Source organism: Furipterus horrens, unplaced genomic scaffold (assembly GCF_987537825.1).
Source record: "Furipterus horrens unplaced genomic scaffold, mFurHor1.1.pri manual_scaffold_6, whole genome shotgun sequence".
Lineage (NCBI taxonomy): Eukaryota > Metazoa > Chordata > Mammalia > Chiroptera > Furipteridae > Furipterus > Furipterus horrens.
In genome coordinates, this window is record NW_028327176.1 from 87,126,472 (window position 1) to 87,177,766 (window position 51,295).

The 51,295-nt window shown below is 51.1% G+C and overlaps 2 protein-coding genes across 3 annotated transcripts; both read right to left on the minus strand.

Moving 5' to 3' along the window:
- Positions 1-6,368: 6,368 nt before the first annotated feature.
- On the minus strand, positions 6,369-24,137 carry LEMD2 (LEM domain nuclear envelope protein 2). The gene is given in 9 exon segments (XM_090282228.1): positions 6,369-7,892; positions 11,068-11,170; positions 11,248-11,349; positions 12,319-12,464; positions 14,063-14,148; positions 15,157-15,233; positions 18,317-18,392; positions 21,421-21,461; positions 23,416-24,137. Coding segments are annotated over 9 exon segments (1,458 nt in total). The 5' UTR covers positions 24,092-24,137; the 3' UTR covers positions 6,369-7,741.
- A 4,853-nt stretch (positions 24,138-28,990) lies between these two features.
- Positions 28,991-37,654, minus strand: MLN (motilin). Of its 2 annotated transcripts, none has more exons than XM_090280406.1 (5): positions 37,599-37,654; positions 35,034-35,157; positions 33,209-33,325; positions 29,967-30,053; positions 28,991-29,157 (listed from the first exon to the last, which is right to left on the minus strand). In XM_090280406.1, the coding sequence occupies exons 2-5, from the start codon at positions 35,148-35,150 to the stop codon at positions 29,104-29,106; spliced, it is 375 nt and encodes a 124-aa protein (XP_090136532.1). In that variant the 5' UTR covers positions 35,151-35,157; positions 37,599-37,654; the 3' UTR covers positions 28,991-29,103. The 2 variants fall into 2 exon arrangements, with proteins under 2 accessions (XP_090136532.1, XP_090136531.1); XM_090280405.1 differs by having other exon boundaries at positions 29,928-30,053.
- Between the last annotated feature and the right edge of the window lie 13,641 nt (positions 37,655-51,295).

Genomic DNA, 51,295 nt, shown 5'->3' on the forward strand with positions numbered 1-51,295 from the left:
CCCTGGCCATTCCCAGGTGGGCCATGCAGGGGGGCTGGACTTGAGTGCCTGAGAGTTCCCTGCCCAAAAGGACAGCCTGACTGTAAGGGCTTCTGACTTCGGTGCTCTGACTCCCCAGTCTCCGGTATCCTCCTCAACCTGCCTCGTGCACTTTTATTGATGCAGCCACAGACCCACCTCCCATTGCCACTCATAGTACTGACCATCTTCCCTCAATCCCCAAGCCCATGCTGGAGCTCGGCCCCCCTGGGTCCTCCCCACCCCCAGGTCTGCGAATTCAGGTCTGTGACTCCAAGTGCTGCGTTTCACTTCCTTCCTCCTGTGAGCCACTGTTCCTCCCCCACTTCTGCAGCCTTGGAGGCAAGGCATAAATAAATAAATAAAACAAAATAAGCATCTTTGTCGGTTAAGTTTCATCTCATTTGGTCCACCCCATCGCTCCAGCCTGTCAACTTCTCTTTAGATTCCAGCTCTGTCATCTGGCATATTTGCCATTGTCTCCCACAGTAGTATGGCACATGCAAATTTGATAAAGCACATGGAGTGTGTTTGTCTTAGAGGAATCCCCCTCCCCACACTGGGTGGCTGGAGCAGAGGCGTGCGCAGGCGCGTGTACACACGGGCACATGTGGATGCACATGCATACACTTCGCTCTCTCTGGCCAAGGCTCGTCAGCCTTGTCCTGCCACCTGCAAGATCCTGATGGTGATCCTGGGACTCTGTGCTCCACAAAGGGACTGGGGCTCAGCAGCTATTGGTTGTGCACATATGTCCCTGTGGGGGATGGGACACTGAAGGGACATCCACACCTCACCTCCACTGGCTGCCGTTTCAACAGCCTCTGACCTGGCTGTGCCCCACAGGTCTCTTTCACCAAGCTGGGGGCACAGCAGGCCAGCTAGCCTGTGCCTGGCCTCCCATGGACAGCTGTGTGGCCTCCCAACACTCTAAACATGCCAAATGCATCCTCCTGGTGTGCCCTGGCTTCAGGGTGTGGGCCCAGCACAACCAAATGGGGTGAAGACTCCTGGCTCTTGTGCCTGCCACCTGCTGTTTCTCTAGTCCTTCTTCTCAGGGAAACCTAGGGATTGTCTTTGCAGTAATTGCACAGCAGGGAAAGATCCAGATCCTCACTGCAGAGCCCACTGGATACTGCCTTGGCAGAACGAAAAGATACCAGGGCCTGGGCAGACCTTCCAGGGCCTTCTAGTCCATTCCCAGGCTCCAGGACTGGTGTGGGAGTGTGGAGGACTTGGGCATCTTCCTGCACCTTCCCCACTGCGATGTGGCAGAGCTTCTCAGCAGGGAAGGTAGCAAAGCTGCTTACCTGTCTCAGTCAGCCACTGCCAGAACACACACCCTCAGATTCCTGGCGCCTGTATCAGCACACGTGGATTTCTTGCTCACACTGCTGCATTGTGAGTCAGCTGGGGCACTGGTCCCATCCATCGTCGCTCTGGGACCCAGGCTGGGGTGGCAACAGAGGAAGAGGCAGGTGTCATACCAGCTCCTAGCATTTCTGTCTCTAAGTGCCACTTGTCACTCCCATTCATATTTTATTGGCTACAGCCAGTCAGGCATATGGACATGCCTGATTTCAAAGGAGTAGGGAAGTCTAATCTTTTCTTGTGCCAAGAATTTTGGCAAATGGCCTCAGTGACTACATATGGGTTGTCTCTGTCCTTCAGGCCACCAAGTTCCCACTAAGCCACTCAAACCCTCTTTTGTCTCCATGTCTAGCATAGAATGTTCTGTCTCCAAGTCTAGCATAGAATGTTCTTCCACTTCCCGCTCTGGGGCTGGTGCCCAGGGTTCGGCCTTGTCACTCACTGGTTTTTCCTGTAGTGCTTGGTCTTCCTCATGTCTTAGTCTCAGCACTCTGCCCCTCCTTTGAGAGGTGCTCTCCCCTCCTCCCCCTTCAGGACAGGGAGATCTGGGTTCAGCTCTGACCATCCTGCTCTATCCCCAGTGACTGGTCTGCAGGTGGGCCCCCTTCCCTCTGCTCCCCTCCCTTTGGATGTCCTCAGCCCGGGGATCGTGAGGTACAGGAGCTTCTGCTGCCCTGGATGGGGCTGCTCTGGGGCCCGCTCCCTGCTGCCTCGATGTGACCCTCTGTAGTCACCTGATGCTGAAGTCTGTCTGAGCTGTGTCTGTCACTTCCAGCTGAGAAGTGCTGAGTAATAGGCACTCCTGGGGATGTCACCCAGATTTGTGTCAGTCACCTGTTACAAGTAATAAGCCACCCCAAAACTTGGTGGTTTTGTGTGATAAAATTTCATAGAACTGCACACACACACACACAGACACACACCATGAAGTGCATGTAAAATCAGTAAAACCTAAATAAGGTCTCTGCCTGCGTTAATAATATTGTACCAGGGTCCATCTCCTGGTTTTGACAACAAGCCATGATTATGTGGAATATCATCACTGGGGGCGGGGGGGCTGGGTGTAAGGTACATGAGAAGTCTACTGTTTTTGCATCTTCTGTGAGTTGGAAACTATTTCAAATTAAAAAGTTATAATGATATGGACTTAATGACTGTTGTGTTACTTCTGAATCTGCCATTTGGGCGGGGCTGGGCGGGAACGGCTTCTCTGTTCACACAGGGCTGGCAAAAGTGGCTTCACTCACACCTGTGGTGTGCTAGCTGGGAGTTGGCAGGCATTGGTCTCCTCACATGGTCTCTCCAGCAGGGCAACTGTCTCCTCTTTACATGGTGCCTCTGGGCCCAAGAGGGTGAGAGTGGAAGTGACCATGCCTCCTAGACCTTGGGTCAGAACTCACTGGTATCTCTTTGGCTACATTCCGTTGGTCAGAGCAGTTACAGGGCCAGCCCAGGGAGAGGAAATAGACTGTACCTCTTGCCGACTGGAGGGGCAGACAACGCGTGGCATCTGACTCATGGCCAACACCAGAGGTGTCAGAGGCTTCTGAATCTGCCTCCCAGCGTCCAGTCCATCCTCTACCCTCAGGATGTGGGGATGGAGGCTCAAGGGGGGAAGGGGGTTGGCCACACGGAGAACAGTCCTCACGTGGACTTTGGGGCAGAGCTGGACTCCCAACCCGGGACTCTTCCAGCTCAGCCATGGGAGACTCACCCCACGGCAGGGCCCACTTTTCCAGCCTGGCTGCTGTGTGGGGTTCTGTTTTACACGCACTGGTGTTTGCAATCAAAAAGTTCAGCGGCCCTTCCAGTGTGCTTAAATTAGTCCCCACAAAACCAAATCACTTCATTTGCAGAGAAGGGCTTAATTGCAAGGGGAACTAGGCGAAGGGAATTCTGTTGCTTGTTTTCATTGAAGAAAATTACTGTACTTTCCTCTGTCTCCTCACTAAACAGAAGCTGCTTAGAAATTGGACTATAATCCCCAGTCACACTTCTCTGCTCTTCCTTCTCCAAGCCTGTTCAGCTCTTCGTCGCTCCCAAGACGCTACTCTAAATTCTCCTTGCTCATCCACCTGGCCGGCCACCCAGTGCTGGCCTGGAGCTGGGCAGTGCTTCCTGGTTTGCTGGAGTCTCACCATTCCCCTGCGAGGTTGAAAGGATCACCCTTGACTTCACTTCACAGGGCCTCAGCCATGGACTGATCCCTTTCTTATATAATCTGCTCTGAGCCCTCACTCACATCACCCAGGCTGCAGAGAAGTCACATTGCAGACAAAGCGCCTTACACAATGCCTGGGGCTTCTCTGGTTTGGTGCCTGGCAGAGGGGAAGGGGCCTGCTGTCATTTGATGCTGTGGGCTGGCATGTCCTCCAGTGTTCTACGTGAGGAAACCTGGCAAACACATACGTCAGTCTGGGAAGGCTTGTTCCCTCTGTGCTTCTCTGCCTGTGAGTCCTGCCCTACCTCAGACAATCCAGCCTGATTCCCTCTGTGCCAGAGTCTCCCTGGGCAGGGGGAGATGGACCCTTCAGAGAGATAGTTAGCAGGCTGGTAAACTGCAGGAGGTATAAGTAGGGAGGAGAGATATGTAGCACATCTGATGTTAGGAGAAAAATAAAGAAGGGCAGGACCCTAGAGGCTGTGTGGGGTTCGGGCGCAGCTCCAATTCCAGTAGGCATGTGGTCTGAAGGAGAGTAGGAAATTGGGGGAACAGCAGAGTGGGTGGAACAGCAAGTGCAAAGGCTCAGAGGCAGGACCGGACCTGGTGAGGGTGAGGGCAGCAAGGCATGGCCTGAGCAGAATTGGGGAAGACTAGAAGGGCAGGCAAGAGGAGCCTTCCAGAGCCTCTTCCTCTGGATCAAGGTGGTTTTATTCTGTTCCGGCAAAGCTACAACAGATCTGAGCATGGCTTCCCTTTCTGTTCTTTGGAGAAGGGAAGAAGAGAACAGGGCCAAGAACACAGACTCTGGAGCTTGGCTGTCTGGGTTCAAACCCTGGCTTCACACCTACCTGAACTCCCCATTCCTCAGTTTCTCCCCCTATAAAGGGGATAACAGCACACCTACCACATGGGGTGGTTGTGAGGGCCCAGTGGACTATAGCTTACTATGAACGTGTTGTAATGCTAATATAACATGTCACATGCTGGCTAATTTTTTCATTTTTTTTGATAACTTCCCCTGCTGTTGGGATAAAGCAACTAGCCAGAGGTTCCAGCCAGTAAAGGGCAGAGTTCCCAACTCCACGCTGCCCAGTGTAGCGCCACCCCTGGAAAACCTGGCAGCACAATGCGAGAATCCCCCCACCCAGCCCCTCTGCCTCTTTTCCCTGATGCATTGTAGGATGTTCTGGCCAGATTCTGTCCTTGTCTCTAGAGCTTTCTCTGGGAACAGAGTGGAGAGCTGGCCTGGCTGCCCAGGGAGGACTGTTTTGGAAAAGCTGCATCAACTCATGACACCACTGCTCCCTGTGCCTGCCCTCTGGGGAAGGCTGACAGGATAATGGATTTGAGTCCACACCCCTGCCTCAACAAAGGGATTTTTTGAGGCTCAAAGTCAATGGTGTATTAATTAAGGGGAACAGCTGCTACTGCAGTTCTATAAGTCAGTGACAAACGGCTGTGTTTACCTTTTTCCTGAGCTGAGTCTTCGGAATGTGGCCTGGAGCTCTTGGGTGGACATCCAGGGCCAAGATTTGTGGGTGCCACCTTTTCCCTCCTCACCCTCAAGCTTCTTTATCGGTGTCCATGGAGCCTAGAGGCTGTTTGTCACTGAGGAAAAAGGTGTGTGGCCCAGCAAGCGCTTGGAAGGTATCAGGCAGAGGAACGGAAATCTCTCATCGAGGTTCCCACTCAAAGATGCCCCAGGACCCTGCAGGGCAGCACCCTGCACTGTCGCCATGGCCCTTCGAGGCTGCAGAGCTTGATCTGAGCCTCTGAATCCTTTGAAGATGGATCTGGGGCCTTTGCGCCCAGTGGTCTGTGGACCATAAAGTAAGAGCCTGGCTTGGGGGAGAGAGGGGCATGGCAGCTTTTGTTCTTTGGTTTATTTTGATCTCACTCCTGCTTTGCAAACAACTTCACAGATATAGAGCCCTGCATTACCTCCTTTCCCAGCTTAAGACAAAACAAAGCGAACAGAAATCTTTCACTGAAAAACAGAAAAGGGGAAGATGGGCTCATTTTCTTCTGGGTTGTGTTTCTGGTTTCTTTGATTACCAATTTACCCACCAAGTGTCCAGCTGATGGGAGGAAAGGACAATGCTCATGTGCCAGTCACCACCCACAGGTGAGATGGTGTGGCTAGAAAGCTCAGAGGCTGCCTTTTTCCCACGCTGCCCGAGAGAGCAAGGCCCCTCTGGATCTCCGCACCAACACTCAATGCCTGCAGCTTTTACCCCACACCTGCTGTGTCCTAGGGTAGGGGTGGTGCTGGTGGAGAGCAGTTGGCCCCTCAAGCACCGTAGGCAAACCTGTGACCTGCAGGTGTTGGTCTCCAGGCTGCCCTGGTGTTCTCCCCAGTGTTGGGCCTCCCCCAGGGACACTTTCGCTGCCAGCATCAACCTCCCACCTCCTCAGGGGATACTTAGCTGCAGAGGAACCCCACCCAACCTCACACTGCTGTCTCCCAGGGCTGGTCTGAGCACCTGGGGCCTTGAGAGGAGGTGGAAATGGGGACCAAAGGAAGAGGCTCCATTGATCCCCAGTCCTTGTCACCCACTGGAACCAAACAGGCAGCTGAGGAGTTTGCCCTGAAGGGGTTGTCACTCCGTGTTGTGTGAAAACTGAAGCTCTTCGAAGTTCTGTGGTTTGCTGAGCCCAGACGCAGGAAGGCCCAGGGATCCTGCTCAGCCCAGTCCAGCACCTCTTTCAGGAGACCTCTCTGCAGCGAGCGTTACAGTGTTAGTGACTCTGCACGTTGCCATTCCTCATATATTGCTTTGAGGGGACAGGGAAAGAACCAGACGAGAAGCACTCCCATTTTTCATAAATCGTTTATTTATTCAGGTTTCAACCCTGATAGTGAAGCCTGTTCTTATTCTGGCTTTAGTCTGATTATAAGACCATCTCTTTGCCACAGGGCCAGTGCTCAGATTCCAGCCCCATTGATCATCTAGACATCGGAGAAAACGAGAGTATTGTTCAAATGAAGAAGACTGAGCTTTATTAAGGAAACAAAAAATACCAAGACCAGGAAGTGTCGGTTAATGCCTTTTGGAAGCAGCTGTTGCAGCTCCCTGCTCACCCCTCTCTCCTGCCTGCTGCCGACCAGAACATATGGAGATGAGACTCAACTGGAGAGGCTCCGGCACTTAATAAGGCCCCCTGCCGACCTGTTTCTGGAGACAGTCTCCCCACCAGGCGGCTGCGAGCTGGTGGCTGAGAAGGTCCAAGGTGGCTCTGCCAGGCTCCGTGTGGCCAGCAGGGGGCAGTGGTGAGGCCGCCGCGCCTCTTGCAAGCACAGAAACCGGTGTGTGCTGAAGGTTCTGGTTAACCAGGCCCTGGCAGACTGTGGTCGCTGCAAACAAGGCGCTCTTCCCACACCGGAAGTGTGAGGCTCCCGACGTCCCGGAATCGGCACTGTTGGCCTGACGCCGTTCCCTGGTTGCTGGTCTGGTCTAAAACCTCATCTTCCGTGAGTAGCACCACTGAAGGGGTCCACCCTGGGAGGCTTCCTTGGGCGGGCCACAGAGATGGTGGCTGGTGGCGGACCCAACATTCCTCTCTGCTCTCAGGCCACGACTGCTTCAGGTTCCTCTCAGGAGGCCACCCAGCACCTCACACCTCCTGACATGAGGGCCTGCGTGCCAGGGTCGTCCAGTTCTAGATAATTCTCCCGTAGTACTTGTTCTAACTTCTAGCACCTTCCCCCTTCAGGATAAGAGGCCCCATCTGGCTGGAGGACAGGTGCTTTCCCTTCCCCCTGGAGTTCCCAGGTAACAACCCCAAAGGCACATGGACAAGCTGCTCCTTGACCCCTGCTGCTCCAGCCCACTATCCCAGCCCATCTCCCTGCCCCGTGTCCACACCCAATTTCATACTCGCTCTGCAGGATCTCACAGCTGCTGTTTTTCTCTTTTCCATTCATGAAAAGAAACCTTTCTCCACTTCTCTGCCAGCAGAACACTGCAGAGAGGATGGGGCCAATGCAGAGGACAAGCTACCCACCTGCCTCTGGTCTCTCTCCAACCTCCAAGAAACTCTTGCTTTGCAACTAAGCTAATCTCCATGAAAAGTCTTACAGACCTTTGGAACAAGGGTCAGGAGGAGGTGAAAGGCAAGGCAAGTGTGAATTCAGCACCAGCAGGTCTGGCCAGGACAGGCTGACTGGGAATAGCCCCTGGCTGAAGTTTATCGCTCAGAGTCAGAGAAAGAAGAGGGCTTAGTCCATCTCCACACCAGCATATCTTCTCCAGCCACACGGTGGGACTCCGTCTGGATCCGGGATTCGTTGGAGGCTAGGAACTCCACAGCCCGGTCCCAGACCCGCTTCATGCGCCTCCTGCAGAGAGAGGGCCAGGCTCAGCAGGCACGTGGCTCAGCACATCTGACCCCTCTGCCAAGGGAGGCCAGCTGGTTTGTGAGTGACGCCCCTTGTATAAAGGGGGACGAAGCTCCAAGATCCCATGAACAATTTATCTATGGAAGGAGTAGCCGTCGGGTAACAGGACGCCCGCAGAGGGAAATGTTGAGGTCCTGGACAAACAATTCCTCAACTTTTTCTGCTCCAAAAGCATTCAGTTAAGAGCTGAAAGGGGCCAGAGATGTCTGGAAGAGCTCCAGGTGTCCAAGTGGGAAGGAACTGCTCACTGGGCCCATTACTGCAGCAGCCTGACCATAACCAGGAGGCTCACAACCAGTTCTGCCTTAATCTTAATGCCTCATGTGAACTAATTAAAAAGTGGCCATTGGGCTGTGAAGTCCACAAACTTCAGGGTATGGGGATGAGCTAAGCATCCAGCCAGAAAGGTCGAAAAGCTGGAGCCGCTCCTGGAACCAAGCCGCCAGGTAGGGCCCCTTCCCAGCTGGCTGGCTGGCCAAGGCCAGTAGCCAGAGGTCCTGCATTCCCTTGTAGAAATCCCCATTTCCTCTCCCCACTCCAGACCAGATGGGAAGACACAAGGGCAGGTGGGCAGGGTGCTTGGGTATCTACTGTTGCCCTGCCTTTCATCAGCACTGCAGCCCGCTTCCCGACAAACCCCCGCGTGTGCACTGAGTGTGTGTGAGTGAGGGCAGGAAGGCTCAACCTAGGGGAGGACAAAGCGGGGAGAAGCCTGTGAGTCAGGAGGCAGGGGGCTGTTGAGACCTGCTTCCTCAGGGCGGGTCCTGCCACTGACCAAACCCCACAGCTGTTTAGCAGTCCCCACTTGGCTGGTCTGGCCAAGGCCACACGCCTGGGGACTGAGCCCGTCACGCTGGGCCCTCAAGGGCAGGGGGCCAGAGTGTGACAGGTAATGGAGAGGCTGCCCAGCAGCTTCTCTCCTCAGCTCCTTGCTTCCTCACTACACATGCCTCCCATCTCCCCTGGCTTTCAGGAGCAGACCCTCACCCACAGGGCACATCCAAGTGGGCCGTGCAGGGCTGGCAGCAGCTCCCGCGTCTACAAGCCCAGAGCTTCGCTGAACTGACTGGGTGGTTTGGAGAGGAATCAAGAAGCTGAGAATGGCAGGGCCTGAGCCTCCAGGTCACTCACGCCCCGCAGGGTGGCTGCCTGAGGTCTCCGGGCTGCGATAAGCTGCAATGCCACTTCCTGCTCTTGTTTAAGTGAATGTGTGTTGCATATAATTAAAGCCCAAGCAATAACGGCTGCCCTCTGATGAAGGCTCAAGTGCTAGGCAGTGAATGACCTAATGAGCTATGAGGCTGCCCCGACACCCTGTTCCTCTTCCCAAGGACCTGTCACTACCTAACAGTACACATTCTTGTGCATCTTTCCCTGTCTTCCTCCCGAGAACCAACACCCCAGCAGGTTTCGTCCACTCCCCACCGTCTCCCCGTGACCCAGGACAGTGTGGCAGGCAGTGGGTGCCAGTCGACACTGCTGGGTGAATGAGTGAATGCCAGCTTCCTCTCACCAGATGCCTCTGCAAGGTACTGGTATTATCTGTTTCATGAATGAAGAAACTGGCTCAGAAAGGCCGTTACCCTCGGTCCCATGATGACTCCTGGCAGGAATTACGTGGGAGTCTGGATACACCAGCGGCCCTCTAAGACCAACCCCAAGTGGCTGCCTCATGCTGAGGACCAATAGCAAGCACAAGCAGTTTGTTCTAAGCTTCCTGCCCCCACCTTCCTAGGGCATTAAGTGGTTGTGACAGTTATGAAACGTTTTCACATTTAAGAGGGGCCCTTTAATATTCTACTCTTCCAAGTGCTCTTGGGTTGCACAAAAAGGGGAGACCTGGACCACAGAGCTCAGCAAGGGGAGCACAAAAATGCCATCAGCTGTGGGCCTCTGATCAAGTTTCTTAACCTCTCTGGGCCTCATTTCGTCATCTGTAAAATGGGGTACTCACTGTTCTTGCCTCCTAGGGCCACGGTGAGTCAACTGAGGGAGTCTGCACTGTGGGGAGCTCAGAGCAGTGCTTGGCTCACAGCGGGCTTTTGCCAATAGAGTCTTAGCATCACCTGGGAGGTGACAGCACCCAGCCAGCCCGAGACCACAGCATAAGCTCTGGTGGATGGACCATCAGCAGCTGCCTCCTGGGACTTGGTCCCCCAACTCTATCCACCCTTGGTTTTCTCAGGAGCCCATCCATCATCTGCAGCCCATGCGGAAGGTGGCCCTGGAGCCCAGCATGACAAGCCTGCCATCCCTTCCCATGCAGTGTGTGTGCATGCATATGTATGGAAACTGGACCATATTTCAGGTAATAGGTATTTCTGACTGTAGATCATAGTTAAAAATGTTTGAAAAACAGCCCTGACCGGTGTGGCTCAGTTGGTTGGCACGTCATCCCATAACTGAAAGGTCACTGGTTAGATTCCTGGTCAGGGCACATGCCCGTGTTGTGGGCTCGATCCCCGGTTGGGGGCGCGAGCAGGAAACAGCCAATTGTGTTTCTCTCCCTCTCTCCCCTTTCCCTTCTGTCTCAGATGAGAATAAAATAAAACTTAAAACTCTTTAAAAATGTTTGAAAAAATCTCCTCCTGACCAATGATGGATTTAAGAATAGATGAGTAACCAATTCCAGCAAGGGGAACGTCAAGGAGTGGTCACTGGGGGCTCCTGGGAAGGTTTTCTCTTGCTCATGAGAACAGGAAGCCCACCTCCCCCTGCTGGCAGGTGCCATCTTGTGACCATGAGGAACTCCATTGGCCGACAATATCCATGGAGGGCAGGACCACAAGAATTAGAGAAAGGGAAACAGAGCCCTGACTGTTCGGTGCCTGGAGCCCACGTGAATCTGGACTTCCATTCATGGAAGCCCATCAGGTCCTTCCCTGCTTGAGCTCCTTGGGGAAGAGGGTGGTTATAGTACTGGCTGCCCAAAGCACCCCAACCAGTATCAACATGAACAGGGCTGGAGTGGGACGAGATCCTATACTTGTCTGTGCATTCTGCCATAAAGAGCCGAACACTGCAGGATCGGCAGGAGGTGTGGATGGTGCCCCCATCTGTGATCCTGGGGGCCGCCCGATGCGAGGAACTCGGTGGCATCAGACCCAGGACTCACCGGCTCTGCGGAGGGATGAGTGTGTCACGCACGTGCAGAATGCCCACGTATGGGTAGCGCTCCATATCCTGCTCCCAGTCCACATAGTGGTCCTGGACTACATCTGCAGGACAGAGGGCACAGTTTAGAGCAAGAACCTTCTGGCAGGGGCCAGCAGCCCTTTTTGCAGGGGCCACACACCTATAATCTTCTTCACCATCTCATACATGGCTTGTTCCTCCTCTTCTAACTTGCGCCACCGATATTTCAGGAAGATCAGGAGTCCCCACAAAAAGGCCAAGCCTGTGCAGGAACAAAGCACCATTAAAGGCTCACATCACTTCCGACTATTCAGATGCTCACTGGGTCTCACTATGGGCTAGTCACTGTGCTGGAGGCTGTGGGTGAGCTATAAATGCCTTCTGCATCCTACTATGTGTCAGGCCCAGGACTAGCAAGTGGGAAACAAAGGACGCAAAAATGCAAAGGGAGGACAGGCTATTAAGTGATCATCTTCGTCCCTGCGAGCTGTCACTACAGAGGCATCTCCAGCCGTCCAGAACTCGGCTCCTCCCAACCTCGTTCTGGGGCTTTCATCTCCTCCCCTGTGAACCAGAACCTGGGGTTTCATGCATATATACATGCCGGGCCCTTTGTATTCTGAGATGCTGCTGCCGATAATGATGTCTGTGCCTGATGGCGTGGGAGAGGGAGCTGTGTGCATGCCCAGATGCCTGTGATTTGTAACCTGGCTATCTCAGCACAGCCAGCAGGCTCTGTGACTCGGCCCTTTGCCTTCAGAGACTCCCCAAGGTCTCTGCTCAAAGGCAGCACTGCTGCTGAGAGACAACGCCTGAACTCTGCTTTTTGGCTCAGCACCCTAAGTGCTGCTTTTATCAGGTGTCTGTAGCTCCCCAGATGTTAACATTGTTCAGGAAGTAAAATTAGGCTGAGCTCCTGCTGCATCTCCCCTTCGCAGCGGCCTCCACTCTGGAGTCCTGGAAGGGACAACTCACACCTCCAGCCCAGGCCAGGCCCCGTCTCGAGGATGCAGACAGTCCACTTGCCTGAGTCGAGGACATTTTCTAGTTAACTTCATGTTCCTGGCACCCATCCCCACAGGTAAGATGACCCAGGCAGAAGCTGGCTTGTGTATGTCCTTTGTTTCAGTAAACCTCAGGTTCGCTAGACAGACATAAACACTCAAGGGCGGGGTTTCTGTACCTCATCACTCCCTCCGGGGTCCCGGGAGCACTGTGTGCAAGGACTTACACCAGAAGAAGATGAGCACGTGGGTGACGGCGGTGAGCAGAGCACGGCTCAGGCGGCAGCCCACACCCATGCGTGGGCGGGCAGACTCCAAGCAGACCACCTTGTCCACGGCTGTCACCAATTCGGATGGGTCTTCCCCTTTCAAACTGAAACAGGACACGGGGTTGTAAACATGTCTAAAAGCTCTGAAAAGCCATAGTCTAGGCCCCACTTTAAATAGAAGGAGAAGAAGGAAGGAGGAGCTTCAACGCTTCTCCTTGCTTATAAAATAGACTTGGTATCCTGGTTGCGCTCTTCCCAGAAATTTCCCACGTTGGCTACTTAGAAAGAATAAAGCTTTAAAGAGGCAGCAGGCTTAAACCCCTACTGCTAAAGTGATGTCCCCCTTGTTGGGTCTTTGACAGCCCCTCTCAGCGTGCAAAAGATTAAACTATAAATTGGATTCCCACCTCCCAGCATAGAGAAATGGAAATGTTTACCAAATCACTGGCTTTGCACTGCATGGTAAGAAGTGAAAGATGGAGTCTGGGAGAGTGTGCTTTTCCTCAGTCATGAGGAGGCACATAAGCTGTTTGAGGGAAGAGATCAGGAGGTGCCACGAGGCACAGGGCATGACAACCTGGCTCTCTGAGGCCAGGCCCCAGCACAGCGCCTCCGTCCTGGCCCCTGGAAAGGAAGTGTCAAGACCCATGGGACGCGGACACCCACCCCTTCCAGCTGGTGATGAGCTCATGCTCTGCACAGCACACTGGAATGGCTGGTACCTGGTGTCCCGGTTTCTCACGACCCACTTTTAACTCTGGCCATCTGAGCCAGCTCAGCCACACTCCCGGCTGCCCTCCCCAATATGAAAAGATGAGTATCACCAATCTCCCATACTAGCAGCTACGTACAGTCCTCCATCTTTTCTAACACCGGAAAATCACTCAGCCACTCTGGGAAGCTTTATTTATTTATTTTAAGCCAATGAATTTTAATTGTGCCATGTATCCAGTTATCAAGTTTTAGGCTGAGCTGCCCTAGGGCTTTGCTGGTTGCACAGCTGATGGAATTAGTAATTTGGTGGATTAGAGAGGAAAAGAACAAAATCCCAGAGAGTGTTTTAGTATCAGGAGCTGTAACCTGAACAGAGCCCCTGAGAAACCCTGACAAACGGGAGCAGGGTGATGAGGCAAATGCTTTTCCAGCAGGGAAAAATCAGTTTCCAGACATCAGCTGGTGACCCTCACCCTTGCCCCATGGGGCCTTTCAGGAAGGCAAAAGGGCTCACTCTCTCTGCTAATGGTGCTCATCATAGAAAAATGAGGTGGAACTGCCTCGTTAGAATAAAATCCAGTATTTCCTATTGCGATTTCCATACTGAGTGAAACCAATGTACATAATCATTTCATCTACAAATAAAAACCAGCACCTGAGGAAAAGACATGTGGAAAACTGCCTACTCCTGAAAACCATGCAGAGCTGGTGAATTTAAAAGGCACAGACTGAGTCACTTAAAGTGGATTTAGCTGGAAGACCAGGCTACCATCCTGACACCTGCATTTTGTGTCTCATCTTGCAACTGCTTCTTGCCCTGCTTCCCAACGTTTCTTCCTTCCATGGCCAGCTTTGAGCCCGGCCCACAATCACTTAGCTGGGAGACCCACCCTCTGCCTTCAGACCCCAGACACCTTTGTTGGAGCCAGGGATTCAGCTGATAGGTGAGGAGAGCGGCTGCAGGCACCGCTCGTGACGCCTCGCCCACACTCACCAGATGCCCACGTCCTTGTTACTGCTCAGTATCCAGGCCAATGCAGCTTCAAACTTGGCGGATGAGCTGCCAGTCACATTCTGTGGGAGGGGGTTGGAGATTAGTTATGCATCTGGGCAGAGCAGCTACAGCAACATTATTCTGCTGCTGGATTAAGGAAGCCCTCTCCTGTGTCCTTGCACACCTCAAAGCCATGCTCTGCTCAATACACAGCAAACTGTCAGGAAGGAAATCTGGGGCTAATGAGAGCCAAGGAAGAGGCTGTAATTGGAGGAGGTGATGAGGAAGCACATGCAGGAAAACAATGCGGGTCCTAGGCAGCCAAAAGAATAGAATTTCCTCAAGGACTGAAGGCTAGTGAGGTAGCAGCCCAACTTGGATAAAATGAAAAAAAGTGTGGGGGTTGAGGGGCCTGGTCACCAGTCCCTAGTGTTTGGTCTTGTGCAAGTCCCTGCCCCTCTGTGGGCCTCAGTTTCTTCATCTGTGAAATGAAAACTGGACTAGGTGACTAAGGTTCCTACCAGCTCCAAATACCCATAATTCTATCATCCTGAGGCCATGCCAAAAATCAACTGGACCCCGAGCAATCCACACAGTACTCATAGTGGGAGAGAATGAATGGGCAGGTGACATGTGTATCCTTAAAGCCGCTGAGAAGAGGAGAAAAGCAAAGTGAAGGAGGAGCAAGTGACAGGACCATTTAAGAAGGGGCAGCCTATAAAATAAAATAAAATAAAATAAAAAATGAATTATGACCAATAAAAAAAAAAAAGGGGCCGCCTGCCGTGGTTTGCACTGCTGGTGAGTAGTAAACGGTGCGTGTGCATGCACATGCATGCAAGCAAGCAGCAGGGACGCAGCAGGCTTACTCCGGCTCACAGCTCAACTTGGGCCCAGTCACCTTCCACCGCTGCCATAATGTAAGGTAGCGCAGCACTCAACTAAGTTAAATAAAAAGGGGGAGAAGCAAAAAACCCCAAAAACCAAACACAAAATGAAAAGGGGAGAAGAAACAAACACAAAGCCTGAAAATCAATACCAAAGCACCAGGACCTCCCAGAGATGTGTGAGCACCACAACTGACTCACTGCTATATATTCCTGGGCTTCCATGACAGGGATGCATTTACTTTTTAGCTTCTCTGGATTTCCACATTCAAAATTACCTAGGAGAAAAAAAAAACACACATTCAAACACAAAAAAGAGGTGAAAAAAATTACCCTGAAAGAATTTAAAAATGCAGCAAGAATCAAGCCATCAGCTCTGAGAGGGAGCATGTGGCCTGGTACTCTGGCTTCTGTGGGCATCTTCACTCTGCAGCAGGATCAAAAGCCACTTAGCTTGGATTGATTCCAGATCATTAAAACCTGACCTGCAAAGCAGTGCGGCGATTTGCATTAAATGACTAAAAAGCTGCCCAAAACCAAGGTCTGTTTGCAACTGATCCCTAAAAAGATCAGACAGATAGCTTAGGAAAGTACCGGAATGGTGCTATAAATAAACACAGCCTGGGAAAAGAAAGGCAGGGAGGCTGTAGGGACTGCAGGGATTCTGACACATGGTATAGGCAGGTGACCTGCAACATTAGGTCCACTGTTTTGAAGGGGCCCCGAGACGGATATCCAGAATGCCCCATGGAGGAAGGGGGAATCTGTGCGCTGGACAGTGGTGCCTCAGCGGTGCTCCAGAGCTCCCTTCTAGGTACCCTGGGTGGCCAGGTTCCGTCCAGGATGGAGCTGGGAGCCTCGCCCTAGTCCTGCCATCCTTTCAGGTCCAGCCCAAAGGCTGCCTCCTCTAAAAAGTCCCCAGCCTGTTGGGACCTCTTGATAGGCCAGGTTGCTAGGAACTTGGGGGCCTGCTATAGCCCTTGGCTTTCGATCGCCCGCTGTGGTTTGCCCACCACGAGTCACTTCACCATTAGACCCCTTAAGCAGAGACAATGCAGGGCTGGGCAGGTAAAGATTCTTAACCCTCACACATGGTCTGATTGCCCTTCACCTGGCACAGTCTGGGAGCTTCAAATGGCCAGTCTGTGTGTGTCTGTGTGCCAGGGAGGGAGTGGCTGAAGGTAATACTAAAAATCTTGAGAATGAACTAAAGTCCATTGTTCCTACTTCAAAGTTGATCTTGACCTTCTGGGTCCCAAGACCAGATTGGCTTCTCCCATCCTCCTGCCCCCACCCAGATAGCCTGCCTGGACCATCACCATGGCCTCCTGACTGGTTTCCTCCTCTTTCCTTTCTCATTCATAGTTTAAAGCTTTAAAATAATTCTGCTTAAATGGCACTACTCCACTTAAGCTGCTGCCACATTAGCCTTCCTGGCACCAGGCTCTCGGCACGCCACTCCTCTGCTCAGAAGCCTCCCTGGCCCTCACCACCTGCAAGACTAAGCCTCAGTGACCTGGCATCTGTGGGGCCCAACCCTTTCACACTCTACTCCCTGTTTCTCCTCCTCCCATGAAGCCAACTGTTTTCATCCCTGACCCTGTAATTTCCTGCCTCTCTGGCCCCACCTTTCCCCCCACATATACAAAACCAATCTTACTTGGGCTTCAGGGCCTCCCCTACGACTCTTTGCTAATTATTCTAGCTAAAAGGCATCATGTCTCTGGAAACTTGTGGCCTCTCAGTTCCCATCCAATGGCATTTTATATCACCCAGTGGCCAGGGAAGTAGATGGCCTGCAGCAGGACCCTGGACTGAGCCACCTTGTATCCTGCAAAGGTCAGCATAGTGCCCGGCTGACAGCTGGTCTCTAACAGGAGGTGGGGAGGTGGGGGGACTGCTTAGGAGAAACCCCACACTTCCTGGCAGCCTGTCTCAGTGAGATACATATCCTCAGGCCTGCCCCTGCTAGGCATGTCAGAGGACAGCAGGAACCAGGCCGCTTGATGGCGTAAATGAGGACCACATCTGGAGGGTGGGGTGGAGGAGAAATGACTACTAGGAGTCACAGTATAAGAGCAGAGCTTCTCAACTTTATCTCCTGGGGTCTTATTAAAATGCAGACTTTAATTCTGTGGATTTAGGATCGGACCTGAGATTCTGTACTTCCAAAAGGCTCCCATGTGGTGCTGATACTACTGGTGCTTGGACCACAATCAAGTCACTAATGTTTAGAACACCCTCTTAGGCCAGAATTTACATCCCCAGCATCTGGGCCACAGGGAAATGCCCATGACGACTGTCATGCTGTGAGCCCCAACTCCTATGGCCCCTCCAAGGAGCTCACAGATGTCTCCCTGACCACCTCCAGTCTCCCATTGGTCAGGAGGGAGGAGGTAGCAGAGCTGAGGTCTACAAGCTTGGCCCTGAGGACTGAGGGCCTAGTAGAAGCCTACCCAACCTTGACTTCCCAGCAACAACCTTAGACAAGTGTTGGCCCATAGTAAGAGGCACCTCCTGAACATCCCATAAGGCTGAACAGCTCCACTTGGTTCTTGTGCCAAGTATATTTAACACGGGCATAGCCCTGGAAATTCATCTATGTCATCACCAAGTGATTTTGAGAGCCTTCCCAGACACCAGGTGTGAGAAAGACACAATAATGCAGGTGATATCTCTGGCCTTAAGGACCTGGTTTACCAAATAAAATAGTAGGGGAGCCTTCTGGATAGAGGAGTTTTCAGGGGGTCTTTCCTGGGGTGCTGAGAATGCCCTCTTCTAGAGGACAGCACTTGTCTTTTATTTTATAAAGAAAAGACGCACCTGATCATTCAGTAACAGGGTAGCAGAGGCCCTGAGACTACCAGGGACTTGTCCAAGGTCCTGCAGCCAGCTGGGGTAACCAGGACCAGATGTGACATGGGGCCTTGGCAGGCCTGAATGTGCTCAGCCTACCACACAGAGCCCTGTCACACACACAGGCCTCTCACCTGTCCCAGCCAACTATCTGCTGCAGGCAGTCCTCCAGGTGGGAGGACCCAGACTCAAACCTGGGGCCTGGCCCCCCCAGTGTAACACAGACCCCCAGAACATGAGGTGAGGCTTATCCAGAAAAGGGCACACAGCAGCTAAAAGGCCTGTGCATGTTCCAGGACCCCTGAGACCCTTCAATGGGCTGTGAGAACCAAATGTGTTTTGCCCAAGTTCAAGCCTTAAACAAATATCTGAATGGGGAACAGAGAAGTGGAGACTTTGTTTATGTGTGTGTCTCCTGGGAGACGACCACAGAATGCCTCAGCCACCCACTGGCCATTGCCCCATGACCTGCTTGCGAAGATCTGAGGCCTTGAGACCTACTCACCGGCTTGGGTGGCCAGGAAGTTGTAGAGTTCATGCAGCAGCTCCAGCAAGGCCGCCTTCTGCTTGGCCTGACAGAACTGAGGGCACAAGACAAGTGGTCAGAAAAGATGGTGGGCAAGGGGGGGTGTCTGTCTGTCTGCCTTTACCTCATCAGCTACATTTTCAAGTACTAAGCAGCAAGGAACACCCTGTGCTTTTGAAAAATAAAAACCAATTCTGCAAAATGGTGGGCCCAAGGACAGGGCGGATAGATATGGGGTTAATTAACTGAAAAAGAACTTTGTAAAAGCAGATGCAGAGTAAAAGCTGATACAGTAACTAAGCAAATGCAGTAACTAAAGGCCTGCCATGCTGGAGGCTCCCTGGCCTCTGCTCCACGGTTCCCACAGGAGTAATGGCCATTAGGTGGGGCTGTGGAGCAGAGGCGAGGTGGCTGTGGGAACTGAAGTCATCCTGGGAAAGTATAAGCACAAGCAGGGGCTGCTATGTCTTTTCTCCCTCTCCGGCCACTATGCCCTTTTTGGAGACTCAAGTGTCTACAATCTGCCCGTGGATCGTCTGCTTTGTGAAGTACCTGCTGCAAATGTTTTAGACTGGATTCTCCTAAAAAATAAAATTTCTAGAAATCTTGAAATTGTAGGGGGAGAAAAGTCATGTGTGTGAAAAACAGGAAGAGGGATATATGCATACCTAGTCCTCCAATACCTGTAACAGAATTGAGACCATCTTGCTACTTAATGGATCATACATTAAAAAAAGGTTGCTCTTCCTTAGAATGGATGAAGTGCCAGGTGCTGTGTTGAGTGGTTTATACGTGAGTACGCACTGAATTGTCACCATATCCTTACTGCACCCCAATTTCTCAGATGGGGAGCCTGAGGTTTAGAGACCGTGTAAGCCACCAAGATCCCACAGCTGAGTGGTAGAGTCAGGCCAGTCGACTCCAAGCCCACCCCCTACATTTCAGGCAAAGCCCTGGCCTGGAAGCCTGGCTCTGCAACTACATTAGGAACTTGGTTTCTAACACTCTCAGATGCCAAGATTTGTCCCCTGATGTTGCCTAAAGGCCTGAAAGCCTTTACAAGGTACAAAATGATATAACCAAGATTTATACACATGACCATAAATGTTCAGAAACAACTCAAGTGTCTTCTAGTAGAGTTAGGTACTCAAACTATTTTATAGAATATTCAAGGTATGGGAAATGCTAATAATAAATGTTAAATGTAACTTAATACACATCAAGAACCCAATTCTATAAACATATATACATAGATAGATGGGAAGGAAATACTCCCAAAACATTAACAGTAATTATTTCTAGGTGGCAGAATCATGGGTGATTTTTCTTTGTCACATTTTTTAATTTTTTTACACTAAGCATCTATTATGGTCACAACCGTTCCTACTCCCCAATATTTAGGCAAAGCAGGACTGATACCATCTAAAAGAAACAGGACAAAAGGTACCAAACAACAAGCCAGCCTGATTAAGAGAACACTCTCATTCCCAGCCTGTCCCCATGTTTTCATTTTTAGTAGCATAAAGGCAGGAAGAAAAATACAAAGTGTCAAGTCAGCTGAGAAGGGAAAGAAACTCAAATGCCCCTTTGGGTCCTGGGTGAGCTGGAGCCACACAAGAAATGAGACTTTTAATAAGAGCCTCAGCAAAGCCCAGAAGTGCCTCCCAACCTGCCTGTTCCTGGGTCCTCCCTCCATGAAGGCAAAGGGCACCTCATGAAATCTCAGCTCAACAGAGCCTATGATGATGGCCCAGACCCTGGCTTTCCCTGCTCTGACGTTCCAAGCATCCGGTCTGCTCACTGAGCACACCTTCAGCAAGGACCTGATTGTGTCTGTCTGGGCTCACTCAAGCATGTCTGGCTCAGAGGCAGGCAAGGGAACGAATCAGTCATTCAGCCATGGGCCTCACACATTTATAGATGTGAAGGACCAAGGAACAGAAACCATGGATCCGTTTTCTAATTAAAAGACAAAGCTAGTTATCACCAGAGAAGTCTTATAGAAAATTTTTTTTTTTCCTGTTTTGGTTTTCAGTCTTCAAGATCTAGTTTCCCCTCTAGCTGCTACCTGTGTTTCTGGGCTACTTCCTCTAATCATCAATTGTGCTTTTATGATGGAAGGAAGGTGAAACTTATTATAAACATTTTTCCTCAGAACAATTGGAAAGCAAAGATATTTGGTGGGTGAGTGAATAAAACATCCCCAAATACGACACAGCAGAAGCCAAAGAGAAATAAAACTGGGTTCTGAACTAGGATGCCCTTCATAATTATGGGTAAGAGAGTCAATGCAGGGGCAAGGAGATGACCAGGTGCCATTTTTTTCCCAGGCCCTGGGCTGCAAGAGATGTGAACTGAAGGCCTGAGAGGCCTTGCACTGTATACTTAATAATGAAACTACTAAGTCATGCCCTCAAGGATCCCCCTGATAGGATATATGACCTGAAAACTGATTGACTCCTATCTTCCCTAGACGACCACCTGCACCAGCATCCAACTCCTCACTAATGCTCCTTTCATAAGTGGATGGGGATGCTCAATGTCCCTAAATATTATTTGTAGGGAACATTAAAGCTTCATAAAACAAGAGGGCTAACTCCACTTCAGAAGTGATTGAAACACTCCGCTCCCCCACAGTGTTTCAAATCATAACAGTATTTTCAGAGCCACAAAAGTACTTTTGGAAAGGAGAACATGGCCTCCTGTTGCTTAAAAACTGCCAGCCAGCCCTTCCTCCCAAAGCCAGGGAGCATAGAGGTCCTTTAACCACAAATACTGCACCCCCCAGCCCCTGCCAGGTCCCCTAGATGGACTTAGGTAGAAGATCCAAGTCCCCAGTGCTACAATTGATGGGGCTAATGGGAGAGCTTCCATAACAAGCCCAGGGGTGGATCTGGCAGCTCAGTTCTTCTTCACTGCCACCACCGAGTCTGACACAAATGTCACAGAACAGATGTGATTCTGGTATATAACAGGAAGCTCTCCTGAAAGGATCCTATTATGATCTTTTTCTGGGGAAGTTTACCTCCTGATGTAGGCAAACATACTCGAGAAGAATAATAGCTAAAGAAACTCAAACTCACCTCATCTGTTTTTTCCTCGCAGTCCACTGGCAATAATTTCACTAAGACCAAGAAAAGAAACAGAGGAAATTAAAAGAATGGGATGAGCATAGAGTACAAATAGGGACTACTCTCAAAATTCAGGACAAGTAAAACATCACCAACAAAAAGTCGGGGATTAGAAAGATCTAAATGAGGTACTTTTAAAGTACAGACAATAATATGAAAGGGTTTCCCCAGCCCTGGACCCCTGGACTGGGAATTAGGACAGCTGGGTCCTAATCCCAGATGAAAATGATCAGCCATGGGCTCTGGGCGACTCAACAACTCTCAACCTCTATTCTCATCTGTAAAATTGGATCAGTAAAGGCTTCCTTACCTAACTCAGGGAGTTAGCCTCAAAGAACACAACATACATGACAGTTTTATAAACTGTAAACAATGACATGTTGAAGAGGAGGAGAACTCCAGGTAAATCCCAGGATATCTCCAATTGCTGCCATCTTAAAGCACCTTAGCAGTGACTATGACCGTACACTGACATCACCAGTGCCATTACAGCACCATGACACTCCCAGGTCTGCCTTTCTCTAGTGGGTGGATAAACTGCTCTCACAGTCAAGAATGATTTGAGTGTGTGCACGAGTCTGGGATCCCCATGCCCACACTTGTTCATACACCCAAACATCCATCTGCTGCTACAGCTAAGACATAATTTAGCTTTTCCCTGCACTTTGGCTGTTCCTGCTAGGTGTGGAAAGATGTGGCCTTGGCTCAAGTCTGGGAACAGTGTTAATCACAGTCTTGCTTTGCAAAGAATATTCTTTTATGGTGAACTACAGTGTCACTTTATATTTAAATTTATAAAACCATGGTCTCTATATTGTTTCCTGTTAGGACTAGAGCTCATGATTACCAGAGACAAATTCAGGAAATTCAACTATTCAGGAATGTACTGTATCGTGTAGACCTCTTACTGGCATGTCCAACCATGTCACTAATGTGGACAGAAGCATGGCTGGGAGTGTCCTTCAATCACAGGACCCTCTCTTAACACACTCCGTGAGGTGCTGCAAGCAATGATAAATACTTCCCTTTATATCCATTTAGACCAGTGGTTCTCAACCTTCCTAATGCTGCGACCTTTTAATAGTTCCTCATGTTGTGGTGACCCCCCAACCATAAAATTATTTTCGTTGCTACTTCATAACTGTAATTTTGCTACTGTTATGAATCGTAATGTAATATCTGATATGCAGGATGTATTTTCATTGTTACAAATTGAACATAAAGCATAGTGATTAATCACAAAAACAATATGTAATTATATGTGTTTTCCGATGGTCTTAGGTGACCCCTGTGAAAGGGTCGTTCGACCCCCGAAGGGGTCGCGACCCACAGGTTGAGAACCACTGGTTTAGACCCTTTTAAAAGTTCTTCCACACCTGTCTCACAGACAGGGCTAGTATAATCTCCCTTTGACAATGAGGGCCCTGTGGTTCAAAGAAGTGAGCACAGGGCCCTTTTAGTGCTGCAAAGCTGGGACCCCAACCAGATCCCATCTGTGGGCCCTGAAACCTGGGTGTCTTGAAATGGGCACTAAGGTGTGATTGAGCAAGGGATCAAAAGGGAAGGAAGAACTAAAAGGGAATGGGGGTGGGCATGTCTGTTAGAGGCGGGGTGTGGCTTCTTCCAGGAGGGAAAACCAGAGTCTGGGGTAAGAGTAACTACAAACGATGGCTGCTTCCAGCACATGGTTGAAAGGTAGATTAGCAGGGAGGGCTAGGGCCGCAAATGGGAACAGGATAAAGTGAAGACAGAAATTATTGCAGATGCAGGGATCCCCGCCAGCCTTCTCCCCCACAGCCGGAGGAAGGAAAATCGGGGTCTGGAGGTAGGAAGTCAGCCAGAGGCACCTGACAAGCGCGGGAATGTGTAGCCTGGTGTTGAGAGGACGGTGGGCGTGCTGCTGGACGCGCGCGCCCAGGCCCACCCCTGCGCCGGCCCTGGACGTACTGTGGTCCTCCGCCTCCTGCGGCGCCGAGGGCTTGCCCATCTTCACCCAGAGGATGCCTAGGAAGACGAACAGCAGCCCCAGGCTGGCCCAGAGCAAGAGCCGGGACAGGCAGCGCTCCAGCCACCGCCCCACCTCGGGCCGGGCCTGCGCCGCGCCCGCTGGGCCCGTTCGCGTCGCCCGCTGGCCCGGACGCGAGTCGGGGCCGAGGAAGGAAGAAGGCAGCCGCGTCGATGTCGGGGACGCGGCCCACCACCGACGGGCCCCGAGACCCGGCGCGGCCCTGTGGAGTGGCCTGGCGTCCTCGTCCTCCTCCGAGCTGCCCCGGACCGAGGCGCGGCGCCTGAACGGCCCAGGGCGGGCGGGGTAGGCGAAGTTGCGGCTCTCGGACCAGGAAGTCTTGGAGGCCCCGAGATCGCCGTAGGCCCCAGCGGTCGCGTAGGCCGAGCTCGAGGCCGGCGGGGAGGGCCAGGGTTGCCCCCGCAGGGAGGCTGCGGAGGGCCGGGCGCGCAGCCGGGCCTCCTCCCGCAGCCGCTCCTCGCTCCGGGTCCGGGCCTCCTCGCGCAGGAGGCGCAGCTTTTTGCGGTAGACATCCCGGGTGGTATCGGTGATGGGTCCTGGCTGGAAGCCCAGGGCCTGCAGCTCCCGCCGCAGCTCCGGGTCTGACAGGCCGGCCATGGCCAGGACACCGCCCCCGGCGCGCAGCGCTCCCGGAACTGCTCCCGTCGGCAGCAGCGGCGGAGCAGGCGGGGCCCTGCGCCATGATAGGAAGGTCAGCCATGGAAGCCATGTTGAGAAGGTCGGAGCCTGACCTAATGGGCCAACCATGATGAGGAGGTCGTGATCAGTCGTTACGGCCGCCATCTTGGGGAGGTCTGGGAGTTCGTTTTTACTCCTTTTTCCTTTTTCCTCCTTGTTCAGTCACTTCTCCTCACTTGTAAGACCAAGTGGTGTTTATGTCTGAATCCTCCGACCCTTGCTTAGTCCCTGGCACGTGGTAGGTTCTCAGTTAAGGTCATGTTGGTTTAACAGATGAATTGTTTAAGGGTGAAAGGCAAGCGATTGCCAAAGTGGAGAGACAGGATCTTTCGCCTCTCTCTGCTTAAGGACCCAAATTGAGCCATTCCTCGCCCAGGGAAGGGCCTTGTTTGAGTCGTAGAGAAGACCCCCCAAGCATACTCCGAGACCCGTTTGATCTCAGGTTGTGGCCTCAGGCCTGTCTTCTTGTCCCAGAGGAATACGTCTGCAGGGAGCTGCAGCAGGAGGAGAGTCCGGATCGCACCCTGGAGGGGGCAGAACACAAATATCCTCCTTGGGCTTGAGTGGGCAGTTCAGGGTTCCTGAGGATGCTGTGTCCAAGGAGAGATGGATAGGGGATAGATTTAGGTTGGGGGTTTGGATTCCCAACTCTGCTGCTCTTAGATGTGTGATCACCTCCAGTTAACACTGCTGGCCTGTTGGTTAGTAAACCTGTTGGCTTTCAGGAGGAAAAGAAGAGATTATTTGTGTAAGGTGCTTAGGACAGTGCTTGGCATGTGCTCCTTAGTGTTTATACTTAACCCATGTCTGTAACAGCATTGCTGTGCACACCTCCCACAGGACAGCTGTTTGATTACATGACAACTCTCAGTGAGAAAGCCCTAGGGGAGCCTGGCGAGTGATGGCAAATGGAAATAGAGCTACGGTTCCTAGTCTTCTTTCCGCCTGCCTCTCCCTCTTTGTATTCCTTCCATATCCCTCATCAAGTGCCTTTCCCAAACATTCATGGCAGGCCTCGTGGTGTTCATTTCATTTCTACCCCTTCCCCTGTGCTCCCCTCCAGTCCCGTCGCCCACCCCCACCTAGCCCCCTCCTGTCCCCGCCCCAGTCCTGTGTGTGGGCAAGGCCCTTCTGCCTGTGGTTTGTATTCCTGCCACTTGCTCTGCCACGGGGGTATTCAACACTGGCCACAATTGCTAGGAAAATTACAGCCTTGGCTTGGTTTGGCTTCCGTTGGCCTCCCCATGTCCCCGACTTAGCTGCTCCCATGTGGTGTGATTTCTTTCACCAAGTGTTGTTTTCCTTTTCTCTGCCTGTGTTTGCACGGAATGCCATGAATTTGATATAGTGATTGCCTAACACATATACCACATAATAGTATTTTATTTCTTTCTGAAGCACTGTTTGCATGACAAATGAGTTGGTCACATTTGTGCAGCTGCTCACAGCTGTGCCGTTCAATATATAAAGAATGAGCCTTTCGGCACCGGCACTGGCCCTGTGCATTCTAAGAGGGCTTGAAACTGATGCTTAAACAAAGTTAGTCACAGCATTTTGCAGAGTTGTTGTCTATTTTATCACAATGCATCTCAGGGTGATTTAAAAATACATACTGAACTAGAGCCACTCCGGCGGTGGTACCCAGTGTGGGCTCCGTCAGTTTGTCAGCCTTTCTTGTGTTTTGCTTCCTTGCCACCCCTGCCCTGTCAGGGGGCTGCCCATGAGCCCCTGTGGGCCTTCTCTGAGTCTACCTTTCTGTATCTTCACCATGGTTCCTCAGCTGGGCCTGTCCATATTTAAAGAAAAGGGAAATACTGCAAAGTCAATGGCTGCCCCAACGTGCCCTCCTTTCTCATCACTGTGTTGTGATTTTTCTTAAAGGTGAGCAGCTCAGGCTGTGGTCAGTCTTCCTGATTTATTAAAGGCAAAAGAGGAAAAACAAGCTCTAGTGTCTAAATCTACTTAGTAACCACATCCACACATTTAGTTGTGGCAAGGGGCTGCTCGGAGGGCTCTCTGGGTTCCCAGAGGGCTGCCACGCTGCCTGCCATCCTGCTGACCTCCCGTCTCAGTAGAGTCTTGTAAGAATAACAGCCATGAATCTTTTAGTGGGTTCCATTCTCCTCCTCCTCCTGCAAGGCTCTGCACAACACATTTAACAGGTCCTTAGAGATGCTCAGGGACCATAGACTTGTCCTTGATCTACCTTGTTCCCAACCTCGTGTGTCCCTCAGCTATTCTGGGCTTCCTTCAAACCGCATCTGGGTGGCATCATACTGTGATGGGGGCACTGGGAGTGTGGTTGAAAAGATAGGACAATGTGGGTGCCATTTGGGGCTCCAGTTTGGACTGGAATGGCCCAGCACTGCCCAACATCTTGTTGCCTCATCTCAATGCCATGTGGAAGAGATGGACCCTTTCCATCTCTCTAGTCAATGAAGGGGCAAAGAGAGCCACAGAGAAATGCTAGAATGGGTTTAACGGGCAGTTTTGTTGCCTGCTTTTCAGGTGACAGTGAAACAAAACTCACTCTTTTGGCCACTCTCATACCTTGATATCTGTGGGTAAGTGTTCCTTAACAGGCATTGAATACATCCCCCAGTGTCAAAAACGAATTATGTGTGAAGAAAAATGTAATGCTTTCAAACAGTTTCTTTTGGACTTTGTCCATGATTAGATTATACTAAATTACAGAGTACAGATACCAGGCAATTACTCTTTGCTTTTAACTATTCAATTCCACTGCCAATTCATGTAGCTCAGTAATTATAAAATCACACCGATGTGGTTACAGAGAAAATACCTCATCATCTCCGTTTTGTGTACCTAGGTTCAGGTTGCCCTGTAATTACCCGTGGTCCTGTTACATGGACAGTGCATTCCATGCAAAGACAGGGTAATCTGTAGCTGTCCGTAACTGCCAGGTATCTCCAGAGTCTTGCAGATTCTGCTGGATAAACCTCAGCCAGATGCGAGGAAGAGCCCCGTTGTCCTCACCGACTGGTTCCTCTGGGCTCCCTCCCCGTCTGGTCCTGGCTGGGTCCTGGTCCAGGTATTCTAGCACTTTCACCAAGAGTGTGTCTCCTTTCTTCTGTTTTGTGAAAACATGGCATTTTCTCTTGGCGCAGCTCACAGAATTCTCCCCAACCTTCCCCCAATTTTAATTTCTTCCAGGGCTATGCAGGTCCCGTGAGCAATCCAGTCTGCTGTCCTAGAAACTGGAGGAACTTGTTGGAGGAAAAGAATTTATTTGCGCCAATTGTGAGAACAGTGGCGGGAGGAGGAAAAGGAGAAAAGAACGGAGCTGACATCTAAATAGGGCCCGGGTTACAGTGCGTACAGATGCCAGCAGTGGCAGGGTCCTGCTGCAGCTCACTACCTGGTAACACATCAGAGGCCACTCGGTGAGGATCGCGGACATGCAGCTGTAGCACTGAGCTTTGAACAGAGCTGTTCCCAAGAACAAACATCACCCTCACGCTTCTCAAGGGCTGTGCTTGCTGATCTGATTCCCATTAAAAAGAGATGCAGACTACCTGGGAAGAAATCGAGTAGGGGTCTCAATTCCCTGCTTCGTTCCTATTCCAAGGCTGCTTTGCAGCCCCAAGATCCTAAAGAAAATCCCTCAGCAGGCACCCCTGCTGGTGACGGGGTAGGTGGTCTCACTGTAGGTGCAGATCTGAGCAGAGGGTGAAGAAACAACATGAAATCTGTGTTTTCCACATGAGAAGAGACAATGAGCATTTTGTTTTCCTGCTTCTTGGAGTGCATTACAGATAACACAGTGACTGGCATGGAACTCGGAAGGGCCAGGAGTCTTTCCTTCCAGTTGCAGGCTTTGCAGGTTTCCGTGTCTCTTCCTCCTTTCTCTCCCACCTGCCTTGCTGCGGCGCTGGCTCCATTTGTTACCTTAAGGCATCTTGGCAGCATTTCCCTAGACCCTGTAGCTGTGCTTGGGTTTCATAGTACAGTACGTGCATTGGAGCAACTGTGCAAACGTGCAGAGTGGGGTTTGGGTGTTCCTTGGGAGCATTCAGAGCGCCCCAGGGGAGCGTTCTTTGTAAGGGTTGGAGTCTTCTTGTTCCAGTAACTACTATCTGGCTAAACCCCTCCACGGGTGGGGGTGGGTGGAAATATGGAAATGGGTACTGTGCCTTGTTGTTGGTAATCTGTGGTTCCTGTATGGCCCTAGCTTATAAATAAATGAACATTCATTAATGTAAAGTTAAATTAGAATGAAATGGCCCATCCAGTTTTGTTTAGAAGGCAGGAATAAGTGGGTTGGCTGTATGATTTTGCTGCAGATGCTGGAGCATGTAGTTACAGGGTGATAATAATGATAGTGATTTGCTCTTTGCTGGTGCCTCCACGCCCTCATCACGAGGCGGGTACCACACCCCATTTTCACAAAGGTCCATTGAATTTAAAGGCTAGCGGGAAGTTACTCAGCAAGGGGGTGAGTGCACAGGCCTTTAAACCCTCTGGCCCTTCAGACCTCGAGCTTGTTGGTAAACAGAAAATGCACCAGGATTCAGGACACCTAACTCCAGTCCTTGCTCAGCCACTGACTCAGCATGAGGGAAAAATTGCTATTTCTCTGGGTCTCAGTTTCCTCACCTTTCACAGAACGGCCAATGCAGATCTTCCAATTCTGTGGCCTAAATTAATATTTGGACCTAGAACTTAGAAAAGGTGCATGTGTTGCAAATGTATGCACCATTTATGGCCAAACTCCCTCTGAACTTTATTTTTCCCATTATGGTCTGATCTCAGTTTGACCTTTGGAAATTAAGATATTAAATAAGAGTCATTTCTGTATATTTCACGTTTTATTTGCTGGAGTGGGATTTGCTTGAGAGAGGGTGTTTTTCTTCCAGGCCCACTGCCGGGGCATGCAGCCTTCTGGGTCCTCCCTGGGTGAGCGGGGGCTCTCATTTTCGGCCACCAGCCACCTTCTCCCAGGTGTGGAGTGGGCTGTCATTTGGCTGTTGGAGAAAAGCAAAGGTTTGCAGCTCAGTAGTGTCAGCAGGCCGGCTATGAGCTTATGAAACCACCTTCTAAACCTGCCTGCAGGTCCCAGGGAGGAGGGGCACCCAGGAGGGGCAGGTTTTGCCAGGCTTCTGGAAGCTCTGTCTCTACCTTTCTCTGTAGCCTGGGGCAAGTCATTTAACCTCCCTTGTTTCTCCACCTTGGACACTTCCTCCTTGCCTTTCTCCTCTCCTGGGGACTGAGAAGTAATTAGTGGCTGTCAGCCTAGGTTTGCGCAAGTAACTCAGGCAGACCCTTAACTGGGCAAGGCCAAAAGGGGCTCAGGACTTCAATTTGCAGAATGATGAAAAAAATGCTGGCTTTGGCCAGACTGCACTTTCTTCTTCAGAGAAATTACCAGCCTCAGTGGTGTTTGGGGAGGGAATGAACATGTTTGGAGTAGGGGCGTGTCGTGGGCTGTCATTTGTTGTAGTCCTCTGCCAGAAAGGTGTTTGGGACACGGGCCTAAGGCAACCAGGCAGGGCCTGGAGATGCCCCTGGCTGGAAGCTGAGCTTCTCGAGCCCCAGCAGCCATGCAGGCCTACCCGGCTCCAGGATTAGGCTTGGAGACTGGAGGGAAGGGCACAGTTGTGGGAGGAAACAGCTTCCCATTCTCAGGTGCAAAGCGGAGAAACAAATCGCCATCCCCAAACCCCCGTTCAGACTGCTTGCTCCTGGAATACTGATGCGTGTGGGCAGAGGTCAGGCCCTGTGCAGTGATGCCCACCCGCTCTCTTGCTACACCGTCCTGGGGAGGCAGCAGCACCTCACTCAGCAGCTCTTTTATGGCAACACGGTACTTTTCCAGCTGCCTGGAGTTCATCCTCATTCCAATCTCCACGGGAGCAGTCAGCTGTGAAAGGAGGCAGCGTTAACAGGAAGGGAGAGGCAGGGAGAGTGCCATTAACCCCTGACTGCCCTGCAGGAGCCGCGCCACTCGGCTGGCCCCACCCTGCCCAATCCTCTGGGACCCACCAGGGCTTCCAGGGCCTGCTGGAAATTTGGGCACCCCCTCCCAGGGGGCTGGATGGTGGAAGTCACTGAGACCCCGGAACAAACCTCCTCTGGTAGAGAAGCTGGGCCAGGAGGGGTGGGGTTGTCAGGAAGCCACCTGGCATTTCACATGGGCAGGACACTCACCTCCCCTTTCTCCGGAAGGATATACCACCCCATGCCAGGTATCATCCTAAGTGCCTTAGTATATTATTAAGCTTCTCAATAACCCTATGATGTAGAGACCATTAGTGCCCCCATTTTGCAGATGAGAAAACTGAGGGCAAAGAGGTTGAATAACTTGCTCGAGGCCACACAGGCACTAAATAGCAAGGAAGAAAACACTACACCCAGGGGGCCTGTCCTCAGGGTGGATGCCAGTGACCACCAAGCTGTACTTGCACTAGCCCTGTGGGGACACAAGTGAGACCCTAGAGGACCTGTCTGGAGGCTCGCCACCAAGAGAGGTTGTTGCAGCAGAGCCAGGGGCGCTGACTGATCTTGCTGTCACCCTCAGAGCTTCCTGGTTCAATGATCTTGCTGCCAAACCAGCCCCGACCTTCCACTGGGCTCCTTGGGGCTGGGAAATGGGCTCCGGATGCCTGAAAGGCAACAGTAGGTGTGCTCCTGTGGGGCTCTGGGTCCCAGCTCGGCCTGTGCCATTCCCTTGCTGTGGTTACGCCTACCTCTGGGCCTCAGTTTCCTCACTGTAGAACGAGGAGGCTGGACTGGATGATCCATAAGGGTCCACCTGGCCTGCGTATCATAGTTGTAGGGAGATGGGTAGGGGATGAGAGGTGCCTCACCCCAAAAGCTTCCTGAGATGTTACATTGGACATAACCTGTACCATGGAAACCTCAGTGGGTGCCTTAACTCTGCCTCTGACGCATGGAAGAGGGCAGTTCAGAGCCAGCTTCCCCTTTATCAGCTGAATGACTCACTCCCAGTTCCCTCTTCAAGAGCCTAAGGAACCTGCCACCCAGTGCAGCGACAGCACCGAACCCCCCTCTGGGCCACATGGCTGACCTCACTGTTGATGGACAGCATGCTGTGGCAACCCAAGGGGGCGGGAAGATCACTGGCCAACATTCAGGGGGAGACGGGAGGCATGGAGTCCAGCTCGGTCCTGCCCTGACCACAGTGTGACCTTGGCAAGGCCCTCAGTCTCCCCCCCAGGCACCTCTGCAGGGAAGTACCTCATGTTCATCCTGGGGCCTCTCCCTTCTCCATCTACCCACGCCCACTTAACGATCTCACCCCGTCCTGGATTGAAATTCTGTCTGATTGCTGATGACTCTCACATTATGTCTCCAGCCCTAACCACTCCTGGAGTCCTGACTTGTGTCTGCCCACCTCCCTGAGCAATGTCTCCACCCAGATGCCCAACAGGCATCTCACAGTTCACAGGTCCAGTCTGGCCTCCTGATCCTCCTCTTAACCTGCAGCCAGCCACAGGCTTCACCATCTCAGGTGTTCTGCCCAAAAACCTTGAAGTCAGTTTTCTCTTTTTTCATATCATGTATTTATTCTTTCAACAGATCCCATAGGCTTCTAACTCCAAAATATTTCCAGAATCTGTTCTGCCTCCGCCATGACCATCTGGGCTGAACCACTCTCTCCTGGATACTGCCACAGCCTCTTGAGTGGACTCCCTAATTCTGCCTTTGCCTCTTCAGCCTGTTCTCAACACAGAAGCTGGGAAGACTTTTAAAATGTGAACCAGATCATGTCCCCTCTCTGCTCAAAGCCCCCAAAGGCTCCCAGTCAGCAGAGTGAAAGCCAAGTCCAGAGAATGGCCTATGAAGTCTATATTCTGGCCTCACCTCCCACTCTCTCCTGACTCCCTCTCTTCCAGCCACTCTGGTCTCCTCATTGTTCCCTGAATGCATAGGGCCTGCTTCTGCCTCAGGGCCTTTGCCCTGCTCTTCCTTCTGCCTGGAATGCTCTTCCCCCAAACATTCTTTTGGTTCACTCCCTCATTCTCTTCAGGTCTTTGCACTGCTACCATCTAATCACAGAGCCTGCTCTGATCACCCCATTTAAAATTTCAACCAACCACGTGTGCTTTCCCCACTCTATGTTCCTCCATAGCACACATCACTAACCACCATACTATGAGGTTTGCTTATTATCCTGCTTGTGATATGTTGCCTGTCCTTCTGGCATCTGTTTCTGGTTTCCCCACCAGAGTGTGAGTGCCAGGAGGGCAGCAGATCTGTCAGTTTTGTTCACCACTCTTATCTCTAGGACCTAGAACTGGGCCACACACGTAGCAGGGCTCTGGTGTATTCATTGCCTGGATGCATGATTATAAAATTACAGAGACCCTCGAGGCTTTCTCCAGCCCAGACAATCTGTGCATTCTAACGTGTTGCTGAAGGTCCTGGATCCTGAGCCTTCACGTTGTTACTGCTTCCTGGGTTCCCGTCTAGGGAGAGGAACTGCATGCTGATCAGCTCTCTCCAGACCAAGGACTGCACCTGCCTCCTGACTAGTTTCCTGCCTTCCCTCGTGCTGCCCAGATCTTTTTACACCAGACCCAGTGAATCCCCTGCTTGGACTCCCCAGTGGCCTCTGGCCCACCAAACTCCACTAACCTGTTGCCCTCTCTCAGGGCACCATGGCCTTGAGGAACTCAAACCCACCAGGTGCTTCCTGAGCAGGGCCATGGTACTCACTGTTCCTTCTTCTGGGATGTTCTAGCTCTAACTCTTCACAGGGAGGGGCTCCTTCTCATCGTTTAGGTTTCAAATCCAACGTCCCCTCCTCCAAGGGGCCTTCTCTGATGCCCCATCCAAAGCAGTGCCCCCAAATCTCACCCTGTCACTCTCTATAATACCTCCTTATTTGGTGCCTTAAAATGGTTTATTGTCTTACAGTTGGTGTCTGTCTCTCCTTCCTAGAATGGAGCTCATTGCCTGAATGTTTGGCTCACTGTTGTTCCCTAGCACCTTCTGTGGCTGGCCAGGGGAACCCACACCACATTTATCTTCATTGTCTACTTGTCTGCTCACCTTGATAATGAGGTCTTCTTTTTCCTCTGTGGGTTCCATGAGGTCCAGAGGGCCCACCTCTTCAGACCTCCGCTGTTCACTCAGGGATTTCTTTTGCCCTTTGTTCTGCTCCTTTTCCTGGGGGCAGAGCATAAAATCACACAAAACCTGCTCTCCTCCCAGATGGCCCTTGTCTGTTTCTGCCCAGGGTGCCAAGTGGCCTGAGCTCCCCTCAGGCCACAAAACCCCCTTCTCCCCAAGTGCCTCCTGAGCGAGGTGTCACAGACACCCCATGGCCTACAAATGGTCCTAGAGTTGCCCAGTAACAGGTCAACGTGAAGAGGAATCTGTTTCATTGAAGTTCAAACATTGCACCCAGGTTGTTACTGTTAATTAAGGTAAAATGTTGAAAATAATGGCTGCCCTTCATGCATATTAAGTGTGAAAATGTGATTTTCTTAGCAGAGAGCCTATAAAAAAAGGTGGTAAGACAGCCTAGCCTGCAAGGGCACCATGGGGTGGCCCAGAAACGAGTCCCTGGGAGGTGATTTATAAGAGGCAAGACAGGGAAACGAATTATGGAGGAAGGAGTTTGCAGCTTCTTCATAAAAATCGCGGAGCCTGGCAATTACAGGGAGCAAAACCACAGAGCAGATTAATGCAAAATGTCCTTTGGTTGCCATTTTGCTAGTTTATGTTCCATTGAGTTAGACTTTTTCTGTCCAGCCCCAAATCTTGCCCAGCATCCCGCTAGCCAGTCTTGGAGCACTCAGATCAGACGTACCCCTGTGCTTTGGCTTCTCTAATGACACTCTTGGGATTCAGATCTGGGCCTGCCCTGAGACATGACAATTCTAGAACAGTAGGTTGTCTTTTCTGGAGAGGGAGCAGAGTGGAGAAAGGTGTGTTTGGGGTCCTCCATCAGTTTCTATGTCTGTCCCTGAAGAAGGGATCTGGGTCCAGCCTGGCCTCTGCAAGGGATGCCTGTCCTCGACAGAGGGTGTAGATACAGAAGTGGACCACAGGGCCACGCGACCTCTCAGAGAACTGACTCAGGTGCTTGTCCCTATTGGAGCCTTGGTCTCCGACTGGTGGGATGTGGAAGTTCCATTTCTTCATCTCCTCGGGCCGAAGAGAAACCAGTGTCAGCACAGATACTCAGGAACCCTGTGTCTAAAGTAACAGTCACAGGGAGGCGGGCCCAGCAGTCCAGCTGTCCTTAGGCCTGCCTTGTTTCCTCCTGGGCTCTGAACAGAAGGAGTCTTTGCCACTACTACCTGGAACTTGCCCCCACCAGTCCCCCTCCTGCTCTCCTAGGGCTCAGGCGCCACCTTTTCCCTGTAGGCTTCTGAACAGGCACCAGCCCACAGCAATTTCTCCTCCTCTGAACTCAGCACTTACCAACAGCATCACTTGTTGGGCAATTAATCATCCCCTGCCTTGTGACATGTCCCTTTTGTCTTCTATTGTTGGTGAATTTTTTGTGTGTTTGTGCTTGGCTCCTGAGCCTTCTTAGATTTCCTTGTATGTCTGGCCTCTCAGCCAGTACTCAGCAAATATGTATTGACTTATTAATTGAAAATTTCCTTGGAAGGATGAGCAGGAGTGGGAAAAGGTGTCACTCCACCGACATCTTTGAGTGGTGCTGGTGAGGGAGCGGAGGAAGCCAGGGAGACGGCTGGAGTCTGAGGTCCTTCATGCTGTCCTCGGTGTCACTGGCATAGTTGATTTAATGCAGGTTTACTGAAGAGACACTTGTGCCTTAGAAAAACTGACACCTCTTCAGTGCTGAGCATGGCTGTGGTCACCGAGCCATGCTGGGGAGGGGGCAGAGGAAATTTCTCACCTGCATCCTCTGAACCTCGCTGTAGGTGAAGATGGGAACGAAGGCTTCTGTCTGGGAGGCCAGCAGAGCAGCGACATGGATCACCAGCAGGGCAGACACGGCCTTAGAGGACACCATCCTGAAGCTGAACAAGGAGGAGCTCCTGTCATCAGACTGGGGCAGTGAGGGACTGCTTCCCTGGAGCAGCTCTGGTCCATGCCCCGCCTGCCTGTGTGAGCTTGGGCAAGCTGCTTAGCCTCTCTGGAAATGGGCCTGGAGTGGGGCTTCACTAAATGAGCTCAGAGCCCCCTCTCTGCCCCAGAGCCATGGGAGCTGACCAGAAGAAGTGCCCGGCCTCTGCCACACACCGGGAAGAATCACTCCACTTGTGGGCCCTTCTCTTTGTCATAGGTGAGGTCTGCTGAGGTCAGCTAGGCTCCTGAAGTGGGAGGGACCTTGTCCCTCGGAGAAAAAACTCCTAGATTAGTAACAGAACTATGCCCCAATACCAGGGAACCCGCCCTGCTCCCTGAGCCAGTTAGGATGTTGAACAGGTTGCGCCTAGGCCCAGATGACCCCAACTCTACTTGGGAGCACCAGGCCAAGACAACAGGTCTAAAGGGGAAAGGACCGAGATCCTCTGCCATGTGCAGGCAGAGCCAGATGGAGCAGTGTCCAGGGGCTGAGAGTGGGGTCCCCACTCAGTTCTCTGGGGCCAGTACTGGCTCTGGAACAAGCCCCTCCCTAGCTCCTGTGAAACTAACTGCCTGTTCACTGCCATGAAGAAACAATAGGGGGCACCTCCTCCCTGCAAGCCCCAACCCTGCACCTAAGCGAGCCATGAGACCTGGGGAGGTGTGAGGGGGAAGTGGCTCTCACGAAGTAGCTCTGTCTGGGTGGGCTGTAGAGACCTGGCAGGGAGCAGGTGGGCATGGTGGCTGCAGGAGTGCAGGGGCCTGAGGAAGGGGTCAGCCAGCTGGGCTTTGGCCAAGGGGAGGAGAGGCCTACGGGGAGGAGGGTGTGGTCTGCTGGGTGCCAGCCTCGGATGATTCCTTACATTGGTGCAAGGAGTCCCATTCCTAGCCCCCCCCCCCCAATCCTCATGTCCATCTGGGTGCAGGTGTGAGCTGGGCAGGTGGAGGGGCTCATTCAAAGGCAGTGGGGAGCTGGGAGCCTGGCCTTCTGAGGCCTGGTGCTTTTCCCAGTCCCCCACCGCATGCTGCCTTCGGTCACAGAAGGCAGAGAAGGGCATTGCAGGGGGCCGGCCTGCTGAGTGTAACCTGGGCACCAACATTCCGATGCTGGGTGGCCTGCAGAGCCGAGGGGCCAGCCTCCAGGGCAGGGAGAGGAGACCAGAGCAGCCTCTGCTGCAGGACCCCATGGGATGATGATAGGGTTTCAGATAATGAGTTTCCAGGGGTCCACCTGGCCTCCCACAGGATTCTGTTTAATAGGAGTGTCCTGCCTGAGCTGGCCTCCAGGCTTCTGCAGGCACCACCCTCTCTCCCTTTGGACAGAATCTTCCAAGGCTGGTGTCCTGCCTTTGCCAGGACTTGGCTCCTCAGTCACCTGCAGCCACCTACACTCAGCAGGGCACTCCCCCTGCCTTCCTGCTACTCCGTTGCTCTGTCCTGCTCTCTCCCCTCCTCTTGATAAAATGCTATGAGCAAGCACACCAGCGCTCAGACAGCCAAAGCCTCCCACACCAGCTGCATACAGATCCCAGGAGGGTGGGAGGCACCATCACCCACCGAAGACCCCTCCCCTTGGGGGATCTTGAGAGGTGAGAGAACAGGTAGGGGTGGGCAGCTCTGAATCACGGTCCCTCCCTTCTGTTCCTGTCCTGCTCTGTAGTCTCTGGGTCCCTGTCCCTCCCAGAGGAGACGGATGTGTCGCATTTATGGTGTCCCATTTTCTTCACGCACGGAGATGCTATAGATCCCTTTTCATTCTAGTGTTGGCATTTAATTCACTCCATAAGAATCAATAAAAACTTGAAATGAAAAAAGGCAAGATCCATGTCACCTACATTCATTTGCGTTCTGGGAGCGCAGACGGGGAGAGTTTTCCACCGCACGCTGAGTGCCGACTCCTCATTCCGTCCCCACTCCTCATTCCGTCCCCAGGGCTGGGCTCTGCCTTCTGGTGCTCAGCTCTGGACCAGGGGGTGCCTGTCTCCCCCCGCCCCCTCCACAGCAGTGCCAGGCCTGTCGTCCCTAGAAACCAGCCTTTCCCCTTAACTTTCCAGACCAAAGCCTCCGTGTCACGTGGTGTCCTGTGTTCCTGCTGAGCTCTGCCTTGGGTTTCTGGCTGGCAGTCGGTGGCACCCCTGACCCCAAACAGCCTCTCTGTTGGCAGGAATCGCACCCACCTGCCCCTCACCTGGCCTCCGCACCTCAGGGCAGCCCTGCTTCTGCTTCCTATGTGCACCTTTAACCTGCTCCCCGAGAATCAGCTTGGGGTGCTCAGTCTCACACCTAGCCAGGTATTTGAAGGAGGCAGAGGGGCATAGGAGCTGGCCAGCTCACCACTGTCCTGCCCTGGGGTTCCTGCTCACCCCCGTCCCTTCCTTCCATGGCTACTCACAGTGTGATCGTGGTCTGTATGGGCCTGGCGGAGTCTCTGCTTGGCCTCTGGGTCTGGCTGGCCTTTATATGCCTCCAGTCTCCCCTTTGGAGCCCATTAACCTTTGGCCACACCTTTGGGGGCTCTGGGTGGGGAGCCTGCATTCTTGGAGCTCGTAGAAACAACGGCAGGGCCTGCAATGTTGTGGACTGTGGGGTTTCCTGGAAGGCTCTTCCTCAAGCCACAGTCGGGGTTCGGTGGAGACCAGCCCCCACCACACGGCACTCTCCTGTCCACTCACGACTCCAAGCTGAGGGTCATTTTAATGAAAGCCCTTTTTTTTGGTTACTTAAATATATGATGTTGTTGCACATCTTCAGGCTAGCTCTGGTGATCACATTCTCTGTTCGCCTGTCAGAGTGCCATGTTAGGAAGACAACTCTCTCCAGTCTTTCCCCTGAAGCCCCTTCTAAAAGAAAGGGCTCAGGAGCACATGGCAGCATTTCAATCAATTAATGAAAAGAAAAGGACAGTCCAAACCCAGGACTGTGGAGCACCAGAGGCTCCACAAGTCTGTAGCCTAAATGGAGAGATAGGACTCCCATCCGGGAAATGTGTTGTGGTAATTATGTAATTCTAATGGTGAATTTAAAGATTCAAAGAGGGAAGAGGTGAACACATTCTGGAGTGGGTCAGGCTTGCTGCTGCTGACCGTGCTATTTCCACTGGGGTCTCTGGAAATGCTTGACATGTGTGATCTAATTAAACTTCAGCCACCTCATGAGGGCTGCTCTTATTTCCTCCCATTTGCAGATTAGAAAACTGAAGCACAATTAAATCGCTCATCTATGACCCTCTACGAGGTCTCTTCATACAAGAGTCAAGGCTGGATGTGGCCAGGAGTGGCAGGGAGAGGGAGTGGGTCACCCACATGTGTAGAGGATGGCACAGGGAGAAGGTGTCACAAGAGGTCCCCTGTGTGGGTTGGGGAAGGGTCAGTCTGGGGTCTGCATGTGGGAGCTTAGAAACCAAGGGAAACACTTAAATTTGATGGTGGCGGAGGAAATCTGGGATCCTCATGGTGCCTTAAGAGGGTGCTGTGACAAAAGTGTCATGCTGGTGCAAACGGTGGAGCAGGGAGAGGCGAGGCTGAGAAACCAAGGGAGGTAGCTGGGACAGACTGATGTGAAGTCCCGAGGGCCTGGGCAGGCAGAGGCCCGTCCCCAGGTGCACCTCATTGGCCTTCCAGACAGGCTGCCCAAACATCCAGCTGGGGACTGCTCCTTGCCCAGGAACCTCTCCCCTGTCGCCCTTCAGTCCTGCTCTGGCTTTTCCCCTCTGAAAGGAAGAAAGGTTTGCAGTGCTTCAAACCCGACCCAGATAACCTCTAAGTTCCCAGCTCATCAATGCTTCCTGGCCACATGGTCTCTGTATTCCACTCCCGATGAGAGGTTAGACTCCTCCAGTGTGCTGGGTTGCATTTATCTCAAAGGAATTAGAGCTTGAAATGCCAGAGCTTGGAACTGAGTTGCCATCTCTTAACCTTGGCCTGATTGGAGTCTGCATATACACTCCATTTCAAAAAGGGCTTTTAAGACGAGGTCACAGACCTTAGTGGGGTCAAGGCAGCATGAGGCCAATGAAGGAGCCCCTGCTTCTCAGGCCTGGGGAGGCTCCGTCTGCACCATGGCTCCTGTGTCAGGACACAAGGGCCAAATCCAGCCCACCACTCATCTTGATGTAGCTTGACAGCTAAGAGTAGTTTTTACATTTTTAAATAATTCAAAAAATCAAAAGAATAATAATATAAAGTGACATGAATTTAGATGAAATTCAAATTTCTGTGTCCATAGATAAGACTTCATTAGAACATTCTCATTCATGTGCATTGTCTGTGGCTGCTTTTGGGCAACAACAGCAGAACTGAAGAGTTGTGACAGAGATACGAAGGTCCACAAAGCCAAAAATATTTATTAGCTGGATCTCATAGAAAAAGTTTGCTGACTCCTGACCTCGGCAGTGTCTGGAATATGGATGGTGTTCAAGATGTAGTAAATGACAGCCAGACATGACACATGTCAGCTTTTAAAAATCTCACAACAATCCTATGAGGTTGGTGTGGCTATTATCCCATTTTTCAAGTGGGAAAACTGAGGCGAAAGGATTGGTATAAGATCATACAGCTTCTCACATGTCAGGGCCATTATTTGGACTGAAGAGTCTGGCTTCAGGATCCACTGTGCTTCTTTCTGCCTCTCAGCGTTTGCTGTGTGAGCACATAGATGTCTACAGCTGGAGAAGACCCTTAACATGGCCTGGCACAAATTCTACAAACCTGCCCTTCTTGCCCTGAGCCATCCCCCAGCAAGGTGTCTGAGCATAACGAGTCTGCGCTGAGCAGCTGGGACAAACACTGGTTATTCTTGTGTGTTCTTAGGCTTGGAGAGTCCAGACCTGGACCCAGGAGGACAGCAGATGGTGGGCTGGACCATCCACCAAGCACCAGGGGGATTGTGAGGCCACTCCTTGCTCCCCTCTGTACCAGCACTCTGGGACCGGTGCCCTGCCTCAGGTGGGCCAATCTGGTGTCCAGAGACATCTTCAAGACAGTCTGTCTGAGAAATGATTAGGAGACAGGCCTGCCATGAGAGATGGGAGAAGGGAAGTGCTAGAAGTAGTAAATAGCCAGGATCATTTTTCTGGGCATGAATAACATTATCCTGGATCTTTCCTGTGGTTCAGTACTCCTGATTGGCACTTGACATTGGCAGTTTGGTGTGGAAGGCAGGCAAGTCAGCGTTGGTTCACAATGGGTTACTCCTTGTAATGCAGAGCGGACTATATCTTATAGGGCTCACGGTGTGCTGCGTGGTTACAGACAGTGGTAGCAGAGACAAAGGGGCCTCTCCTAGTGCCCCTCTGGGCTGCAGATCTTGTGGGTCAGACCTTTTGGAACCATCTCACCAAGGACATGTCTTTTCTCCCCTCTCTGTCAGGTGCCCTGGTCCTCCACGTGTATTTTCCACAGTCACGGGTAGCACTTCAGAAATGGAGAGATGGGCAGACAGCAAGCCTAATCACGACTACTTCTTCTTGACTGTATACACTGTCTCTCCCTACAAATGCTCAATTAGTGGCTATTTCTCCTGCTACAAATTGAACAAAAATAAAAGAAAGGTATGCTCTGATGGTCTTCATTCTTCAAATGGAACCGCCACGCATGTGCAGCAGCCGAGGCAGTGGGAGCAGAAAACCTAACCCAGGTCTGGGAAAGAAAGTTCACAAAACTCAGAGGGAATGATTCAAACCACACAGGGGCACTTGATGCCTCTTTCCCCATGATGAGCAGAGGTTTTAATTAGCAGGTTAGCTCTCCTCCCCTGTGACCTTGAAAACATTGTTTGTGGGGTACGGCCATAACATCTTCATTAATGGCCCAGAGCAGGGAGGCAATGGCGTGGCAATGAAATTTGCAGATGATACCAAACTAGGGGATATAGCAAACACCAGGCAGGACAGAGACCTAATGCAAGATGTCAGGAGCTTCGAAGTACAAGCTGGAAATGGCCAGGTGAGCTGCTAGACAGATGTCATCGAGGCCCCTAGGATGTGGGTGGCAGGGAGGGGCCAGCCAAGAAGGAAAGCTGGAACTGGGGGCTCCTGAGGGAGGCACAGGGCCTTACACACTGCTCTGGTCCTGATGGTTCCCCCAAAGGGACAGGATGGCTGTAGAATGAGACAGAGTTGAGAGGTGAGTCAGGGAGTTCTAGGAGTGCCAAAGCTCAAGGTGTAAAATTGAAAAACAGAAGGTTTCTAAAGGTAAGAATTAAATAGCGATGCTGGCGTGAAGCAAAGGCCAAAGAGAGGCGAAGAACCCAGCTTCTCAGGTGCACGGGCAGTGGGGGAGGGGTGGATAGCTGTTGCTCTGCTGAGGTTTCATGTCCTTGATGTCCCTCACAGAACTGGAGGCCTGCAACTGGGCTCATGATAAAAAATTCTAGGTGATGGTGATGGCATTTAAAACTAGGGCAAGCAAAGCCCTGAGAGGTGTTTTAGGCTACAGCTGTGTCTTGGCCCAGGGGACACAGGCTTCGGCGACCTATGGAGTGTTTTCATTCTTTTCCTTCTGTGGCTCAGGTTCCTTTTTCAGAACTCACAAATGACGTGTTGAGAAGTGACACACAGCAGACACTGCCGTATCCCAAGAGCCCCTGGCCCAGGAATCGGGCAAGTGGAAAGAAAACACGCAAACACAGAGAGTCCACCCAGAACTGATTTCCAATTAGTTGAGCTTCTTGTTTGTGTGTTACATCTGCTACTCGAATTGGCATTCCTGCATCTCCGATTTCCTGTTGAGTCCATTCAATGCTCACGGACAAGCTGGACCTGAAACAATCCAATAAAATGGTTTCCTTTTTGGTTCGGCCTCATGGGCTATTGACAGTGTGCACGGAACTTGGGGACTAGGCTGAGTTTTACAACAGCATTCCTGCTGACTTCCCGGTCAATATTTCCCCAGGGGGTTAATATACTCCTCGAAATGTCCCAGTCACCAACTTGCTTCTGGGTTACCTTTCTATTTATGGGGGTTTGTCACAAAAGCTAGTGCTATAAAACTTTCAGAAGGGGTCACATAACTTTTTTTCCAGGAGCAGGATGTGGGTGCTAAGTGCTTGGTCTGTGGCTATACTTCAATAGGATTTGTTTTTATTGCTCCTTCTGAGATGCAGGGTTCCCTTTTAATGGAATTTTAAATATATGTATTTATATTTTTATGGAGATGATATATGTTTGTGAAGAGAAAGCAGATGGCTTTGGCCCCTTATAAGCCAATGCCTCTCCTTTCTCTTCACCTGTGATCTGAGGACACCAGGTGCTAGAACAAGGAGGTGGGGGTGGCTGACACATTTTCATAAATTATTAGGAAGTCTGTGGTTGAGAAAACTTTGTTCTTTCGTGTTAAGAAACAGAGAAGTCTTGGTCAAGGTTTTATGCTGTGTGGATGGGAGCCAAAGTGGTTTCAGATGTCAGTCCAATCCGGGGTAGATTCAGGTGAAGGGAGCCAGCTGTCCAAACGCTTTCTCCTCCATGTATCAGCGAAGCTTGGCCATTGACTTTCCCACATCTGCTAGGCTGATGACTTTTGGATTTGGGGGCGCTGCCAGAGGATGCTAACGGGAGCAGCGAGCCACATGCAGTCTCTGCCTCTGAGATGCCCAGGCCTCCCTCCCACCAGCCCACTCTGGAGGTGAGTGACAGGAAAAGAAAGAGATTCTGTTTCCTCTGTGGCCCAGGGCTAGGTCTGGGTGGCTAGCTGGGGTCTGGGCAAGTTAAGGGCAGCAGAGGAGGAATTCACCTAGGAATCAAGGAGGTTTTGTTTGCTGCTCAGGGGCCATTCCCAGCCCCAGCCCCTTCACCAGTGTCTGTCTGAGCAGAGACCTGGTCTGCCACCGCAGTGAGCATGCTCCTGAGGTCCTGGACCCTGTGGCCAAATGGCCAGGTCCCACAATCTCAATTGGGATAGTAGGGTGAGCCAGAGGCACAAGCTTGTGTTCACACTGGTGGATTCAGACATGGGTAAGGTGCATTTGGAGAGAGCAGCCCCAGCAGCGGCAAACCTTGGTGACTCTCACCTACATGTAAAGCAAGCAGAGAGCTCCAGGCAGCTGCAAAGAAGTGTTAGAGCTCACCCTACTCTCTCCTGGCAGCATCCACCCTTCTTTTTCCTTTTCCACTCCTTGACTAATACTTTTCTTAAAAGAGCAACCAAGTTATTAGAAAACTGCAGCCCCAAACACTGCAAGACTTCGTGAGAACACCCCAGGTGTCAGGCAGGAGCCAATCACAGAGATAATTCATTTAATCATTATTCACCCAGGGCTCATCTTAAGCATGTTTGACTGTGAGAACTGAATTCCACACCAAAGAAAACCTTTTCTCAGAGAAGATTTGTGGTTGTTCTTTGTAAAAAGGAGAAAGAGAGAGAGAGAGAAAAAGAGGGAATTTATTTAAAATAGTCACATGTAAGCTCCCAAGGGACAGGAGGCATAAGTTGCCAGAACAGCTCCAATCAGACTTGAATCCTCCTGGTTTAGGATTTTACTAAGGAGAATGGAAAATGAAAGGGAACTGAGTATTCCCCCTCATGCCAAGTCACATCAAGGCAGTCGCTTGTGACAGGAAGATTACCTGCAGGAGGGCTTTATTTGATGTGAAAAGGGTTAACGTCATTTCAGTAAATTAGAAATTCTCTGGTCCCTTAGAAGTAAGAAGCAAAGTCAGAGCTTTTACATGAAGGGATGTGCATGAGCTCCTTTCAGACACTGGAAACAAAAGGGGAAATGGCGAGACGTCCTTTGTGTTTAACACACAGGCTCCTGAAGATCCTGAGTTTTATGACTCTCTTTTTAGGGTCGCTGAGCCGGGTTGTGGGGTGGTAATGAGGGGCAAGAGTGGGACTGTTAAAAGCTTCAGCCAAAGAACTAGTCAGTGAGCAGTCAACAATCACCTGCCCAGTGTTGCTCTGTGTCAGGCACTGGGTGGGGTGGGCCCTGACGACACAGCACAGCTCTTGCCTGCAGGAGCGCCTGCTCTGGTGGCGGACACAGCGCTGCGCACCGTGAGATAACAGCAGCTCAGGAGGGCTCCAGGGGAGAGAAATTCCTTAGACCAGAGCATCAGGAGGGCTTGAGGGGGTTGGTGAGCAAACTCTGGCTGTGTGGTGGGAAGTCATGCGAGCCTCAGAAACCTTCCTTCTTGTGCTACCAATTCTCCCTTTCTGCTTCTTTCTCTTTCCTAGTTGCCCTGTCCCTGTGCACTGAGCAACCCCCACACCCCACCTCCACCCTTCCCAGAGACTAAAAACACATTCCAGGCCAGCCATGTTATTGGATTTGAAGTGATGCTACAGCTTTAAATTCTTGCTGTAATTGCCGTCCCATGCAGGGCACGGAGAATGGTTGATCACCAGGTAACTGGGCCTGGCGGCGACATTCCTTCTCCCCTTATCCAGTGTCCCTTCAAGCTGCAGCAAAAGGACATGCTCTCAGGGCCTCCAGAGTGGGGGTTTTTAGGCCGAACACCACCCACTTCCCATTTTCTAGCCTGCAGGCGCCAGTGGCAGCTTCGGCCCGGAATCGCTGTCCATGGTGCTGATGGCCCCAGCCTGCCCCGTTAGCCAGGCTCCACTTTGGAACTTGGAGGGCTGAATAAGTTAAACAAATTGACTTGGACATATTTCCCTTTCCCTTAAGGACAGCAAAACTCCTGCTGCATCTCTGGGGTGACTACCCCTCATTCAGGGGTGCTCAGTGGCGAGGGGTTTGGGTGGCCCTTCCAGGAGCTCAGAGAACGAGATGCGGGAGGATGGTGAGGAGTGTGGACTGGCTCCCAGGCTTTCCTGCTGTGGGTGGGCCCACTATTAACTCTCAAGAAAGAGGGGCCCCGAAATGAAGAGCTGGCCAGCAGCCATACCCAGCCCTCCTTCCCTCAGTCTCTGGCCTTGACAGGCCCATATGGGAGGGGAGAATCCAATTTGTCTCATCATTATTTCCCCTCAAAACTCATGACGACAATGTCAGCACCGAGCCAAGGAGGAGGCCCTACTTTGTCCTAAAAGATGCACTGCTGCTTAGCGAGGCCAGGCTCCCACAGACCCAGATGCAGAGATGCTGCATGGGGATGAGATGGCTCATTAGGGGATTAGAGTCTGGGTGTCGTGCCAACTCTCTGGGTGGGCAACAGGCCTTTCCCTCCAACTCACAAGCTTTGGACCAAGGTTCTGTGTGAACCCTTTAGGCCTGAGTCCAGCTCAGGTTCCAGGGAAGGATACCTACCCTGCCCCCCACTGGCTCCTGCTGCATCTCACTGGCTGCTCCTCTGGGTTTCTGGGAACAACATCCTTTGTTCCCTTCCCCATCCCATCTCACAGCCTAGTCTCGAGCAGCTACATCTGCTAGGTCCCTCTCCATAGATGCCAGACACTCTCTCTTTCATTTCTCCTGAGAACTTAACCCACTTGGAACCATCCTGTGTCCAGTAAACTCATGGTCATATGATGAGGGGACTGAGTGTATGTGCCCTGGAAACAGAAATGCAGCCCATCTCCTTGAGGTTAAACTCTCTCCAGGACAGAGGAGAACAGGAATGAGGAAAGGTAATAAGAAGGTAGGAAAATTCCTTGGCAAGTAGAATGGGGAAGCTGAGACGGATAGCTCAGACTTGCTGAGCAATTTACAGCCAGATACAGAAGGTCACCTCCCAAGAGATAACATCTAGGTCTTGGTTGTATTTCAGCTCCAGGCCCAGAAAAGCAGCAAAACCAGGTGGGTGACACCAGGACCAGCTGCAATGACTAAAGACCTCCCTTGCTCTGGTGCTGACCAATCAGTGCAAGCCATGACCCTGACAGGGCACATCTGGAGAACTGGTGAATATTCTGCTGAAATATTCAGATATTCAGATATTCAGAAGATTCCCCCCTGCAAGAGAGATAAAAACCCTCATGACAGAACACACAGCTTGAACTCTCCCTCTGGGGAGCGTGCTCATGCGTTCCCCTCTGCCTTCTTCTTCCTCCACAGGTAGACATCTCCCAAACTCTAAGGGACCATAGAAGACTTGCCACCAGGGGAGCTATGGGCAGCAGCAGCTCATCCCAGGTGAACCCCCTGAACCTGTCCCCAAAGCCCCATTTTCTCTGACTTCCCAGTGAGCTAAGGCAGCCCAGCCGAGGCTCTCCTGTTGCTTCTTCTATGCAAAGTCCTTCCTTGTTTCACTGTCTCCACCTTTAATAAACATACTCTCATAATCACCTGGACCCAAATCTTTCCTAAATGAAGTCAAGAACCCACACACTACTGCCTGGCCCTAGAGAGTCCAGAAGGCCACAACCTCTTGCTGAGGCCATCTCAGCATAGGTAAGTTTTTGTCCAATACCACCAATCAATTCTGCAGCACCAGCTGGATGTTCTATAATTAAACTTAATTTTGACACTCTCTACCTGGAGATCAGATCCCATGGCTTAAGGGCTCAGTCCCTCAAGACTCCCCTCCCCTTTCCCAACTTCAGATGCCAGCCACGAGTGCAGGTGCTTCTGACTGGCTGACTGTAAATTGGAGGTTCCCACAGCCCCTTCCTAAGGTTTGATGAATTAGCTAGAGTGGCTCACAGAACTCAGAGAGGCATTCACTTATGTTTACGAGTTTATTATAAGGAATATTATAAAGAATACAGAGGAATGGCCAGATGAAGGGGTGTATAAGGTGGGGGGTCTGGAAGTGTGGAGATCTCAGGAGCTTCAGTTTTTAATGAGTTGGGATGTACCACCCTCCTTGTATGTGGATGTACTCACCAACCCAGAAGCTCTCTGAACCCTGTTTTTATTTTTATTTTTTTAATGGAGCCTTTATTACATAGGCATGATTGATTAAATCATTTACCATTGGCAATTGAACTCAATCTCTGGCCTTTCTCCCTTTCCTGGGAGGCAGAGTGGGTTGAAAGTTTTAACCCTCCAATCATGTGTTTGGTTCCCCTGGCAACCAGCCCACCCTTAGGTGCTTTCCAAAAGTCACCTCATTAACATAAACTCAGGTTGAAAGGAGCTTGTTAAGAAAACAAGACATTTCTTTCACCTTTATGGCTCTGGAGTGGTTTCAGGAACCAAGGACAAAAGATCAAATAAAATATTATAACAAAAGATGATTTTAGGACCTCTGTGCCAGAAAGGGGGCAGGCCAAGTGTATGCAAATCTCAATATCACAGCGCCACTAGGCGGTTGGGTGTGGGGGCCTTCAGTGCAGTTGGTGGTGGGGAGGGGCAGAGCTAAGAGAACCTCCCCAACCCATACTGTCTAAGCTGGAGATGGAGACGAGGAGGGCCCAGGGGCCAAGGAGAGCCACAGGCAGGAGGTGCTCAGGAGCCAGCAGGATGGGGGTGCTGACGTCAAGCCTCAGCCTGGCACTGCCTGCGTCCCCCTTGCCATCACTACTGTCATTGTCAGAGTGCGGAGTGACAGGCTCCACCCGGCAGGCCCACTTTCATCCCTGGCATCTCAGTTTGTTGATTTAACATCTTCCCAGAACGCAGGGTTGGTTTTTCCCCCACCTGATTTCCTAGGATTTGTCTCTTCATTGTTTTTCTGTTTCGTTTTGTTTTTTCCTTTTTAATAAAGTCAAAGACAAGCACCTGTCTTTTATGCTTTCAGCTGAAATTTTGCAGTTGGTGGTGATGAAGGTGGGGGGAGGCGAAGGAGGTGCATTTGGGAGAAGGGACAGGAAGGAACAGAATTCAGGTGCTTGCTGAGGATGGTGAGCCCTGCCTCTGGGAGAAGCACCCCTTGAAGATGCTCAGCCTGGAGGAGGGTACTCCCTTGTGGGAAGCAGCCCAGGCCCCAGGGCTGACCAAACAACACCCAGGCTCTGCAAATGTGCTGGCCCTGAAGGCTGGATTAGAGTCACCCACCAAGAGCATTGCCTGAGCACCTGCTAGACATGGGAATAGGTCCCTCACCCCTCCCACCCCTTCAGCAGGGAAAGTAGAGCATGTAAGGGGACCGTGGACTGCTGTGTCAAAGGACACCATTTCTCTTCAAGGGACATCGTGGGCAGAAATTGTCGGGACAGGAAAGAGCTTGGCCATGTTCTAGAAACTGACAGGTCAGTGTGGTGTGGATAGAACCCACAGGTGGGGTGGGGTGGGGTGGGGTGGGGTGTTTGGATAAGCTGGGGATGAAGAGGAGGAGGCAGGAGCTGGATCATACAGCACCTGAAGGCCACCCATGAAAATTTATTATGCTTTGGCTTTCCAGCATCAATCCTTTTCTCTTTGGGGGCAGAGAGTGGGAAAGCAGAGGGGCCATATTATCTCTCATTTGGATAGGATATAGCACTTGACCTTCCTAGGCATAAAACCTGGGTTCCGGGAATTCAGGTCTAGTATTAGCAAGCCCCCCATTAATATGCTGCCCCCCAGTAACTGCTGATGCCAGTAATTGTCTATGCCCTAGTTATCCTGTTTAACAAAGATACCTTTTTCTGCTGACAAAATTTTAGCAACTTCCCTGTTCTCAGAGCCTACTCCCCTATCACTAGCCCCATCTGGACTTTTGAAAGTCCTGCCAACTCCCCCACCCCTTAAAACCACCCCCTCTGTTTCTGCTCAGGCTGCAGTCACTCTAGATTCAGCCTGCCTGCTCGGACTTCCCTAATAAAGGCTTTCAACTGGTTTACACATCTCCTCCCTTCTTCCTTGCATGAAACTAACAGACCTGCCTTGGCCAACTGCTTCCTCCTGCCCAGGTCTTTGAGTCTCAAGAAGCCAAAGTCAGGCTCCTGCTGATTCTCACGGGAGATATGGAGCCTAGCAACCTTGGACGTGTTCTGTCCTGGCTATTCCTGCCAAAATAACCTTTTTTAAAAAATAGTATATTTTATTGATTATGTTGTTATAGTAGTCCCAATTATTTTCCCTTTGCTCCCCTCCACCCAGTACTCCCCTTCCCTCCAGCAATCCCACCCCCCTTAGTTCATGTCCACGGGTTGTGCATATAAGTTCTTTGGCTTCATCCTTTCCTGTATTATTCTTAACTTCCCCCTATTTTGTACCAACCAATTATGCTGCTTAATCTCTGCACCATTTCCCCATTTCTCCCCCTTCCCTCACCCAGCTGATAACCCTTCAGATGATCCCCATACCTATGATTCTGTTCCTATTCTGGTTTGCTTAGCTGGATTTTGTTTTTATTTTTTTTGATTCAGTTGTTGATAGTTGTGAGTTTGTTGTCATTTTAGTGTTCATAATTTTGATCTTCTTTTTCTTAAGTAAGCCCTTTAACATTACTTATAACAATGGCTTGGTGATGATGAATTCCCTTAGCTTTACCTTGTCTGGGAAGCACTTCATCTGCCCTTCCATTCTAAATGATAGCTTTGCTGGATAGAGGAATCTTGGTTGTAGGTCCTTGTTTTTTTAATCACATTGAATACTTGTTGCCAGTACCTTCTTGCCTGCAAAGTTTCTTTTGAGAAATCAGCTGATAGTCTTAGAGGCATCCTTTTGTAAGTAACTCTCTGCTTTTCTCTTGCTGCTTCTAAGATTCTCTCTTTATCTTGAATCTTTGGCATTTTAATTATGATGTGTCTTGGTGTGGTCCTTTTTGTGTCTAGCTTGTTTGGGACTCTCTGTGCTTCCTGGACTTGTATGTCTATTTCCTTTGCCAAGTTTGGGAAGTTTTCCTTCATTATTTTTTCACATAAGCTTTCGATTTCTTGCTCTTCCTCTTCTCCTTCTGGCACCCCTATGATTCGGATGTTGGCATGTTTAAAGTTTTCCCAGAGGTTCCTAAGCCTCTCCTCATTTTTTTCAATACTTTTTTCCTCATTTTGTACTGGTTAACTGTTCTTTTCTTCCTTATGTTCCAAATCATTGATTTGAACCCCCGTTTCCTTCCCTCCATCATTGGTTTTGTGTGGATTTCCCTTTGTTTCATTTAGCATAGCCTTCACTTCTTTCCTAATGCGTTTGCTGTACTCAAGAATATCTGTCAAGCCTGTCAGCATCTTTATCACCAGTGTTTTGAACTCTACATCTGTTAGGTTGGCTATCTCCTTATCTGTGAGGTTGGCTATCTCCTTGTCACTTAGTTCTCCCACTGGAACCTTGACCTGTTCCCTCTTTTGGGCCATATTTCTCTGTCTCTTCACTTGAAAGTCTCCTGTGTTTGTTTGCCTCTGTGTCTTAGGTAGAGCTGTCACATCTGTTAAGTTGTAAGGGGCAGAGCCTTAGGTATTTGTCAGTATAGGGTGACAAATGTATGCTTCACTACATTGTGGCGCTATATGTGGGGGAGGGGTCTGAGAGGGAACAATGCCACTGGCTCAGCAATCGCCCCTTTTGCAGGCACTTCTCCCACTTTTGTATGGGGCTGGCGCCCCTCTAGTTGTTGCCCTGGCTGTCACTCCCAGAGTGGGTGGGTCTGTGGACATTCTAAGACCTTGGGGACCCTCTAAACAAATGGACTCTGCTGAGAGACTGGCAGTTTCTTCCTCTGACCCACCCCCTACAGGTTTGCAGTCAGAAACAATGAGGCTTTATTTTTCCCAGCGCTGGAACTGTGTGGTCTGGTCTTGTGGTGGGAGCACTTCCCAGGTGTCTCTCCCAATTTTTTAAAATGTATGACTGCACTTTCTGCTGGCCTGCTGCTCTTGCCACCACTGCTGCCACCATACCGCGTCCTCTCCGCCCCAGCTCTGTCCCTCCTACCTGTCTGGATGAATATTTCTTCTTTATATCTTTGTTTGTCAGACTTCCATGCAGCTTGATTTTCTGGAACTTCTGGTTGTCTCTAGTTTTGAGGTAGCTGTATTCCTTCTTAGTTGTGGAGGGAAATGCAGAGTGTTTGTCTAGGCCTCCATCTTGGCCAGAAGTCCAAAATACCCTTCTTGCCTATTTTCCAACACCAAAGTCTCCTGATATCGGGGCTGATGGGCCCCTGATATTCTCCAGCAGAGCCTTTTTTTTTCTTAAGCTAGCCAGGAATGGATGGTATTACATATGAATGAGGACATCCTAATTGACTGGGGCAGGAATCGGGATTCAAATGGGATGCCACTGAGGGATTTTAAGCAGGAGAGGACATGATCTGAGTTTTGTTTTTAAAGATCACCCTGGATAATGTGTGGTGAGTGGATTGTGGGGAGTCCAGCAAAGAAGCAG

Excerpts from the sequence above, each read along its gene's own strand:
- MLN (XM_090280405.1), bottom strand. The coding sequence starts at position 35,150 with ATGGTGTCCTCTAAGGCCGTGTCTGCCCTGCTGGTGATCCATGTCGCT. Across the intron at positions 33,326-35,033 it reads GCGAGGTTCAGAGGATGCAG|GAAAAGGAGCAGAACAAAGG; the intron begins GTGAGAAATTTC and ends CTCTGCCCCCAG. Across the intron at positions 29,158-29,927 it reads ACGGTGTAGCAAGAGAGCGG|CCAAATGACAGCCCACTCCA; the intron begins GTGGGCATCACT and ends TTTCTCCAACAG.